The 70,102-nt window shown below is 46.2% G+C and overlaps 3 protein-coding genes across 4 annotated transcripts; all 3 read right to left on the reverse strand.

The window, feature by feature from the left end:
* Positions 1 to 1,228: 1,228 nt before the first annotated feature.
* On the reverse strand, positions 1,229 to 12,841 carry FRMD7 (FERM domain containing 7). The gene is made up of 12 exons (XM_029287378.1): positions 12,785 to 12,841; positions 8,709 to 8,813; positions 8,197 to 8,239; positions 7,708 to 7,786; positions 6,731 to 6,828; positions 6,326 to 6,440; positions 5,673 to 5,820; positions 4,477 to 4,572; positions 3,419 to 3,582; positions 3,088 to 3,156; positions 2,826 to 2,901; positions 1,229 to 2,272 (listed from the first exon to the last, which is right to left on the reverse strand). The coding sequence occupies exons 1-12, from the start codon at positions 12,839 to 12,841 to the stop codon at positions 1,235 to 1,237; spliced, it is 2,088 nt and encodes a 695-aa protein (XP_029143211.1). The 3' UTR covers positions 1,229 to 1,234.
* A 6,444-nt stretch (positions 12,842 to 19,285) lies between these two features.
* RAP2C (RAP2C, member of RAS oncogene family) lies at positions 19,286 to 22,260 on the reverse strand. The gene is made up of 3 exons (XM_015832455.1): positions 21,988 to 22,260; positions 21,024 to 21,341; positions 19,286 to 19,584 (listed from the first exon to the last, which is right to left on the reverse strand). The coding sequence occupies exons 1-2, from the start codon at positions 22,258 to 22,260 to the stop codon at positions 21,063 to 21,065; spliced, it is 552 nt and encodes a 183-aa protein (XP_015687941.1). The 3' UTR covers positions 19,286 to 19,584; positions 21,024 to 21,062.
* A 12,907-nt stretch (positions 22,261 to 35,167) lies between these two features.
* MBNL3 (muscleblind like splicing regulator 3) lies at positions 35,168 to 60,368 on the reverse strand. 2 transcript variants are annotated; one of them, XM_015832456.1, is made up of 9 exons: positions 60,153 to 60,368; positions 49,993 to 50,157; positions 49,068 to 49,268; positions 48,370 to 48,606; positions 41,883 to 42,033; positions 40,759 to 40,794; positions 38,334 to 38,428; positions 36,666 to 36,735; positions 35,168 to 36,575 (listed from the first exon to the last, which is right to left on the reverse strand). In XM_015832456.1, exons 1-8 carry the CDS (start codon positions 60,324 to 60,326, stop codon positions 36,679 to 36,681), a joined length of 1,116 nt encoding a protein of 371 aa, XP_015687942.1. In that variant the 5' UTR covers positions 60,327 to 60,368; the 3' UTR covers positions 35,168 to 36,575; positions 36,666 to 36,678. The 2 variants fall into 2 exon arrangements, with proteins under 2 accessions (XP_015687942.1, XP_015687943.1); XM_015832457.1 differs by lacking the exon at positions 40,759 to 40,794.
* Positions 60,369 to 70,102: the final 9,734 nt, after the last annotated feature.

The raw sequence follows: 70,102 nt of genomic DNA on the forward strand, positions 1-70,102 counted from the left end.
TTGGGGGGCATCTGATCAGTACCTCCCAGGCAGGTTGAAATTGTGACACCAGCGTTTTGTGGGGGGTGTGTTTGTTTTTTTCTTGTAAGATATTGATAGACTTACGTTCTTGAAGTCTTTTACATGCATCCACAACTGTTTAATTTCCCCCTCCATCCCAAAGTGTATTTTTAAATATCTATTTACCAGTTAATATGCAAATAATTGAGTTATAGATATTCTTTCACGAAAAAGATAGTACTGTGCAGTACAGAGTGATTTTTTTTCCAGAAAAGGTAGAAGAAATTATAAACTTGCTTTCGATTATATATTTATGGTACTGTTGAGATGAGGTTCTCTCTCTCTTTTCCTTTTCAACCCAGTATGTATATTATGCTACTGAAGTGTATTGTATTTCAGTCTTCAGTTGTGGAAGTGTGGGTGTAAATTTATTTTTGATAAGTCTGGATATGTTTAATTTTATAGTTCAGATCTGCACATTTTTTTTTTTGGTTTTGCACAACATTCATTTTAAAGAATTTGAAGTATATCAGCCAAATATTGAACTGAGTTATATAAGAGTGCAAACAAGCAGTGATTTTTTTGTTGTCATTGTGATTAATAGTTGCCATTGCAACCTTTTCTTTTTAAGGAAAAAAAAAGATATAAAGACACTGGCAAGAGATGGTGGATAGAAATGCCAAGGGCAATTATTTTCAATGGTGCCTACACTGTAAAAAAAAAATCACAAAGAACTTTTAACTCCTTTGTTTTAATTTTAAAGAAATGTTTGTTTAAAAAAATTGTTTCATTGCTATATACCTGAAACACCATTAGAAATTTATACCTGGGGGGGGGGGGGAACGTCTGGACATAGTTTTTGAAAACAATAATGTTACGGATTAAATAAAATATTTTTATAAATGTAGAAGCCGTACAAGTTGTAAATACAGTTGATCCGAAGCTTTACAAAATAACCGTATCATCCGAGCAGAACCGTCGCGCTCCTTCTTCCCAGCGTCTCTTAGTTCTGTAAATCTGTTTATAGATTAAGCTTCTTTCACACTTTTGAGGAAGGGGGACCCAAAAAGTCAAATGGTTTAAAAAAAACAAATAAATATTTAAGTTCTATAATCTTCTGTGGTCAGTGTGTGATTGTGTCCCACCGAACACCTGAGCCAGGGATCAAACAAGGAGGCAAGTCACAAATCGGCAATGTGCCGCGTACTTTTGACTGGTGCCGTTGTTCTGCTGCCTACATAAAATAATTGGAGGCACCGCTCTCAGGATCATCAACGGTGGCAGGAACCAGGGCCTCCTCTCCCTCCAGCTGGAGGCTCCCTGAAGAGAGGTGAATTCGCACCCAGGGTCTTCTGAGAACCCGCCCATAGAGGGCATAGTAGTCCGGGAGGAGGTCTGAATCGGAGTCACTGGAGTCGGTCCCACTGCCCACATAGTGCTCTGTGGTTCGCTGGACTTGGGGAGGTTCTGGGAAGGGCGGCTGGGCGAGCACGCACTGCAAGAGGTCAATCTTTCTGCTGGTCAAGACAGGGCAAGGCCCGAGAGGGCGGAACTCTGAGCCACAAGGGAATCTGGTGGCTTTGACGTCCGATTGGCTCCAAGATCTTTTGGGGACCTCCTGAACACCGTAGTCAAAGACGCTCTCGTCATCCTCTTCCTCCATGCTAAGGTGGGTCACGTAGGTGGCCTGGGCCATGGCTGGGGGCTCCATCAGCTTGGAGTGGGCTGCGCCTGGGTTCCTTTGTGGCTTCACGGGTGCCTCACAGGTGCTGCCCTCCAGAACTCTTTCCTCAGTACGGTCCATGGTCGGGCTTTTGGGATACTGAGGTGGCCGGTCCACGTAGAAGAAAACTGGAGGAGAAGCCACCTCCAATGGCTGACTGGACACTGCCATGTAGGGGACATCGGTGTACGTCAGCTGCTGCCTTGGACTCCTGTCTCTCACATTGCTCAGAGAGGGGCTCTTGCTGGTGCCATCAAACTTGGAGCTGGGCTGGAAAGAGGTCAGGGGGCTTCTTGGCCCGTAGAGGCTGGCTGGTTCCCAATCGTGGTCGAGCTCCGTGTAGACAACTGGGAAGGCAGAGCTGCTTTGGGAATGGAGCAGCAGCAACGTTGGGTCTGCTTCTGGTTTCGACCGCTGAAGTTCATCGGCAAAGATGACTTCCACTGCCGAGTTTCTCCGTCGGTTGTCTAGTGTGGGTTCAGAAGTGTGGATGCCATTTGCGCCGTAGTAGCCCCCCATGGTGCCATAGACAAGCCGCAGGTCTTCCATCTGTGGGAAAAGTGAGGCATCAATGCTTAAGCTAAGATGCTTGAATGTATAACAAGGTTTAGCCTGCCTTCTTGAGGCCTCAGGAGGCCATTTATGATGATGCTTTTTCACCCAGGGGTGACAAAAACTCATTTTAAGCTTGTTTGGGCTGGATCTTAAGGAGAAATCCATGCAAATCCCATTTGCTCCATCCTTTCAACCACACCAGATCCAGGAAAATGGGCTGAAATTGTTCAATTTGAGGCAGCAATTCTTTCAAAGAAAGACAGAATTTAAGGACATCGTGCGAAGATCCTGTCCTTTGTCACACAGTTGGAGCACCTCTCCTCATAATGGGAGATGTCCAGATGTTTTTGACTTCCAAGCCCACAATCCCCAGCCTGCTCAATGGCAATTATGGGACGTGAAGTCCAACATAGGCCAAGAGCAGAGGCATGGGAAATTCATGGGTGCACAAAGGTGAGACTCATTTGCGACTACATCATCCCTGGTCTTTATTTCACACAATTCCATCACCCCTCCCCAACAGATCCCCCTGACTCAAATTACGTACTTGTTTGGAAACATCCGTCAGCAGATCCGGGGATGACCGGCATTGCCTGTCATGGTAGCGAGAAGAATAGTGTTTCCTGGAAGAGAAAACCACATTCTGGTGAGAAAGAAGTTCCCTGAGGATGGGCTTCGGCACGAGTCCGGAAGCTTGGAAGGCCAAACCTCTAGTCCTGGTGATCGACCCAGATGGGATCCTGCAACATTATCCTGGGACAGGTAGAATCGCCTTCATTTGTGAAAAATGTTCTTTCCACAAGCAATACCTCTCGAACGGCAGACTCTTCTGCTTCCCTTTGGTCCCATGTTCCAGCAGCTGCCTCTGAGTTCTCCCACTGCCGTTGCAAAGAGAGGAGTGGTTAAAGAGGGTTGCCTCTGCAGTACCCACCAAAGGCACCCCAAACTGCACCCACCAAAACGTTTGAGGCTGTCCCTTGGGGAGGAACAGTCCCCCGCCTGCCGGGGACTTACAGCTTAATATTTCACACCCGGAAAAGGCAGGAAATCAAGAGAAGCAAAGAGGAAGAACTTGACAGAGCCAACCACAGGCCACCAGGCTAGAGAAGGTGGCTGGCTTCCTTGCTCCACCTAAATTACCTGTAACGGAAACTGGAGCCTTTGCTGCAGAGAAAAGCTTTGGGTTTTGACTTTGGCTCGGTGGAGAGACGGAAGAAGGCATGATACTCGACGCACGTCTTCCAAAAAGCCTTACAGGTGTCGCGACTCGCCATGGTGAACTCCAGGGTATCCTTGCAGAGAGCCTGTCGGGGATGGAGAAGGGAAGTGCATTGGTCCAGTCCAGTGTTTCTCAGCCTTGGCAGCTTTAAGACAGGTAGACTGCCATTCCCAGAATTCTTCATTTTCAGTCTAGCCTACGGCCTGGAATGTCATCGCTGACACTCATCCATGCCCTGCTTAACTTTTCAAGATCAGCCAGCACCCAATATTTCTGGAAAATGAGGCTAGGGAATAGCAGAATGTTGTTAACAAGAGTTGGAAGGGACCTTGGAGGTCTTCTAGTCCAACCTGCTGCCCAAGCAGGAGACCAAATAAGATTTCAGACAAATGGCTGTCCAATTTCTTCTTTAAAAGCTCCAGTGATGGAGCACCCACAATTTCTGGAGATGAGCCATTCCCCTGATTAATTGCTCTCGCTGTTAGGAAGTTTCTCCTTAGTTCCAGGGTGCTTCTCTCCTTGATTAATTTCCACCCGTTGCTTTTTGTCCTGCCTTCTGGTGCTTTGGAGAATAAATTGATTCCCCTCTTCTTTGTGGTAACCCCTTAGATGTCTGAACACTGCTATCCTGTCTCCCTTAGTCCTTCTTTTCATTAAACTCGACATCCCAATCCCAGCAACCGTTCTTCGTATGTTCTAGCCTCCAGTGTCCCCTAATCATCTTTGCTTGTTGCTCTTCTCTGAATGCAGGAGGACCCCAGAAACTCTTCCTTTTTCCTCCTGAAACCCACCCCAACAATTTGGAACTTTGAAGCCTTGATGGTAGCAACGGTCTGCCAGCCAGCCTGCTGCCTCAATGAATCATTTCTGCAAAGAGTGTGCCTTAGACCAGAGAAATATCACCCAACCCAACCCCCACACAGACACTCACACACACAGACACAAACACATATGTCCCAATTCCCCCCCCCCCAGGTACCGAAATGTTGGCGTGGAGCTTGATCAAGAAATGCTTCCGTTTGAAACTCAGTTTCCGTATTTTGGACCAGTTGAAGGTATTAATCTTGGTGTTGCCCTGCAAAATTAAGAGCCAACAAGCAAATAGATCAGGGGTGTCTAACCTTGGCCACTTTAAGCCTTGTGGACTTCAGCTCCCACTGGGGCATTCTGGGAGCTGAAGTCCACAGATCTTAAAGTGACCAAGGTAGATGAAGACACACCACCAGGAACACAACACCTGACAAGTTGTGGAAGGTGGCTCATGGAGAGCCATTTTCAGTTGCTTGGCATGAAGCCTCTCAACATCCAGCACCAAGCGGGGATTATTATTTTTTAAATAAAAAAAATATTCTTTTCATTTTAGAGATCTCCTGACTGCTGCTTAGTCCTCTTCCTAGCTGCCTCTTTTGCAGCAATGGAACGTGAAAATCAGAAGTCCTTTTTAACCGACGACTGCTTAGTGCTTGCAGAGTTAAATCTATTGTCTCATTCTTTCTTTCCCCTACAGTTTTGCTGGAGAAAACCCTCATTTTTGCACCCAGAAAACAAAGCGTCCCACCCGCTTTTCCCTTGCTTCCTCCCCAGCTGAAGGCTAAGGCTGTTGAGGAGCGCATCGCCCACGTTTCCCAGCGCATGCTCACCAAAGCCGGGGAGCTGCAGAACCATGTAATTGCCACAAAATGAGACTTCTATTCTCGGCAGAAAATTATATGGTCAAGAGTTGTCTCCCTCCTGTACAACACCACGATCTGACATGGCAGCAGTTTGGTTTAGCAAGGAAAGAGAGGAGTTGAGGCGCCCACATCAGAGGGTGCTGGGCAAAGCCACAAATGGCAAGGGAACCCACCAGTCCCCACCGAGATTTTTCTCAAATACCCAGCCTGGTTTCCCGGGAGGCAATTCCCCAGGCTATACTTAAAGCAGGAAGCTTTTAATTAACATTAGAAAGGACTTTTGCTGATCAGCGCTGGCTTCCAAAGGCTCCATTCAATTACCAAAGAGGTCCATCTAGAATGATTGGCAGCTGCCAAAAGGGCTCCACACAACTCTGCTTTAATGCTGAGGGCACCAGGGTGCTGACCCCCCCCCCCAAAGAATTCATGCTTGTGAGGTCACATTGGCACCTTCACCTCTTGGGTATCTTCCTTGGAAAGGTGTAAGAAAAAATCATTTTACCCGCAGCACCAGGACTCCCATGTGGGTGACCGCCAAGTTGATCTGGGTCCCTTCCCCGTCACTCGCAGGGTGGGGGCAGATGCCGTACATCTCCAGCTTCCTTGCTATGTCCAGGAGCTGCACATCGGATTCAGCAGGAGTTTTGCCCCTGAAAGAAAACTGGGGGGTCAGCAGCTGAGGCAGAGAGAAGGGCTACGCTGCAGACCCCTGCCTTTGCGCTCAACCAGAATGTCTCCCTCCCAGTTCTGTTGCTTCCAGTTTGGAAACTGGAAAACTCTCTCTTCTCAAGTTTCTGATTTCGAGTTCAGAAAGTCATGTGAAATGAAACTTTCCACACATGGAAGTTTTAATTTCGTTTAAGCTCTCACTCCAAGGGATCCTGAGCAAAAGTAAAAAGTCTAGCACTGGTGACGTTACCTAGTTGGGTAATGAAACATCTGCAAAAAACCCAAAAAAGTTCAGAGAGCACCAAGGACCCCACAGTCCTCCTCCTCCTCCTCCTCCTCCCTGCAAACCCCACTCCCTTCTAGCCCTGATGATGTTATCTAGTTGGATAATGAAACATCTGCAAGAAAACAGCCAAGCTCAGAGAGCACCAAGTCGCCCTAAAAAATTAAAAAGAGCCACGTGGAGAAGACCGGTCGGTGACTTACATGTGCTTCTTATGGTAGCACATGATGCTGTTCCTCAGATCCTCTTGGTTCAGCAAGTATTTGTGTGTTTCCAAATGCTTTCCGTCCATTTCTTCGTGGAAATCGCCCAGCGCAGCTGCAGGAACAAGCGACACAATTAAGATGCTTCTGGGCAATGGAATCGGCTTCCTTCGGAGCACACACAGCCCGGTCCATCAACAAGAGCCAGGAGCAACATCAGGGCCAGCCCAGATCCCGTGGCAGAAAGGATTGCCCCGGAGGGGGCAAGAAATGTCTTTTCCCGCCCCATGGCGCGGTGCAGCTGTGTTACCCTCCCCGAGGCCCGGCCACGTCCTTGCCCCGTGGGTGGCCATCCTCTTCCTCTCCTGCCGAAGGAACCTCCGAGTTGCAGGACGGGGGACGTACATTGGAGGAGATGCGACACCATCAGAGCTGCGCTGTTGCTGCTGCAAGGGAGCTTCCCGCCGGCCAGGTCCTTCTTGATCTGAAGGGTGAACAGGTACCTGAAAGACATTGTCAGGGCTCTCACTGGGCTCCCCTCCCTCTGGAGAGGCAACGCAGGGAGTCCTCGGTTTACGGCCACAATTGGGACCGGAATTTCCGCTGCCAAGCAAGCAGTCATTAACTGAGTTGCGCCCGATTTTACAGCAGTTTTGCCACAATTGCTATGTGAATCCAGCTTCTCACATCAACTCTGCTTGTCAGACGCTGGCTGGGAAGATCCCAAGTGGCCGTATGCAACTCTGGCAAATACAGCTGACCATGATGGGGACGGTGTGACAGCTGTAAGTGTGAATACCGGTTGTAAGTCGCTTTTTCAGTGCCATTGTGACTTTGAATGGTCACTGAACAAATAGCTGTAAGTCGAGGACTTACAGACATGCTTCTTTCTGCTCCTCTCTGATCATTGCCAGCTTTAAGGACTAGAAACTTGAATTTAAAAGGACTGGTATGAATGGGAGAGAAACAGCTCCTTGAAATTGCTGAATCCAGTCTGAGTCCTGCATTGTTTGTTCTCTAAGGACATGGATTCTCTATCAACAATGTTCCCTTGTTGTTATTGTATTATTCACTCAGCTTATATATTTAACAATGCCCTGTTAGATATACTTAATGCCTTTAAATACTTCCTGCCTCCTGTTGTGGTCACAGCAAGTAAGAATAATAAACTTCTTTGCATGGAGGCTGAGTTGTATACAAACAATTTCATCAGAGAGAGCTGCATTTTACCTGGTTAGCCTTCTTTTTAAACAGATATTCAGAAAAAGATTTTCAGGATGCAATTATGCATTTATTTATTTTAAAAGGAGCACCTTAGGAGATGAGCAAAAAAAATGCATTAAAAAAGAATAAAATGAAATGAAAAGTAATGTGCAGCATACCTCGTCAACTCTTCTTTCAGATGACCCGGATCCACTGGGAAAAATTTCACCATAAATTTGAAAAGAATGTCCTTAGGATCTTAAAACACAACATCTTCATAAGTTTGGTTTCAAAAGTCTGTCGGGAACATTTACACACATCTTTTCATTTGAAAAGTGTCCCTTGCGCTAGAGACCAGCCCAGCCATTTCCACCGGCCCCTGAGAAGGATCCATCCTTCCCTGTATCCTTTATTGCAGGGAACTTGGCAACTTTAAGACTTGAAGACTTCAACTCCCAGAATTCCCCAGCCAGCCATCGGGAGCATCATCAGGAGCCCCTCCTGCCCTACGAGGGGTGTGTGGGCATCACCCCCCCCCAACCAGCAGCAAGGAAAACTAGATGGTTCCCAGGCTGGAGAGCAGCTTCTTGCCCCCCCTGTTTTCTACAGAGGGGCATAAAAGGAGATGGGACCCCCCCTTCTACATCTGCCTTCTCCAAGGTACTTACTTTTAATCTGCTTGGAGATGGGCTTGAGAAGTTCCAGCCAGGCCTGCAAAGAGAGTAAGGGCAGCCTAACGTATCGGAGGGACGCTAGCAAAAGGCCGGGAGGCGGCCTGGGGAGGGTCTGCGGGAGATAAAGAGGTCAATTTGGGGCCTCTTGCCCACCTAACAGAAGACACCCCCCTTTTGCACAAGGAACAGAGCCAGGAGCTTCTCAGAATTTCTCTTGCAGAACCTTGACTGAGCCAAGAGCCCCCCTCCAAGACTGGATTGGGTCCTTTGGGGAAGACAAAGCCCACTGAAAGCCAGGAGACCCCCCCCAGAGCCCTTTAGCTTCTGCCCACCTCAGCAACATCGCCGGAGTTCAGCTTCTGACCCCTTGCAGAGGGAGAGACCCATGGAAACGGGTGTGTCTAAAGCAAGCTTAATGCACTCTCATTCCCCACAGCCTGTGTGGCATTCTTATACAACCCCCCACCCCCACCCCCACAGGTGGTCATTCCCCCTCCCAAACTTACAGCATGCCCCGCAGGGCTCCAGAACTCCAGTCCAAAATATTCCTTTTCTGCCAGGTTCAAGTGGTGGCAGCTCAGGTTAAATAATGTTTTCCCAGAGGACTTTTGCTGAAGGGGCCAAAAAGGCGAAGGAAGGAAGGAAGGAAGGAAGGAAGGAAGGAAGGAAGGAAGGAAGGAAGGAAGGAAGGAAGGAATAATGGAGAGAGAGAGAGAGAAGCAGAGAGATAAACAGAGCTCTTTGGCAAAGAAAGAGGCACAAGCGTCATGTCTTCCACAGGCTCTGCTTTGTTCAGTTTGCTCAGGGTCTTGAGTTTGAGAAGGGCTGGGGTAAAAAGGGGATGCCCAGAAAATGATATGAACAGGTGTATGAAATCCCTGGGAAGGGAACCCAAACTCCTAGCAGATGTCTCCTTCGAAAAGGTGGATCTTTATGGAGCTCTTAAAGATTTGTGGTGGGGCAGAGACCATTCCCAAGCGACTTAATCAAGAGTTGTGTCTTTAAACTTGAGAGATACTTGCAAGAGTTGGATTTTTGAAACAAGCCTGGATTCAACCAGTTTATTTGCTGAATTGCCAGATGCCCAAAACTGACCAAAAAGTCTTTGTTAACTCAGTTCTGCCATCTTGCACTCAGTCCTGGCCTCTCAGCTGACATGAGCCAGTGTGGGAAAAAGCCAGGGCAATCTAAATTAAGCAGCACAAACCCATCAGTAATTAAAGCTAATTAAGCAGCAATAAGCTGGAAGAGTGACAAAGTTAAATACCTGATTGTTCTTGAGTTTTTGAAATTTGGGGGCAATTTCAGAACTGTAAACATTTCAATCCTTGATAAACCAGGGGCGCCATCTTCCCAACCCCTGTTTTCCAGGCATGTTGCAGCTTCCAAAACTGCAAAAGTGGGAATGCGTAGGACATACCTGAAGTCCCCCAGGTTGGAGTAGGTTTTATTTAGATACAAGAATTCCTGTTTATACTTGAGTTGCATGCTTGCAGCCCCTCCCGAAGCCAATGCTATCCACTTTTAAACACTTATTAAATTATATTGGCATCTCACGTTAATTGGTTTCATGCTACTCATTTCTGTTTCCAGATTTCAAATGGTAGAAAATATAAAATAAAAAAATACAAAAGTATATACTGTATAAAGGTACTGTTTGGGAAAAGTATAAGCAAGGTATTCTATTGAAGAAGCCTATTTCCAAAGATTGTGTACATTATACAAAATTGGTAACAAACAAAAACACTTTAAATAAGTAAATAAATAATTGGGAGCTGCCCAGTTGGTTATTCTATTTATCAAATTTATATGCTGTGCATCTTGTGTTATGAGACGATATTCAGTGGTTGTAAAGATGGGCAGCTATATGAAGGCTTTAAATAAAATTAAAAGGTTGAAAGAAGTGTGCACTACATTATATACACATTTTAATGCAAACTTTTTAAAAATAACTCAGACTCAAAAGGAGAGATAGGAGAGCCAACCACTGGGAAAATTTGCAAAACTGATACCCTGAAATTGTCAGAATTGCATAAATAAATAAATAAATAAATAAATAAATCTGAGTGGAATCAAAATAGATTTGCACATTTCTGTTCCACACTAGAACTAGAAATGATGTTTTGTAAAAATTAATCTCCTCTGGAGGGCCGAGCCAGACTCAGGAAACTAAACCTCTTGAAAAGCCAGCGGAGTTTCTGGCTGGACCGGCTGGTGGGCAAATTGGTCCTGGCACCCTTCCAGACGCACCTGTCCTCTGACTTGGGCTGCCAGGGAAATTGAGGGGTTGCTGACACGCGGCGCATTGTGCTCGGTGTGAAGCGCGCATGCTAACATCTTACAGATAATCCCTTGTTGCAGTCACGGAGGTTTAAATTGCTACCCTGGCACCAAAGAGGCAACTAGGGAAATGACAGGGTAATCACTGCCTTTTCTGGAGGGGGGGAGGGGGGGCTCCTATTTCCACAGCTGAGTGGCAACAGCAATTAAAGCAATTATCACTGTTTATTCCTCCTGCTGCAAGTTTTGGGAGCCAGAGATCAGCCAGGGACTTTTTCCCAGAGGAAAGAAACAGCCTGAATTAAGGCGATGGTGCTTCCTTGCCTGGGAAGGATGCTCTTTTCAAGCCCTCTGAAGTGCTGCCACCATTCAAGGTGCTGCAGGTGTCAGGAGAGGGAAGGCCCAAGTCAGGAGACAGAGTCTGGAAGCTCCTTTTCTGATTAACACACTTTATTCAAAGAGAGGGAAGTGCATAAACTGCAGCTGTTCCTCCTGATTATTTGCACCATCCAAGGCGTGCATTAACGTTTCTGGTTCCTGAGTGCTCAGGGCGGCGTTTCTCAATCTTGGCAGCTTGAAGATGGGTGGACTTCAACTCCCAGAAATCCACCCATCTTCAAGCCGCCAAGGTTGAGGGACACTGGGGAATTCTGGGAGTTGAAGTCCACCCACTCTGCCCTTCTCTAGGTCCCTGGTTTCATTCTTGTCCTGCAACGTTAGGATGTTTTTCCTGCCATTCAATCCAAACCTGCCCTCATGCAACTTATTTTTTTGTATTTTGTGCATGAGTGTTTGAAACACCCAGACCTTCTCGTGGGGTTATACCTGAACCCCTTCATATCATTAAGGTAAAAAAAGGGGGCACAATTGTCCCTCTGCTTTTCGTCTTCTCCATGCAGAATTCATTAAACTCCCTTCTGCTTACTGACCTTGAAATCCATCTAAAAGACTCCCGGCTCACCCCACTGGTTCTACTAGCAAGAGCCCCGTCTGATTAAGAGAATCCGTTGGAAAAGTAACCCCAGGCAGTCTCTCTTTCTCTCTCTCCTCTCCTTCTTTTTTTTTTTTTTAAAATTCCAGGACATTATTGTGACTCTTGGACATCAAATGCACCACAGGCCTTGAAGGCATTCTGGAGGATTTGAAAAGAAAACCCAATCCTGGGCTTTAATGGAGTTGGAGTCCTTTCTTGCAGCCACACGGCCTATAAAGCTAAAGCGGAGAAGCAAAGAGGCAGGAGGGGTAATTGCGAAGGAAGGAAGCGAAAAATGCTGAAACTGAAATAAAAAAGGGGGACACTCCGCGCTAGCGATAATCCCACAAAAGTAGGGTTTCATGATTACAAGCCAGAAATCCCAGTTCCAAGGTAGACTTCATGTGTCCCTGTCTGTGCAACGAGTTTCCAAGGGCTTTTGAACTATAAATCTTAACCATTCGGCATCAAGAACAGCCTATCAAGATGGAGATTAAACGATGAGGGTTTTGTTTTTTTAAAAAAAGCTAAATGTTGCACTTATGCTCCATTCTGTGTACTTTTAGAACTAAAACCATCAATACTGTTGTGCTGTTCTTACTATGTTGCTTTTTTAAAAACAAAGACACATCCACATGGATGTAGCAAAAATTCAACTGCACTTTGATTCCAAAATGTATGTTTTTGTTGCCTGGAAGATTTCCTTTTGAAGCAGACACCTTTATCTTCTGATAGGTATTTCTCTCTGACAGAGAGCTTTCAGAAAGATCTGTCCTTTAGATAAAGGTATTGGGTAATCCACTTTTAACTATAAGGCAAATACGATGTGTATAAAGTGCAGGAATGCTAAATTTACCAAAATTTGGTAACTATCATTTTGACTCACTACAAGTCTGCGATTTTAGCTGTCAGGAAGCCTGTTTTTCAGCACCTGCATCTAATTCATTCTTTGGAACATTAATTTTATAGAACAAATGATGCAGGAGCTAATTTATAAAATAATTATTTTTAAAATTCTTAACAATTTGGTGATTACAATTCAAGACGAAGACTTGGTTGTGGACACGCTCTTTAAACATTAAAATGACTTATTTGCTGTCAGATAAAACCATGACTTTTCTCCGAAAGGGTCTTGTTCAAGGAATATTTAGAAACAGTCAAGTCCTTACTGTGAATTAGCAATTGTTCAAAATGTGGGGAGATGCAGGCATCTAATTAGATTTTAAAAAAAGACAGAACAACACTGAAATTAAAACATCACCCAGTCCAAGAAGGTCAAACAAATTCCAGCAGGCAAAATAATAGACAAGAAGCCGTGAATATACTTACATCGACCACAAAGATCTTCTGAGAGTCATCCAAAAACTGGACTTTGAGATGTAGCATCCTTAGGTGAGTGGCTCAGCAGCCAGCCAGGATGAGGCTCTGTGCAATCTGAAGGGAGGGAGGGAGGGCGTCTTACGAATCAGACAGAATTTTATTCTTGGTTGGATAAGAACAGGAGCCTTGAGTGCAGATTTTTGCAAAGGCGCATAAGACCGACAGGGAAGATGGAGGAGATACGTGTCCCTGTCAACCATCACAAAACCGGAAAAGGTTCTCTTTTGTTCATGCCTTTTTCCGTGTTCACCTCTTTTCCAAGTTCCTCCTTGCGGAGAGGCTAAAATTCTCCCCAGAACAAAGAAATAAAAATTGCCTTGCACGAGACCCAGACCCAGGTTTTCTCCAGAGCTGGTCCGCCCTGCTCCATCGGTCCTCAAGATGAAAAGACTTTGCTCAAGCCATGGCAAGGGACAGGAATGACCGTCTCTCTCTCTCTCCATTTTTAAAGTTTAGGGATCTTGGTTCAGAATTTGCAGGGTTTCTGCATCTTCATGCAGAAATGTAGGTCAGTGTGTGGTCAAATAGGGCAGGGCTGAGTGTAGGAATCCCCTTGGAGAACCATCTCTACTATCCAAATGGGTTCTTAGCAAGAGGGGGGTTTCCTTTCTTATTCGCTTGTGGTTTCCCCTTTAAAAACCTATCCCTTAATTGGGCCTACCAATGCCTGCAATCCAGCTGGTGGCTGGAGTGGATCCGCTCCCAATATCTGTTTGTGTTGCATTTCACTTCCTGGTTTTAACAATTGTTGGGGGGGGGGAGGAATCTCAAAACCCTTAGCTGTACAAAATCTAATTTCACTTCCCCAGAGAAACAGAAAACCATGTATGCAGAAGGTCCAAGGATCTAGTATTGCTCTGAGATGTTACTCCTAAGCTAAACAAAATTTTTGAAATAATTTTGGGTCACAGGCTGACCAAACTTCAGCCTGCCGTTACATCCTTGAGCCTCGTGATAAGATCAGTCAGGAGGATCGAAGCATCTTTACAAAATGATTATGGAAACATGCCTTTTCTCTTGCTGTCATGTACAGGCAGTCCCCGACTTACAACAGTTCATTTAGTGACCAAAGTTACAGCAGCATTGAAAAAAGTGACTTATGACCGTTTTTCACACTTATAACCATTGCAGCATCCCTCTGGTCGTGTGATCACAAATGTCTTACTTAGCAACAAAAATGTTGGCTCAATTGTGGTCGTAAGTTGAGGACTACCTGTATACGCGGCTATAGAAAACCAGAGGTCGTGCAAAGGTGTCTTCCTTACCTGAAAATGGGTCCATGTCTTTCCTGGGAAGATTTTGCTTTTATCAAGGAAAATCATAACATTCACTCCTTCCTTCCCAGAATGCTTTTTGCTTTTCTGGTGGACGGTGTGGCGAAGATTCCCCCACTCGGCTCAACGGGAGACGGAACGGCCCTCGTTGGCTTGGAAAGAGCACCATCTCCTGGTGGCGTTGAAGTGCTCACTTTCCATTTCAGTTGTGTATAACAGCAACTGAATTGCGCGTTGGCTTGGACATTTGTACCTAACTGGCTTGGTGTCCCGTTATTATATGCCGGGGAAAGGCAGGCAGGCAGCCCTTGCTTGAGGAAAAGGAGGGTTTGTAGACGGATGAGCCAATCCATGCAGGCATGACGTTTCCACCCTGAAAAGCCCAAAGTCCGAAGGGCTTTCATTCTGATGTGGCTTTTTATACATTCAAGGACACTTTGGAAGAAATATTTTCCCTACCCACATTTATTAATAGCACCAAGTTCACAGGGTTGACCCAACTGTAACGAGGCAAATTCCTGCTCCAGAGCTTGAACACCAACCATGTTTTTTACTACAACAACTCTACAGTGACGTTGTTGGTCCTTGAGTAACAAACCAGGGGGGGACGTGAGAGCTGAAGGCTAGACTGGAAGAAGGCAACGGCAAACCACTTCTGCACTGTGGCCCAGATGGGGTCTCATTGTGCTTGATGGGGTCTCATGGTGTCACCAGGAGTTGAGCTCAACTCGAAGGGGTCTGATACCTTTGGCAGTCCAGGGGGAAACAGCGGATTAACCTTGAGCCTTCTCAGAAGCTCAACAGCTAACAGTCCCAGTTAGCACCTGGAGGGGAGTCACTGGGGCTGTTGGGGATTGGGGTTATTGGTGAGGCCAAGGATTTTTTTTTAAAAAAAAAATCACTAGCAAACCATATTCTTATCGCTGCTAAGAACTCCTCATGAATGTGCCCATCGAGTTCAACTGGCAGGAGATTTGTTATCTTTGCTGAATTAATTCTATGGATGTCACTCAATGGCATCAAATTAGTGGCGAGTTCAAGAAAGCAGGGCAATTCTTGGAGAGACTGGCAGAGATTCCCGATTCTGTCTTACGCCTGGGTGGGCCCCATTTCCTTCTGCTTCCCTCTCAAGAACCAGAGCAAGGCAGCAAAGGCTTCCTGGCCTTGCCAGAGAGAGTTTCAGAACCAGGCCTTATATCAGCCACGAAATCAGCCCTTGCCATCTCACAGGGCGGTTGTGAGGATGAGCCGGATATACGCACAGAGCTGCTATGTGGTCTGGAAGAAGAACTCGCTGATGGTGGCCTCTTTAGAAGAAGCGACCAAGGAAATCACATTTCCGTTTTGCAGCCAGGTCGCGCCCACTCTTCCTCCTCTTTGCAGATCTAAAGTTCACTTGATAGAAGAGGAAACCTTGCATGCCAAAGGGAGCAAAGGCGGCCAGTGCCCATTTCCTGGCAGGTTGGCGAGAAACCACGTGCCAGGAGGCCGCTTTTCTCCCTTGTAGCAGCTCTGCACTTGGCTGAAAAACCACAGGGTGGTTACGGAGGACTCGTCCTCAGGACACACGAGTTGCCATTGACCTCTAAGAGCCCCGCAGCCTTTGAGAGGGTTTTGGGTGACCAAGCAGGGGCCCCGCCACTTCAGCAGCAAAGAGCAGAAATAAGCACCCTTTAACCTAATTGACAATAAGTAACGCAGTACATAGAATTATTACATTTTTAATAAACCTTCGAGCACGTGAAAAATGACAAGCGTGGTCCTTGTGGCCCAGAGCCTAAGCTACGGGCCTCTCGGCTGCAAGGCTAGGATTGTCCCAGCTGCCACAACTTGCAACAGCAGCTCAGAACAGATTTTGTTGGTGGTGAGAGGGAATTCCTGCTTGCTTTCAAAAGGATTATGGTTTGCTATATAATCTGTGTTTTGACATTGGGTGGTAGGCGTGAGATGAAGGCCTTGTCGGTTATGGAACAATAGGGAGATTAAATGCAATGATCCTATCAAAGGTTCTATTATTTTCAGATCTTTTGCAGGTCTTTTCTCCCCATTTCACTCACGACGGAGAAACTCAGGTGGAGCACGTGCAATCTCACAGGACTGGTGTGAAGCTAAGCTGGATGCAGGCACAGAGCTTGTGTGAGATCTCGAAAAAAAGAACAAGTTGAAGTTGGGTTTTTTTTAGAAGCGATAAAGGAAATAACATTTCCGTTTGGTAGTCAGCCTGATCCCTCTCTTCTTCTTCTTCTTCATCTTTTGCAGATCTAAAGTGCAGATCATGCAGCCACGCCCAAGCTGCTCCGTCCTTGACTTTTTCTTATCTCCTCACCAAAGTGCAGTTATGGGGAGTACCTGTCTCAATTTCTCCAGCTGGTCTTCTCACAACACAGCCCGGCTGAGCAAGATGGGCCAATTGCCTTCTGAGGTCCTGGTTGGTCAATGGTTCCCATAAGAATTCAGTGAGGAGCCTGCGTGTTTTATTTCCTTCCCGGTTACTCTGCCTCCTCTAATCACAATGGAGGGATAAAACTTGGCCACCATGCTGTCTTGGGGTGTTAGGAGAACCAGTGTAGCTGGGAAGCCTGACAAGGAGAGGTCTAGACTGCAGAATCCCTTCAGGATGAGGCCCAAACTATCCCCAAAACCATATTTATCTCTACCATTTTCTTTCCAAATAATAATCAGGCCACAGAAGATTTTTGTGTCATTCTCATGGGTCACATCCCCAAAGCAGACAGGGCCAGGCAAAAGAAGGTGACATGCCAAGTATAAGAGTTAAAGATTAACATTTAAATCTAATTACTCCCATATTATTTCATCATTTTCCCCTTCGTTTCCCTAAAGTAAAATTTGTGACAACTTCTGAGGGGTTCACACAATTCAAGAAGCTGAAATTGTGCAACAGGGACGCAAGCAATTGCTGCATTAGCTGAAGGACAACATGGGTGTGTTCCCCACAGCCGTATTATACTGCACAGAAGCTAACACACATTACAGCACAAGCCACAAAACCACCCTTCCACAGTAGCTAAATCAGGAAAGAGAGGAAACCACTTTTGGTAATACAGGTATCTATTTTATTAAAAAAGTTACAAACAGCTGGACTGTAAGGGCTGTCTTACAAAATAAGAATGAATGAAATTGGAAGGGCGAGGAGAGGGAAAAAAATGGTGGTTCACCTTTACAAAGCATTTGATCATTGTCCTGGTTTTGCACTTGCCAAATTTCCAGACTTTTTTTTACTTTTCCCCAAGAAAGAGGTACAGTACATTTGATACACTGAATTAAATTGCGAGAACATTCAGGCAGAACGGGGCTGTGGTGCCACATCCAGGAAGGAGATGCCAGGAGTAGCCCTGGAAAGGAATTACTCCTGACAATGGCTGGGATTGTGCACCTGGATGGCCCCCCCACCCCCCACCCCCTGGAGCACCGTCTGGCTTCCCATTGTGCAATGTGGAGAGGCATTTGAAGTGGGCTTTCCCCAAGAACCAGGTCCTCCCTCTTCCTCTGATTAATCACCTGGGAACTTGGCCCAAGGGCTGCATGATTCAACCAGGTCAGTGGGACAAGCGTACCAGCACCTTCTCGGCTGGACCAGAAGAGGCCTTGTGCAGCTCCAGAGTCCTTCTGGAGTCCAGGGCCTGAAGCAAGCAGGCGGGGAGGCCTACAGCGCAAAGGCTGCCTGAATTTGAACCAGACCAGGGAGGCCTCTTCTTTTAAACGGCCAGCCCCTGGTTCCAAGCTGTGCTGGAGCAGCCCAGGTCAGATGGCAAACTCTTTGCCGTTCCCAACTCCAATTGAGAAAGAATGGATTTAAATTTTTTTTTTAAAACAAAGGTCAACCAACAGAGAAGTTTAGAAGTTAACACAACGTGTCTACCACTGAAGAAATAAGGTACAGTTACTGTGTGAATTCTGCATTCCCTTGGCACACATCTGATACTTGGCCAATGTAAAAAGCACTGCAAAACGGGGCTTTACGTTTGGAGACTTCTATTAAAGTGCAAGCCTAACCTTTACTTCACTGCAAATTTTGAATTTAGAGATCAAAACGCTGGGAAGGCTCAGGATCAGGGCACAGCATGCTAGTGCCATCTGCCAACCCAGATGATTTAAGGATGAAATTTGGTCAACACTAAGTTTTGGGCTGCTACGGAAGTCAACATTTATTAGATGTATGGTCAAATGGCTCCAGGTGGGCTTTTAAACCTGGTGCAGGGGGAAAAAAAGACACTTTTTACATCAGTGCTAGGAAAAGGTCTCCAATGCCTACAACACTCGTGGTGCTACCATTTCTACTAATGCACTCTTCGTTCTGCTCAAAATCGGTGTTGCTCTTTGAAGACCACAATTAGCTAAACTGCCGTTTCGGTGAGATGCAGGCCGTGGAAGGCCAGGGCGACGGAGGCTCCCGTTGCTTCGTCTCTTGGCCTAGTGAACCAACCAAGGCTGCACCCCAGAGAAAATGGCAGGCAAGCAACGGAGCAGCAGGCCAGGCCGGCTCATATATTGTTTCAATGTTCTTGGACAGAGACAAGAGTTAAACAGTAGCATAAATTCACTTTTTTCTTTCTTTCTTTCCCAAAGTCACCTTAAATCCTGTCAGGGAATCTCAAGTTCCCGTTTGCTTTGGAACACAACCTAAGAAGACACACTGTCCGTTTCCCAAGAAAAGATTTTTCAGCATTTGGAAGATGAATGCAATAAGCAGATGAACAGGTGATTTTCAACACAGCCTTGTCTTTCAAAAAACCAAACCCGAATACCATATAACAACAGAGAACACACATACAAATTGCTGGATGTCTCCAGTCCCCACCCAAAAAGCTTTCCCATCAGGCCAATCACAGCTGTTGAGATAAAGGGATGCCGTGTCCTCACGTATCAGGCAATGCTTAAAACATCCTTCTATGACACCATCACATGTAAACAGAATGTTTCAAAGTTCCCATCAATGACATTTCAGAGGAGAAGAAACCTTGTTTTCACTCTCTTTCTTTCTCTCTCTCTCTCTGTTTTTGCAAATCAAGCACGAATGTGAGGTAATATACAGAAGTAACCATTTGTGTTTAAGGCTCACTTTTCTTCTCCATTATTTTTTTTTTCTCTTAAAAAGGCATTGAGTAGGTAATACTGAGTTTAAAGTTTAATAAATACAAGATTTAGAAATCAATTAAAGAAATAAAATAGTTTAAAATGAACTTTTGCATATTAGCCATTAATAGGAACTTAGAAAGCTATAAAAAAAAACACCCCAAGAGATCAAGAACAGATTCCCAAATCAAATGGTAAACATGCTAAGTGTTTGTAGCAGGCCGTGCCTCTCTCCCTGGCTGCTCCTTGCCTGTTTCACACCGGATGCCTGGAAAACGTGCTCTGAAGGCAGAGACGAGATTGAGCAAGGCTCAGTTCGGCAACCTGGGCTTAAAAGGGTTCTCCAACGCAGCATCTGTGCAAATTTCCTCTGAGTTTTATCTGCAAGTAAGACAAAGAATCTGTCAGGGAACTTCAGGACCTCCTGGGGCACAAGAAGCTGTTTTGATGGCATCACCAAACACGAGGACCCGCTTTCCCATCACCCCAACATAGTTTTATTTTTGACCTGCAGATTTTTTACAGCTTTTCCTGGGGACCTGCTGGAGAAAACAAATTATTCCAAGCCACACAGAGATCCTGTTTTATGAAAATGCAAGCAGAACAGAGTGAAGTAGCAGGGCTTTCAAAAAAAAAAAAAAAAAGTTAAATCCAGTAGACCCCGAACAAGATTTATTACGTAATGCAGTTCGGGGGGGGGGGGACAGCTTGTGACTCAATCTATTACAGAAAGGGTTTTCCCCCCCTCCCGTTACTCCTCAACAATTTAATGCTTTGATGAGCTGATGAGGTTCTCCACCTTGGCGACTGAAGCGGGCAATTCAAAAGATGGCAGCTACAAGATAGAGGAACCGGGAAAAACTGAGATGGAAGCTATTCAGCCTCTCAAAAGAGGGAAGGCTGCAAGTAACTGGGGGGAAAAATAACGTCACTGCTTCCGTTTTATTTCATTTCATGCAACCCATGTGGCTGTGGCCCGACTTCTTTTGCTGAACATGTTTGCAGTGCCTGGAAAATTCAATGACAGCTGACACACAACCACACTTTCACAACCTCCCGCTCCATTAGAGCCAATAGGCCATTTCAGGTTAAGAAGCGAGGCTTGTCATCAACCGTTAGCTTTCTTCAAATGATTCAAGAAACAAAACAGTTTGCCCGTTTCAGAATAGTGTGCGGGAGGAAATTGCCCTGGCAAGAAAATCAACATTTATCTACAAGGCATCACGGAAGGACCAACTATAGCAGGCCTACATAGATTCGCAGTAGAATCTGAGAAGAGATGGCCAGCAGGAAGGCCCCTTTTTATCTCACCATAGCACTTTCTCTACCAAAGACTGGAGAAGCTGCCTCGTGGGCATCACATGTTGAGCCAGGAGGATTTAAGGCAGGTTTAACTGCTTGCCCTGCTACTTGGCAAATCCACCATGTTTTTTGGGACCAAGCACCACAATGCAACCGGTCCTGGATTCAGATTATTTTTGGCAGAAGGGTAGAAGAAAAGTCCAAGAACTCAAGAGAGCTGTTCCCAGCTCAATCGCAACCAATTCACAAAAGGCTCCGGCCTGATGTGTTTTGGAGGCAACCTGCAAAGTTAAGCTGGCAGGACAGCTGTCAGATTCTGGTTCTCTCTACTCAGGCAGCAAGAGCCAAAGGGGGAAGGCTGTCCTTGAGGAACCCAAGTGCAGCGCCCATCAGCCCCCAACTCAGCCAGGGAGCCCAAGGGCTGCTGTTCAAGCACGGACTCCGGGCGCTGCTGCAAGCCCAGTTCCTAGCCGAGAGGCTCCCTTCTGTCTGTCTCTTGGGAGGGGGAGGGCACTTACCTGCTCTGCATGGCCATGATGGAGAGTTTGCTTTCTCTCTCACTGGACAACACAAGTTGTACAACACTGCTCTTGCTTTTCAGGCAGGGATGCATAGTTCATTTGTCGCACAATCTCGGCAAAGAGTTCATCCACCATGGTCTTGCTCTTCGCAGAGGTCTCCATGAAGGGGCAGCCCCACTCCTGGGCCAGCGCTCGGCCTTCCGCTGACAAAACTTCCCTCTCGGACTCCAGGTCGACCTTATTCCCCACCAGGATGAGAGGAACCTTTTCGTATCGCTTCACACGGACGATTTGGTCCCTCATCGGCTTGATGTCCTGGGGAAGAAATCAAAAGTGGTGAATGCTCTCCATACTTCGAGGGGCGGCACAAGGGCAGAAGGGGGCTCACCACGCCTGCAAGGCTAACGTACTGGGCCAAAGAGCATGTTTTTCCCCAGAGGGCCCCACAGAGCATCTAATTGAAAGCTGGCCAGGCGCAATAGGTCCCAAAGGACAGTTTAAGGCAGCCATATTTGCTATAAAATATCCTAATAGAAAGGAATATTGGACTTGCGGGGTCCTGGGTGCTCTTGGAGCCGGGTGCTTTTCTTGCAGACGTTTCACAGCCAAGCTAGGGAGCATCATCAGTGCCGGTATCAATAGGGCCAGAAGGGTTCAAAGGGACGGGGGGGCTGCTGTGCCCTGCCAGGGCAGGGACCCCAGGGGCCTGAGGCAGCGGCCGGGGAGCTTTCCTGCCTCCCCCAGAGGACCCGGGTGGTCGCGGAGGCACCGTCCAGCAGCAGCTCTTCTCCCGGCTCCTTCCCTGGAAGCCCACACGGGGGGCCCTCTGGGAAGCGGCCGAGGGAGGCCCGGGCCCGGCGGGAGCTTCTCGGCTGCTGGGCTGCCCTCCCAGCGAGGCTCTGCGTGTGTTGCGGGTCTGCGTTGTGTGGCGTTGCGTTGTGTTGCGTTGGGCGGGGCTCACCTGGAAGGACTGCTGGTTGACCAGGCTGTAGACCAGGATGAAGCCCTGCCCGTTCTTGATGTAGAGGTCGCGCATGGAGGCGAACTGCTCGGTGCCGGCCGTGTCCAGGATCTCCAGCACGGAGGGCGAGCAGTCCACCTCGATCTCCTTGCGGTAGAAGTCCTCGATGGTGGGGTCGTACTTCTCGATGAAGGTGCCCGTCACGAACTGCACCGTCAGCGCCGACTTGCCCACCCCGCCCGAGCCCAGCACCACCACCTTGTACTCCCGCATGGCCCCGCGGCGGCGGGGGGGAGGGAGGAGGGGGGCTCGCCCGGGCCCCTCCCGCGCCCCCCCGACTACNGCCCCGCACCGGCCTCGCGCGCTCGCCGCCCGCCCGACCCTCGCCCAGGCCCGGCCGCCGCCGCCTCGCTCCACGGCCGGGCTGGGGAACCGCCCGCCCGGAAGAGTGCGGCAGCGGCGCTGATGACGCCACTTCCGGGCGTGGGGGAAGGGCGCCCAATTGGAAGGACCGCGCGGCGCCTGCGCCCTGCCGCCCGGCGAGGCCGTGAATCGCGCAGGGGTGGTCCCCGCTGGGCCGCTCTAGCCCTCCGCGGGGTATCTCTACGCCTCTCGATGCCACAAGTTTGAACAAAGGCTGCGCCGCCGTTGGCTGCCGGGGGCGGGGCCAGAGATGCGGGGAGGCGGTCGCTCCTTCCGGGATGGGATCGAAGAGCTTCCGATGAAAGGAAGTGGGGCTGGGAGGGGAGAGGGATGGGGACAGAGCGACGCCTTCAACGACCATGAAGAAGCAACGGCCAGAGCGGCATCTCGAGCTCTCCCGGAAATACTTGATCAATGGGGGTCACTTTCACAACGGGGAGGGGGTGGAACGGGCGGAGGGGAAAAAGTGTAACACGAGGCGGAAGCCGCGCTCAGCTGAGCGGAGCCTGTCATCTCCGGGCGGCTCGGACTGCCCGGGTTTCCGCCGCCCCGTTTGAGGAGAAGCGGTGCCCTGGCAGGGAAAGGCCGCTTTGCAGGCCCAGAGGGACTGTGGGCACAAACGTAGGAGGAAGGCTGAGGGATGGGAGACCATGAGGAGATCCCAGGGCAATCCTCAGTCTAGAAGGAAAAGCCTTTCGTCGTTTTCCTCCCCACAGTGCCTGTGGAGCCTGGCCATTCCATGGAGAGTCCCTTCTTCTCTTCTCTTGGCATCGCTGGTCCTTTGCTGCCCTTTCCAGAAGGGAAACCGAGTCAGGCTGTGATGTCCCTGGGAGGGCTGTGCAGCTTTAAAACATTCGTAACAATGGATCGAGAGCTGCTGCTCCTCCTGAAAATCCATTTAATCGTTCCCCGTGTTTCTCTTTGCTTTGCCCCATCCTTCCTGCTGACCTTCTATAACTGTATTATTACTACTATATTTTTATTCCTTTTTTTAAAAAACCCATGGTCATGACAATAAACATACCTTACAGTCCTGCTTCCTACCTGGGTCCACCCTCTATTTCCTCCTGGCCTCAAGACCTGCCGCCATCATGAACTTAAGTGCCTCTGCCCAGATTCCTTGTTGAGCTGGTGAATTTCTGAAAATATGTGACTCCTTTTTCTCTCCATTCCGGTTTGGGTGCTCAGCTTTGCTGTAAGGGCATAATAAACCCCTTTGTTACTTGGTGGGAAGAAAAGACTCTGCTTTCACACACACCCTCCAAAACTGCTTTAGGCAGGACAGGGCTTTAGGGGTGTTTGTAAATTACTGCAATAAGCCTATTACTGTTACGTACCTGGGACTCATTAAATGTTACCGGGTGTTCCTCAAAGGAAGAGGCCAAAGTAGAAATGGTACAAACATTCACTCCTATGTGTTATAAATACATTTATAAAAAGTACAGGAGTTCCAGTAGGAACATGGAAACACAGCAAGAGATTCACTTGAAAACACTTGAAATTAAGAGCATGTTCTGCACGCACACACAAGGTGCTTTTCTTAGTAGCTATACTATGTTATTGTTAAATCATTCCTAATTTTTCCTTAAGGGGACTTGGTTACTTCTAAGCTCCTGGAAAACTTTTATTCTGTCCAACAGCCACACAACTGAGCCTGCAGCACGTACAAGGAGAACATTAGCAGGAGAAATAAGCTTCAAGGAGGCCAAGGAAACGAGTGTCCAGAGTCCCATCTGGACAAGCTTATCATGTAATTTTAGCCCTGACGCAAGCATGAATGATAGTGACCAGCAAAGTTGAGGGGGGAGGAAGGAGCACTTCCGAGAAAGGTTATGCTAACAGATTGTGGGGGGTCACTTCAGTTCATCCTCTAATGACTGCTTAACTATGCAAGCAAAGCAAAGCAGACGAGCAAGGGCTGCATGCTGTGCTGCAGAATTTGGGGCAGGCTTGGAGTTATTTTGGAAGCCGGTGACCCAATGTGGATGTTGGGTCATGCATTGTTTATCTCCAATCTCCACCCTCTGTTGGACTAAAAACAATCAGGCATTTTTTTCTTTGGGGCACTGATGTGCAAAGTGCAGCCGTTACCCCCCCCCCCCCTTTGCAAAGGCATCCATCAGCTTGTCAAAACAGAATGGCTGGCAGAGAGTTGCAGGGCGTGGATGAATCCATTTTTAGCCGGGAGTGGCTGGAATTACTCAGAGCAGTGTCACCAGCTCAGCTTCTCTGCTCAGGGAAGAGACCGTTTTTCTCCAAGAACAGATCAGAGCCTATCATACTGGTCAGAGTGAAGCAGCGACTGGGGCCAAGACTAAAGCAAATTTTGTTTAGGATGCAGTTTAAATTGAATTTGGCCACTACTTGACAGGAGTCCTAATCCCAGAGGCCAAATGTGCTGATTGCTAGATTTGATTACGTTCAAATTTCAGATGACTTGCTCTTTATTAGGGCTGCTCTAGAGCTGAGTTCACACAATTACACTTAACCCAGTTACTGTATTGATCGGATGCATTTTCTACAAATCTTCATCACAGCGAATCGTAAGCTAAGCAGGTTGGATTTGCAGATCACTGAAAGCAGAAAAGCCATCAAACAAGCAGAGCAAGTTTACGAGAGACACAGCTGCAAAATCGGTTCCATACCCGAATAATGCTAAATCACAAGCCCCAAGCTGTTTATTGGCTTGGCTAAGTAAAAGAGTTGCTCTCCATATTTTTAATAATTTCCCCCTTCTCTTCTGCAAAAAAACAAACAAACAAACAAAAAAACAGTACAGGGCCCCCTCTGGCGGAGGGCATTGCACACAAGTGGGGGGGGGCTTTTCTGCAGATCCCACCATGGGAGCCTAAAGCGGGGGGGGGGGATGTTTTGCTCAGAAAGGATCCCTCCCTGGAGAATGACATGGGGAGGTTTTCCCTCAAAGCCTTCAGAGTATGGCTGGGGCCTTGTGGCTTGTTACATCTCTTCCCTTGCAGCCGTTGTCCAATTCCCTGCCTTGAAGGCCACCTTAATTGAAAAAGACACCTTCCTTATTGTGGCCTGCCAAATCCTGACACAGTCGAGAGTTTAAATAATGCACAAACGCAGGAAGCTTATAGGATTTCTTGTAACTGAGCCCTGCTGCTCGATTCCAGGGGTCAATCCTTACAGATGTCTGTGACAGTCTCTGCCCTGGTTTCAGACGTGGTTTGATTCAGCCAACAGTTGATCTGAATCAGATCAACCAACCGCTGTCTCCAAAAGGAGGATTACTGATGTGAATGTGAAACCAACCTACGGCTCCACTCACTGCACTGCAAGAATTAGGATTGTCTGGTGTGAACAATGCCAGCGCTTCTTCTCCCTCTTCGGGTCAAGGTTGGTTCCAAAGTCTTGACACCTCCAAGCAGCTGCGCAGAGGAGTGCCATGTTTGTGACGCTGCAGGCAGACTGGGCCCTGCAGGATTTCAAGAGGTAAAAAATAGGTTGCAACTTGTGACTCTGGAACAGGGAGAGCCTTTCCAACAACCCTGAGCAAAAACATTCCCCTGCCAAGGCAAATTAGGGTGGGCAGAAGTCAGGCTGGCAAAGGTGGCCTGGTCTGTTGCTTCTCCTACAATCCTGCCACTTTCCAGTCATGGTCCAATGTGAGAGACGACCAATGGTGGAAAAACCTGGAACTCTGGAACTGGCCATCAGAGATGAAGATCTGGAGAAGGACAGCCGATCTAAACCTTCCCTTTGCAGGTGGGAAACTCTAAAAAAAATCCCAATTAGCACAAGGAGGGGGCACTGAATTTTTCAATGGCACTGTCAGTAACCGGAAGTCTAAATCTCCTATCTCCATCACTCTCGTCTAAAATCTAATAATCCTGCTTCCTTTGGTGCCTCTCACTCCGTTTGACCTTGGCCATGTAAGACCAAGAGCCAGGATAGTTACCAGGCGTGAATCAAGGATCGCAACGATACACCTCGGCATTTTAATTCAGTTTTTGGGCTGATTTTAGCTTGCATTTGGCAGATTCATCCCCAAGAAGAGGTCCGCAGGACAGGATCAATTAATGGGAAGCCTTTTCCCCACCCCAAAGAGGAAACTAGATGATGGTGCATTTTCTCGGCTGCTCTTTTCAGATTGTTAAGAGGAAAATGTCAGCAGCAGAAGCATTTTTTCTGGAGCCACTGGTGCAGTAACTTTCTGGCTGCACAATTCAGAAATTGGAGCCAGACACCATTATGCTGCAGGAGCTGATCCTGCACCATTTCCGAGATCCTGCAGATGCTTCAGTTGAAAAACCAAAACAAAATTGGAGTTCCCATTTTTTAAGACCATTCAACAAATTTAAACGTTCTAGGAGAATCTCTAGACAGACTTTCCAAAATATGCAGAATGTTTCTGTCGACAGGTCCAAGGATTTACTCTTCAACATTCTTCTAGCGTCACTTTATCCTTCTTTTCTTGCTCTATTTACTTGCATGATTGTCTTGGTGTTCCTCAACAAAAGCTCTCGCTAGCACTTGGTAACGTTCAATGGAATCTTCTGGAGAAAAACTCTTAGCTTATTTGTCAAGTAAACAGATTCATCGTTTTAGACTGTGACCTTGCATTTTGTTTTTTGTTAAATGTGCAATATGGCTACAGCAACCTTTTAGCAAAGAAAGGTTAAAAAGTGGGTGGTTAGAACAGGCCAATTAGCCTGATTGGAAGACCTTAATCAAAACAGGGCTTTGCACATGAAGAAGGAAACATATATAATAATATCCCTGTCTCAAAATCTAATTTGTACACAAAGGACAATGCGGGAGGATTTTCTCTTTGGCAGATGGATATCAAGCCCATCAGCTAAATGGTCTCTTTGCTGTCACACCCCACTGAAATTTAATATGCTCAAAATTCTTTCCTTTTTTCCATTTATACAATTGAAATGCAAAAACCTCCATCAATAATAAAGAAACCAGTTAAAATAAAAAAAATGTATCAGCTTAAAAGCCAAAGCACTGAATAATAAATATTCCTCTTCCCTTCACAAAGAGGAGAGTAATGGAGCTTAGCTGTCCTATTTAATTTACATGGCAACCACCAAACAGCATTAGTCTTTCCTTTTTTTTCAAAACAAAAAAAATAATAAAAAAAAATCTACAATATAAAACGATTGAACAGCCATTTCGAGGTTGTGACTAATCAACCAGACACTTAAAAAGTAAAGTCCTATTTATTAAATGTGTTGATATAGGTTCATAAAAAAACATACAGAGAGAATTTTATACACTTTATTAAAAGATCCGGAAAAAAATAAACAATAACAATATAGAAGTAACATAGTAAAATGAGTTGCATTATGCAAGTTTCTAGAAAGCACAAACAAGCACTCTAGCAATATAAATGTGGCAAAAAGGAGAAAAAAAACATCAAAGCATATATTCTGTCCATAACAACTGAGGGAATGAATGATCTCTTGTTGGTCTTGAACTAACAGACTGGACTAATCAGGATTTGCATCAGGATGGAACCAGATTGAAAGTGAATCAACTGATTTCTACTGAGTCTCCTTTTGGTCCCTGCAAGATTATATTTTTACTCAACCGTTTTAGCCTTTTCTTTATTAATTATGGATTTTCAAATATTCAAAATTGGAGGGTTGTTTTTTGGGGTGGGTGGGTGGGGGAGACCCAAGTCAAATCAATCCAAATACAATCATTACAAAGTTAAACTTTAGGATCACAATTCCCCCCCCCCCCTTGATTTAGTGCAAAAGATTGAGGTTTTCTGGCTTTAAAAAAAAATCTGCTGTTGATTATGCATTTCCTTAGAGCAGAATTCACATTTCTGCACTAAAATCTGCAATTCTGCTTTCCAAAATCTTTTTTTCTTCTTCTCCTAAAGGGCCTTCCTAAAAAAATCACCCTCACCACGTTAATAGGTTATTTTGGCATTCTGAATTTTGGAAGATTTTATTTTTGGTCCCGGTAACTGTAAAACAAAGCAAAATTTAACAGAAATATCCTCCCCTCCCCATATTAGACAAGAGAACAAGTCATCCCCTCAGCTGTTTGGATACCAAGAGCCATGGCAACAAAATCATTTGGCTTCCACAACTATCAAATAGCATCTGTGTACAGTAACAAAGATCTGAAACCATGTAAATTCTACGTCAGGTGATTTCCCTCTGTTGTGTGTTTGGAAAAGACCACTTTTTGACATTTCAATTGTTGTTATTATCTGTTGGCAGTTTGGGGGATTATTTTGCGTTTCCAATTGCCTTCTTTGGAAGGCATGAAGCTTCTGATTGTAGGACACGTGACTACGAGGGTCACCAGCAAAGGTTCCCTGGGCTTGCCGGGCGGGGGCTGCAAGAGTTAAGCTTCTCTCCCTCCATTTACAATCAAAGAACGCCCACCCCCAAAACAGGCCTCCTCTTTCCCCAACTCTGGGACCTTCAGATGGGCCTTTGGCTGGGGGAAGAGGCCTTAAGGAGATGCGTGTCCTCTCCTTTGATCAGGTGGGACTTCAGCTCTTCTACATTACTCCCCAACCAGCCCAGTTTCTGCTTCTGAATGTTGAAAGGCAACCCAACTGGAGGATGTTAAGTTGGCCAAAGTTTCTTGAACTTTTAAAGCCCGGTGCTGAGGTTAATATCGGGCATTGGCGGTGAGGGCTCAATGGCACGTTTATTTATTTTATTACTTATTAAACAAAATTATATAGCCACCCAACTCACACATAAAGCCTTACCTCACATCTCAACTTGACCAAGATTTATATATCTCTCTCTTCCCCCCCCCCCCCAAATCCCTAGTTTGGAGTGCTTTTTCATTTTAAAACTGCATTAAGCCCACTGTGATCTATCAATTTTTGGCTAGCACATGCATCCGAGCTCCCAATTCATACTCATCTGCACATCTTTCCAGATTCTTAAGTAAACATTGTGCACATCCACACAGAATGTGGCATCTATCTCTGAGATTGTTACATGCCTATGCACAAGTTCCCTTGTCTTAAAAACTGGACCTGGCTCGTGGGTTCAACTCCCTCACCTCCACATTCTGTGCAAAGCCATTCTTAGGACCTCGGGGGTTAGGAGGAGAACCTCTCCCCTCTAGGCCAGAGGTCTCCAAATTTGGCAACTTTAAGGCTTGTGGACTTCAACTCCCAGAATTCCTCAGCTGGCACAACCCTTGGGAGGCCTTAGTTGAGAGGGTCAAGTGAGCCAGGCCCACAATTTGGACTTGGCTAAGGGTGAAGCAGGAGAGGCAGCCTGGATAGGCTGGGACAGATCTATCCAGCAGAAAGATCCGCTATTTCAAACTCTGGCCTGGAATGAATTGGGAAAGGGCTCAGCCTTGGAGCAGGTTCTTCTCTCGGGAGGCCCAAAGGGGTGGCTAGAAAACCCTCAAAGAACTTTTGCTGGTGACCCTGATTTTGATGTCAAGCCTTTGTTTCCCATGTTGACCTTTCTTCTGAGCTGCAGGTTGAAGTGACCAGTCCGCTGGATTATAAACTATATGGCAAACTACAAAGCTTGGAGAACAGCAAAGCAACTTCATGCGTTCAGATAAGTTTTATAGCAAAAAATCTCTTCCTTTTCAAAGCCTTAGTAATCTCTTTTACAAACTTTTACCTTGTATTATTACAGACTTTTTTTTTAATATATTCAAAATAAGTTCCAAGGATTTCTTTCGTGGACTATGTACATAAGTGCAAAAAGACATGTCTCACACATTCGTACACCAACTGAATCAGTTTAACTGCAGCATATTGGTTTCTTCAACACTGTCACAGAGTTATTCCACGGTATTTTTTTTTGATCTCTCACACATATTTTACTCTTCCTCTTTCTGCTTATAAATAAAAAATATAGATTTCTCTTTCTTCCCTGGTCCTGATTTGGACATCATTACTTCATAGGCTTAGAACATTGACCGATGAGCTTTAAAACACCAAGAATGGGAGAACCTGTTGGGTTCCCCCTCAGGGAAATCACTCACAAAGGGACAAAAAAGGCTTGCAAAATTCAAGGCAGACTTAATGATATTAAGTCCAACGGAAAGCGAAGGACTCCATTTTGTAGAATACCACATTCCCTTGATTTTGCTCGGACCTTCTGGGTATCTGTTGACCAAATTCTCTATTCAACTTTCCAAAATATCTACTATTTGGAAATGAAACTAACATTTTGAACGCTACAGCGTGGCAACCCTTTCTCTAATTTTGATCACCAAGAGAAAAATACTGTGGAATAACCCAACCCACACAACAATTTCTACAAGCTATAAAACCTGACTCTAAATCCATGTGTTGTAAACTTTTGACTGAAAAAGTGACATCAAAGACACAGATCCAGCGTTCACATGGGACTTTGGGATTTTAAAAATATTCAGTCATATATTTTTCTGACAGTATTGAACTGTACCTTAAACAAACCCATACTGTTACACATTACTTTTTTTTTTTAATTTACATGTGAAAATTTCACAAATAATGTATACAAAGGTAGCCATGTTGTAGTTTTGTTGCCATAGCAACAACAACTTAATTATAATTAGTTAACAATGAATCTATCATTGTAAGGAGTTACATACAAAGTTAATTCTTCTGTTTGTTCTTAAACTGTAAACTATACAAACTAATTATGGACTGTATTTTTCTGTTTTCTATATCTTGGCATGCGCTTCAGTGTTGTTGTTTTTAGAAGATAACTAAAAGAGTTGAATACATGTATTTAAAAATCTTAACATTCTCTAACTCTCCTTCAAAAATTAAATCCATTAGTTACTAAAGGTTATATATTTATATATGTATACATGCACATGTTTGTGTGCATATATATATATATACACATATATATATATGAAAGCAATAATAAAATCTGTTAAAACAAACAATAAAATAAATGAAAGTAATGCAACATGAATTAACTTGTTGTAGCCTATTAACAACGTCTTTTAAATTCTATTTACAATTATTTTTAGGCTATCAACTAATAATAGGTATCTTTTCCTTTAAAAAATTACTACAGTCTTAAACATACAATATATTCTAAGGCCTTGATCAGGCAACGTGGTAAAAATAATTTCGGTACATCCTTTCAGGAGGAAGGGGGAATTTAAGACTTTTCCTCATATGTTTCACTTTTTTTTTCAGTTGTAAGTGAAATGTATTACGGATTTTTTTTTTTAAAAAAAAAAAAAGGGGAAGAAACTCCAATTTTTAAAACTTTGTGTATTAATACAGGAGATTGCTCTTGTATTAAGTGATCAACACAGTTGAGATCCCCAGGAGGCCAGCCTGCCTTTTGCCCACTGGTCAGACCTCCAACATTTAACATCTATCACTCTGTTTCTCTAACTATCTAGCACAGGGGTCTCCAAACATGGCAACTTTAAGACTTACAGAATTCTGGGAGTTGAAGTCTACAAGTCTTAAAGTTGCCAAGTTTGGAGACCCCTGATCTAGTGTGTAAAAAGGGTCACTTTGAAAGGCCAGGATTGCATGTCTGCAGTCTTAAAGCTTGAGGATCACACCACAATCCCCACTCTTCACACAGGCTTCTCTGCAAACCCCCTTCAAAAGAGGGCATAAAACCTAATTTCTAAGATTTTTCTTCCCTCCCTAGCAATAACTGGCTTCGATGTACTTTCCCCCAGTGCCTAAGGGATGAAAAAAAACATCATGGCTCAAATATCTCGCTAAAGCAACAGCTGCTTGCTCTCCAAGTAAACAGGGCTGAGAAGTCAGCCTGCCGAGCTACTGGTGGACGAACAGTTTGTCCGCTTTGGAGGAATAAAAAAAGACTTGGGTGGAAGCCAGTTTTATTTTGGAATTTATTTAGGAAATGTATACAGCCTCTCCTCGCTACAGAGACTCTAGGCGGCTTACAAGCAAGGATAGAGACTAGGGTTAAAAAAAAAAATTGCATCTGCCCCTGTTGGAAAACTATCTTGCTCCACATGGCGTTTCAGCAAATTCAGAAATGGAGTTTTCAAGTCCTCTCCTACATGCAGTCCTCGACTTACAATGGCAGCGAACGACTTAGGACCGCTTTTCACACTTATGACCGTTGTAGCATTCCTAGTCACGTGATCAAAATTCAGACGCTGGGCAACTGACTCATAGTTATGACGGTTGCACAGCGTCCCGGGGGTCACGTGACCCCCCTTTTGGATCAATGGAGCAACCAGATTCACTTAACAACCGTGTGACTAACTTAACTGCAGTGATTCACTTAACAACGGTGGCAAGAAAAGTCGTCCAACGGGGCAACGTTCAGTTAACAACTGCCTCGCTTAGGGACCGAAATGTTGGGCCCGACTGAGGTCTTCAAGGACTGCCTGTGTGAGGAAGGGGCGATGCATCGGTGAAAGGGATGGAAAGGAAAATAAACCACGTTTCTAGAGATTTCTTGGCTCACTTATCAAATCTCTTCACTGGCTTTGCCAGGATAAACGGCAGGCTGACTAGCAAGACTGAAAAACAGAAGGTGGGAGGGATCTGGAGCCGTCCTGGCCAGGCCAAGACTCGGGATCTCTTTTGCAAAGAGTGGAAACTGCTTAGCAAGACATTCCCCAAGCGCAGAATGCACAGCGTGACCCTGAAAAACTCTTCAGGGATGGGCTGGCTCCGGGAAGGGGGGGGGGGAAACGGGAGAGAATTTCACACAGTATTGCAAATTACAACACTTTACAAAAAAAAAATCCCTTTATGCTAAACAATTTTTGTAAAAACAAAAAAAAACCCGAACGGGGTTGATTATGAAAAAATAATCTAATCCATCAGAACACTGTACTTTAAGATAAGAATCGTAATTTTACAGATCCACCGACTTCTAAATCCCTCTCTGTTTTTGTGCATGTATGTTCAAGGTTTAGGAACATATGTTCTTTTTTTTTTTATAATAATGGAATGGCTAACAAATTTCCCCCCTCAAAAACGACCAATCAGCTTTTCCGTTTTCCCTCTGCAATGACCCGTTTTATTCAAGTTTCTGCATTTCTTGCATATTATTTGCATAAGGCTGAGAGAAAATGGGCACACGTACACCAATCGATAACCACATGCATACTTTTGAGAGAAAGAACTTTGGATAAATTAAAAAGGAGCAGGCAGGTTTGGATCAACCTGCACCGGCTTGTAAAAAGTCGTTAAAACTCACACAGATTTCAACAACAATCTTTATAGACAACTCTGGAATCAGGTTCACACCTGAATCCGGGTTTGGGAGATTTGATTTAGAGTCACCAAAAGCTCAGCGACTTTGTAGACAGAATGCAGCTCCTCCTAAGGAATTTATAGTCTGCCGACTGTGTTTTCTTTCTTTCTTTCTTGAATAAAGAAGTCATTGCACAACAATCTTTAATAGTGCTACCCTCACAAATGGCATTTCTATTCCCACCTTCAGGTTGAAATTTGGTGAAGTTTCCAAAGCTTCAAGCTTTGCTCTTTTTTCCCCCCTCAAAACTTTTTTTTCTCTTATAAACAAACACTAAATTTGCAAAGTTGATATTAAAAAACAAGAAGAAAAAAATTCTTGTGGCACCTAGAAAAGTTACCCTGACACACCTATCACTGGATTGCCATATAAAGTGTGTGTGTGTGTGTGTGTGTTTATGTGTGTGATGTGCTATGTGTGTGGCCATATAATCAGTTTCAATGTGGTCTATTGCAGGAGTACAACATATGACAGCTAGGAGTCAAGTTTTCCTACTTTTGTTTTTTTTGTGTGTGTTTTTTTGGCTCCTACGTTTTGCACAAAAAAAAAGAAAGAAAGAAAAAGAAAGAAAAAGAAAAGAAATTGCACCCCTGATATTCGGTCTTTCGAACACTTTAAAAGCTGTGAAACTGAATGCTGTGGAAATGTGTTAGGCTTACATTCCGCGCACATCTATGCAAGAATTTTTTTCTCAACATCATTCAGAGAAAAGCGGAGAGAGAGTTACATCAAAGTGACAAGATTACACAAATCTCCATCTACACAGATAGGACTGAAAACAAGATGCTCCACCTCTTTGCTTGAAGACCATAAAGCTAACACCAGCGTGTATTCACAAATGCGTGTGCGTGCGTGCGTGTGTGTGTGTGTGTGCATGTGCATGTGTCTAATCTTTCCAACTAGAGATCAGGGATGTTCTCTGTAGAGGCACTGCCACAGGTTGTGCAAATCCCATATCATCATCATCACCATCACCACCATCTTTTAAATATACAACTATCTGCACCTAAGGAGTAATTCAAATCCTGTTTTTCTCCATTAACACAGTTACAAAGCCAGGAAACAGAAAGTCTGCAACCGGGACTGAAGGACATTCAGACGGGCAAGGACGCCAAATTCAAGGGGCCGGATGAACATTTCGATAAGCCTTCAAAGTAACACCAGAGATCTTAGTTCTCTGGAAGCTTATCTCCACGTTTCCATCAATCAAGGGTGTCATCCGAGATGGGCTGTCCTTGTTTTTGGATTTTACGCAGTTCCAACTTTGGAAAGACATCTCAACTTACACCAGGGGTGTCCAACCGTGGCAACTTTAAGACCTGTGGACTTCAACCACCAGAATTCCCCAGCCTGGGAGTTTGGGAACTCTGGGAATTGAAGTCCACAGGTCTTAAAAGTTGCCAAGGTTGGATATCCCTGATTTACACCCGAAAGTAAAAACGGCCAAAGACTTCATACTTCAGAACTGAGCACCAACCGAGCGAGCTCTGAGTGTAATCCAGAATTACCTCCTAAATTGTAAATCAGTAGCTTACAGACCGGAAAGTGTTAACCTATTTAAAAAATTGAAATTTTTTGGGAAAGCTGTTAGACTTGTTTTGCTTCTCTACATGATTGGAGGCCAGGAAATGCATTATTATATACACAGCTATGTGAAATCACAGCTGCCAGCTCTTTGGCCTTCACACCCATCACCATCTTCCCAAGGAGCTGGGATATCATAATGTACACATGCGGTTCCAAGCAGGGTGGCCTTTTGCTATTGACAGATAGAAATGTGCAGACTTTCCAAGTGCCCTTTAATTAATTAACATTATTATTGGCAAGAGAAGTATAGCTAATGGAGAACTGAGGCATCTGCTTGGTGCTGCTTATCTGATTAAGATATGGGGTTGGGTTATGCATGTTTGAAAGGAGGTTTCTTTCTTTCTTTTTGTTCTGTATATATTACAGATTAACTTTTGGTTTTGAGGGTAAAAAAGCCCCATTTTTTTTTTTAAAAAAGAATCAATCTTCTTCAACATGATTTCTTTAAAACCTGGTCACTAAAGGATTAAGTTGAGGGCCACATACTGCAGAAAATTGTAACTGAAAAGTGATTTATTTTTTTTTGCCAATATTTTCTGTGCTCCAGTGAAAATTCTTCAGCATTGAGTCCCTGGTCCTTTTTACTTTCTGATCTGTTTCTGGACAAGTGTTGTTAGGTTTTTGGTTTTTGTTTTTTTTTTGCATTATTTACAATGTTTAGAAATCAACCTAATCAGAAATGGATCATAAATTATCTGCAACCTGTCTGAATTTCTTCAGATCTTCTGTTGTCTTTTTTTAAAGCAACTCCTTCCTGTTTCCTTTCGTAACCTTTTTAGCATATCGTTTAAAAAAGGGGGAGGGAAAGGGAGAGAAAGGGAAATTGATAATAACTGTCATCTATGAAAAGATATCATGATCATGAAAAAAATGGTGTGGAATATACTTGATAATGATGTACAACTTTTTGTCTCTCCAAATAAAGTCAATATAGACTAGGATGTAAACAAAACATTAAGATAACACTTTGAAAAACAGACAAACATTTATCCATTGACAATAGAACAATTAACCTAGTTAAGTCCACTGTGCAAGAGCACTTTGTCTTGATGGTAGACAGGAAAAAAAACCCACTTTTTGAAAAGTGTGTTAAAGTAAGGTGTTATAAAAGTCTATTTTATAGTTCTCTACTTCTATGTCTCATATAACAGAGTACTGTTTTCTTACTCGTTTCTTTTTATATAGTGCTTTTAAAAAAAAATGTTTTGACATTCCCACAGATCAGTTTTTGGTTAACATGGATGCTGCCGTAGGATTACGGTCGATGCTGGAGAGGAGGAGAAGCGGGGGCAGAAAGCACAGAGAGCCCACTCCAGCTTCCCACCAGGAGAGGAGAGGAAACAAAACGCACAGGGAATTCCGCCATTTTTGCTTCAGGAGGCCAACAGCACGCTGGGAAAAGGGGAGAAAAGAAAAGAGTGACAACGGGGACATTTGGCAAAGGCAAGCAAGCCATGTCAACACAGCTGAAGCGTAACTTACTGTTGTGTTGCTTCTACATCTGTGACACAAACATGCTGCTGTTCAGTTCATCGACTGATAACTGGGAGATCTGCAGTAAAACAAAGAGGCAAGGAAGGGAGTCCCGTTAAAAGAGGCCCACGAGGGTTAATGCTCTCCGCTAAGTTCCAGACCCCTCAGGGATTCTACGGCAAAGCGCAAGGGCCATGCCATTACACCACAGCATCGTTTGTGCAGTGACACCACAATGCCTGTGATGTTGCTCTGACCTCATGGCCCCTTCTTCCTCCGCTCTCCACGATTCACACACAGCCGGCTAGCTTAGATGGTCGGAAAAGAGAGGGCGGGGGGGCTTTTCGGATCACCACACTTGAAGGAAGCATCGCTTGACAGTTGCTGGGCATCATTTTTAATGCGGTGTTTCCCAACTGTATCAGCTTTAAGATGTGGGGACTTTATCTCCCAGAATTCTCCAGCTAGCCATGCTGGCTGGGGGATTCTGGGAGTTGAGGTCTTCACCTCTTAAAGTGGTTGAAGTGGAGAAACCCTGCCCTGGCTATAACATTAATGGTGCAAGTGAGCCATCAAGTAATTTCAGGAATATTAAGTACGAAACCATCATCATCATAGCAGACTGAAACTGGTCCCTCCCCCTGCCCGGGCACTGGGTCCCTCCAGACAGCAACTGATCCCTAGGAAAGATCAGGGAGCTTTGCTCACACCTCCAGGGCACAACCAGGGCTAGAATAGGGGGGGGGGGGCTTCATCTTAAAGTGTAATTTAAATGAGCTGAAAACACACTGGGGAGATTTCACAGATTTATCCTCGTTCCCTTTCACTTCCATGAAAACATTACATCATAGCAACAAGTTTTGGCAGACTGTCAGGAAAGCTGGTTATGGGTTGTGAGCTGATCTTTCCTAATCAATATATTTTGCATGGCCCCAAGTTCAGTGCTTGGCATCTTGTTAATTCTTACAGGATGGTTAGCTTCCCTGGAAGGAGCCCCCCCCCCCCCAATTGTAAGACTGGCACCCCAAGGGCAGAGCAACTGCCCGGGAAAGGCTGCACCAGGGAAGGCGCCCACTGCATTTTTTAAAAGGTACGAGGGGAAGGCTAGGGGAAGAGCGGTCCTCTTTTCTCTGGCGATCCTGGCTTGGACTCCATTCCTTCTGCGGTGGAAGAGAGCCACTTCCAAGGAAGGACGCCAGCTTCATGCGATGAGCTGGCAGAAATCTCTCCTCCTCCTCCTCATTAAACTTGAGCCCCCCTGAACAGCCTGCCAGGTCTGCTTCAAAGTGATGCCACCCACATCCATGAAGAAGGCCTGAGCCCCAGGGCAGATCCACAGCATCTCTGAGGACCCGTCTTCCTTCATGGGATGCAGGCACTGGCCTCTCCTCAAGGGTCATAAAGAGAGGGTGGGGGTGCAGATGGGTTTGGGGAGGTGCCCTTGTGAATGGACACCACCCACCCCCTACACACCAGTTGGCAGAGTTTCCAGACCGGTCCAGCGGCCTCAACGTGAGCATCAGGACGAGCAGCCCGACCGAGCTGGGTTTGGGCAGCACCCTTATTGTCCCCACCTCTACGTGACCCCTGGCAAAAAGCACCGGGCCCCCCTGTGGGCCTGGGCCAGCTCCTGGCCCCTCCGACCCCATGAAAGAAAGCTATTGAAAGGGGGCAAACCTGATTGGCTGTTGCAGTTGCAGCGAAAGGAACGCTGGTGGCGGGTGTAGTTGCTGCAGAAACAGTGGTGGGCGTAGCACCGTGCATCATGGGAACTTTTCGGTAGGGAACCATGGAAGCAACAAAACAGGAGGGTGGAGCGTTTATGGAACGCGGTGGGGGGCGTGTCGGGAGTCACAGCAACAAGCCGTGGTGACGTCATGGAGGGAGACACCAGGATGCGGCATGCAACCACAGAGCAAAGCAAAACAGCATCGGGGAAAGGGGAAGAGAACAAGAAAATAATAAGAGAAAAAAAGGGGAAAAAGCCAATTACAATTATAATTAAGGAAAAAAAACTAAAATATTCTCAACACTCAATAAACATTTATAAGCAGAACAATGATGTATAGAAGACTCGGGGTTGGGTTGGGTTGGGGTGGGGGTCAAATTTTCCAGAGATGGGTGGAAAAGGAACGAATAGCCAAACCACGTTTTCTCGAGGGGGGAGGGGCAATATAAGCGGGTCTGTTGTCTGCAACTAATTAGGAGAAATAGCAATCACAGGCACACAGGACCCCAACCGATCTTGAAAAACAGCAGTGCCCAGTTGACTTGTGAGTAAGGGTCTTCGTGGACCTTGTTTGCCTCTGTGCACCCTCTGGTGGCTCCCTTGGCGTTCTTTCCAGTCACCCCATAAGCCTCAGGGGAAACTTCTGCTGGTTCTGTCACAATGGAGTTGTGGGTGCTGATGCAGCCCAGTTCAGCTGTCCAGATATTTTCCCCTGAGCCCACCCCAATTTCTCCCAGAAGTAGAATACAGGAGAGGGGGAAAACCCCAATGCCTGGAACATCCAACAGCTTTCAAAAATAACAAAACAGGAAGACTAAAAGTGGCCTGTGGATTTTAATGGAACATGGGCATTTGGCCTTTGTTTTTGAGGGTTTTTCAAGGTAAGGCATAAGGAGGGCTGCAATTTGTCAAGACCAAGGAAAGGGGGGTCCTGAGATGCCTGATTAACTGCAAGGGACGAGGGCCCAAACCTTGAGTCTCTCTCTTGCCCACAGGGCGAGGGGTCTGACGGGTGAGGGAGAAGACAAATACTAGGGTTGGTTTTTGGATCCCAGGAAGCCCCTTGCAGAAACGCGAAGCCCTGGCTGACAACTCAAGTAGCACCTTTAAAGGCCCACCTCCTGTCCCAAGGAGCAAACTAGGTAGAAAGATCAGGTTGCCACAGACTTCAGAGCCTAAAAAGGACCTTGGGCGTCCTGGAACCACATCTTCACCAAATTACGTATCCCAGGTTAGGTTGGTGGGACATGAACAGCCCCAAAGCCACCTGGAGCTAGTTTCAGAGTAGTTTAGAGTAGGGCAAGTCACTGCTGGTTCGATCAACTACCATGCCCCTTGTGGTCTGGAGGAAGAAAGCTGCCTTCAGTGACCCAATTTTACATTCTCTGTTGAACTTGTTTGTCAACTTCCACAGCCCGCCTTCTGTTCTCCCTCATCAAGGTTAGTCAAGGGGAAACAAAATATCCTGGGAGGGGGGTTGAAATGTCTGCACTAAAAGCAAACGGACAGACGTGAAGGAAACAGCCGTTGTAATGAATCACGTTCTCCAAAGGATTGCACAGAAGCGTAAGGCTAAGCTTGATTAAAGCTCCTCCTCACAGAACCAGCAGAAATGCTGTAAATTCATCCTTTTACAGGTTGATTCCTCAGGCACCACCACCAAAGGTTTTCCCAGTAAGCCAGTGAAATAAGAGTTAACTTTCAGAGGAGGGGAAATATGTCTGGGAATCCTAAATATCCAAATACTCCCACGGGCAGGGAAATACAAAACAGTCCCTGCTCTTAACCTACCCCCTTGGTCAGCCCAGTTTTCCCTTCTATTTCCTGCTCCTTTCTGGATTAAGGCACAGGATGGCCCTAGTCCAGCCGGAATCACATCGGAGATGACATCACAGCACTACATAGCCCATCAGACTGGGCTACAGGGAGATGTCAGCAAGAGTCCAAGGGCAAGGATCATGGAATGGATTTGATGCCATCGTGCCAGCTAATTTGGTTATCTCAGGAGGAAATTAAGAGCTGAACAAAGGCAAGTAAGGGAGACGAGAAGGGGCCACGGAAACGCTGCCACGGGCACCACTGGAGGAAAACAACCAGGGAGAGGATTGACTTTTTAACGCTCATCTAAGCTCAGCTCCGCTGATTGCACCATCACAGTTGCCACACTACAGAGACCTTTGCACAACCATTTCAGCCTTTACAGGGACAGGGGATTTTCAGCCCGACATATTATGGGACACTGCTAGGCACATATGCACATACACACACCCTTCCCACTCTCCTCCTCCTCCTCCTCCCCTCCCTCCCCACCAGCGACCCCACTGAGCCAAAGGCCTCATTTGTGTTAGGAAAAGGTTGTGGAGAAAAACCTACCAACGTTTGTTGCGGGTGCCATGCACAGCACAGACCCTGCACGTCATGCAGTGAAGCGTGGAAAAGATGAACAGAAGGGACATTCGGTTAGTGAAGCCGTCCGTGGGTTAACAGGCACACATTCTGAGTAACACGACTATTTTACAGGGGGGTGTTCTCTGTGGGGCAGTGCCCACAGCCATGCCCGCACAGAACTCGGATCCGACAGTAATTGAACCGTTTAAACGTGGGCGCTGTGGCCAAAGGGGAAACATATGCTTGGATTTTATGCAGCGGGTTTGTTCAGGGTGAGTTTTGAATCCACTCTCTGAATCCCTGCGTAATTTAGCCCCCTGCTCTCAGGACAGATTTTGCAAACTTATTTTGCCAGTTCTGCAGGAAGCCTGCATGAGAGAGACACGTCCCAAAGGGAGAGAGTGGATGACGGGTGCCCCCTCTGCTTAGCCAGGCTGGCATTATCGGCCCACTGGCCAATGTTTTCTCTTAAACCTCTTGGAAAGTCTTGGCAGGCCGCATGTTAATTTTGTACGCTAGCTGCACAAAACCGGTGGAACACCTGAATATTTGGTGAAGAGCAGAGTTCCCACCTGCAAGGGAGGCCTTCCCTGGGTGGGTGGGAGGGAGGAGCTGCTACCAAAAACTGGCAGGGAGACAGGGAGACAGGCCTGCCTGTGATGGTTATTCACAGCAGGAGAGATCGTTACTCTTTGAAATCCAAGAAAGCATCTAGGTGCGCATTGGAGAAGCTACTTGTAGAAGACCAAGATATTCAAAAGGGAGGCGACATTCCTGGCCACCCACTTCCCAAAGAAATCCATGCTGCTTCCCCACTAATTCAACTGGAAAACTGTCTCAGATCCTCAAACCCCCCCCCCCGACCCTGGGAAGGCAGCGAGCGAGGAAGTCCTGTCCTTCAGCCCTCGGGAGGGGGCCTTTTCTCTCCCCACCCCCTCGCTGGACACCCCCTGGCTCAGGCAGCACCAGCAAACCGAAGGCTCACAGCAGGGAGGGAAGTCATGCACAGCGGCCCTGGGCGACAGCTCAGCAGAGAGCAGGCCCTTTGGAGAGACGGGCTCCCCTCACGCAAGGAGAGCAGAGCCAAGGGGCCGAGCCAAGGCACCTACCTGTGGGGATAAAGGCAGGCTGCTGCAGCTGCATGTTTGCAAGGGCCTGCTGGTAGTGAAAAACGCTTGGGCTGAAGACTGTGGTGGCACCGTTGTTTTTTTCAAGTGCTGGCCTCTTTGGTAAAGGTTGAAGGGCACCAGGTGGCAATGCCTGCAGAAAGGAAGAGCCGTAGCCAGTGGAAAGGGGAGGGGGGGAGGAGGAAAAAAAAGGGAAAACCAGGTTTAGTCAAAGCATGGCTGGACCAGGAGAGGTGGTGTGATCTTCAAATCACCTGCAACTGCTGAGAAACGGGAGCTGGGACAGAATTCACCCCTTGACAGCCGAGGCAGCTGGAAGAAGTGAAACTGTGCCAATCAACGAGCGGGCGAGCAATCATCATCGCCACAAATCCCAGATCGCTTTTAAACCAAATTTAACTGCCACGGCCGAGGACTGAGGTCTTTCAATTCCAAAGAGGTCGGGAAAGGCCGCAGAGGCAGGGGGGATTCACACATCTGGAGGACGTCTGGGCCAAGGAAGGCTCCGTTAAGGGAAAGAAGGAAAAGTCCCAGAACTGAAGAAGCTCTGCTTGTCTTCTCCTCCTCTGGGTTATTTTTTGACAGTTAAGTAACTTTTAAACCCGCTGACATTTTAACTTGTTCTTTACACAAAATTTCAACTATCAAGGATGCTGTTGGAATTCTCAGACTGCAGCGGGTATCAATGTGGTCGGTAACAGTTCAATTTTCAAAGGAAAAAAAGAAGGGAGGGAATTAAAAAAGAAAGGGGGGAGGAATCAAGAACAATTTTCACTTGCCCAGAAGCAGTTGCAGAGGTGTGCAAGCAACAAGCATGAAAGACACACACAGGGAACATTAACAGCTAAAGTCAGAGATACAGCTATTAGCAGGGCAGGATTAGCAGAAGCAGGGGAGGCCCAGGTGTTAATGCCGAGACTGCTGGCTACAGGTGTAAACGTCACCCCACTTCCTGGCCAGCTTCTGGTTTGAGGGCCGATGTGGTGCCGGAGGACACCGGCCCTTCGCCTCTGTTCAATTCTCTTATTTCTTTTATTTAGAGGATTTATACGGCTGCCCACTCACTCTCAGGAACTCTGGGCAGCTTACAAACAATAACACTTCCCTACGTGGTATGTTTGTAAGGTGTAGATGAAGACAAGACACTCTCTCCTCGTAATGAGCCAAGAATGTGTAGAGTGCTCGGTTTGCAGGCATGTCTTCTTCTCACCCTGACACCCAAGTTGTGAATGCATCTGGGGCAGGAACAAAACAGAATTTGGCGTGTGTGTGTGTGCGCGCGCATGCAAGCCACAGCAGTAGCAGCAGCTTCTCTGCCCCACTTGAGTTCCTGAAGAATCACACACTGGTAAGACTTAATTTTCTTCAACAGGAGGAGAGGAAGAAATGGTTTTTATGTTTTGGGGAGGGGCTTTAAAAACTGGCCAAGGGCGGCAGGGGAGTTTGGCTAGGCAAGGGAGAGGGAGCGGAGCAAGAGAGCAGATAAGAGCAGAAGCAAAGCCAGTCAAACATGGCTATCCTGGGCCGAGTGGTTGAGAGAAGACAGGTGCACAAAGAGAAAACATACCCCAAAGGTGAGCTAAGTCTTCGCTTAAGCCAGAAGGAGACTTCTGGCAAATGCTTGTCTAGATGTGAAATCTAGTTGACATCCACTACTCGGGGTATAAGCTAGCTCGGGGTGGGCAACGGCCGCCTGTGGACTTCAACTCCCAGAATTCCTGAGCCAACCATGCTGTAGTCGCCCACCCCTGAGTTAGTTCCTGCTCTATGATTTTTGGGGATCATATTTTTGCCCCAAGGGGTACTCAACACTCTCTTCCCAGGCTGCAAAACTCAAAAGATGCCGAGTCCCTTCACGTTCTGTCGTAAGGCACAGGTGTGGGCCTTTTAGTGGATCTGGCGACAGGATGAATTTGGCCCAAAGGCTCCTTTCATTGGGATTTTCTGCCCCTGGGCTGGCTGGGCAACTTTCTAACCAGCTCATCTTGTCTGGAACACCTGTGGCATCACAAGGTGCTAATCCTCACACCTGTTTCACCATCACACTTAAATGGAGAAGGCGCTCACCTGCCGTGGGGACTTTCACCCAGCCTGTTACTCATTGCCCCCCCTAAACGTGCCTCAAGAATAGAGGTGCATCAGAGGCCCTAAGTAAACATATTTCTTACTGTATGTATGCACATGTTTATTTATTTTCCCTCAACCCCGCTGCATTTAATTCACTTCCAAATTCCTGTTTTTCCCTTGCGCAGGGCTGCTTCTCTTTCTTGAGCAAAAACAGCCAGCATATTACAGGTAGTCCTCAAGTTACGACCACAACTGATCGACTTCTGTTGCTAAGTGAAACATTTGTTAAGTGAGTTTTGCCCCATTTTACGACTTTTCTTGCCACAGCCGTTAACTTAGTCACACGGTTGTTAAGTGAATCTGGATTCCCCGTTGACTTTGCTTGTCAGAAGGTCACAAAAGGGGATCACCATGACCCTGGGACATTGCCACCGTCATAAATACGAGCAGTTGCCAAGCGAGGAGAAAAACGGTCCTAAATCACTTTTTTCAGTGCCGTTGTGACTGTTGTAAGTCAAGGACTATTTATACTGGATTTATTATTTAGGAAAACTGCCCACTTAATTCCTTCCCAATTTAAGGATGTTTACCCCAAAATCACTTGAGGACCTGTGACAGGCAGAAGTCATACATTTTTACAACACCCCCCCACCCCACGCCCACCGGTTCTGCCTGGTCTGTGTTTTTAAGAAAGACCTATTATTTCTGTAAACAAAAAGCAGCCCAACCTATCTTCTTTCTTAGAAAACTGACACCTTGAAAGCTGAGCACGGGGTGCAGAAGCCAGCCCCCCCCCCCGCCCCACCGGGGGAAGACAGGCAAGGAAAAATGACCAATGGAAATGGAGACAAGGGGATGAACTTCAAAAGCTGAAGTGGAAAAGGATTCCCCCCACCCCGTACACAAACTTTGGAAAGGAGTCTGCACATCAGACGAAGGTCACAATCCATTCCCCGGGCACAGATTCTTATCAGCCAGGTGGGTTTAAGAATTTAGGGGGGGAAATGAAGAAAATAATTTGAGTTGGGCTCTCAAAGAGCCAGCTAACTGGGCGCCTTGCCGCAGTTCTGACTCAAACACCGGAGCTTGGGGGGGGGGATGACCGGGACAAGTCCCCATTGGTTACTTGAAGGACCATCTCAACCCACCCGTGCTGGCAGAGGAGGCAGACGGAGGGTGCCCTCAGCCCGATTTTTCCAGCCAGCAGGATCCAGGAGGAGGGCCTTCTCCTCCGTGGCTCCTGCCCTCTGGAACATCTTGCCCCCCCCCACCTGTGATGTGAGGTTGGCCCCAACCCTCCTATCTTTTTGCAAGGACCTAAAGGCCTGGCTCTGCCAGTGGCTTTGGAGCCCCAGTGGGGGAACAGCGCAGTAGGGGTGGTTGATTGAGTAATCACCCCCTTCCTGCCACCTGAAGTGCCTCACAGGGTCCCTCCCGGAGGCATCCTGCACTGTTTGGAAACAGACAGACTGAAAAAAAGCTGCAATCAGAGATCCTGGCAAACATTTTTTGGTAGGAGAGACACCTGCTAGTTCAAAAATGGATTTTCAATTCCAGCAGTGGCACTTCCCCTCCCCCCCCCCCATCTTAGGGGGCTGCAAAAGAGCACAGACCGAAGCATCCAATTGGAAATATGTTTTTCCTCGTGTGACGGGCAGTCTCCAGACACAAAGGAGAGGAAAGAAGAGAGAGAGGGAGGGGGGGGGGAAGGAAAAAAAAAATGAATACTAGGGTATTCCATGCAATCTAAAGGATGGTTACATGCAAAGCTCCAAGTACCAGGTCAAAGTTTCCCTCCAGGGGTCGCTTCTGTGATCGGAGAGCTGGCTGAGTCTTAATTAGCAGGCAGCGAGTACATGGTGGTATTGAGGAAGGGGGGTTGAAGCACAACACAAAAAACAGCAAGCAGAGATGTGTCAAAAAGGAGAGCAACGTTGTGGAGAAGGCAGAGAGAGAGAAAAAAATAAAATAAAATGAATGCATTATCACAGTAAATTTTTTTTTTTTGAAAAAAACACAAAAAAACAAAAAACCAGACAACAATGCATGCACCACAGAGAGGTCTGCAACAGTTAAAATGGACAAAGAATAGCTGGGGGGGGGGGCGGCACCCCTGGAAAAGTGTGAAGCTTGGGCACAAGTCTTTCCGTTCCCGTTTTCACAAATCATGCGGCAGGGGAAAGGCCGGCAGGATCTGACCCTTCGCTCGGGGGAAAATGAAAGCAGCACCACGCCATAAGCTCCGCCCCTTTCGTGGCATGCATGACATCACGGTGTGAGTGGAAAACGAGGGGCGGAGCTTCCGTCCTGATGAAGCTTCCATCACAAATCCTTCTGAACAAGGACCCTCTTTTGCTGAAGGACTCCCAGTACGGATCCCTGGCCTCTACAGCTATTCTGCAAAACAGACCCTGGTTTCTCATCTAATGTCTCTGTAATGTGCAAAAAAATATTTCCATGCTCCCCCACTCCTTTCTTTAAACTAGGGGGGGGGGTCCAACCTTGCCAACTTTTAAGACCAGCTCCCAGAATTCCCCAGCCAGCATAGCTAGCTGGGGAATTCTGAGAGCTGAAGCCCACAGGTCTTAAAGTAGTCAAGGTTGGGCACTCCTGGTTTAAACATGTATTGGATAAAAATCTCCGTTTTTAAAGTGCACACTAGGGAATAAAGACTAGATTGTGTGAAATTGTGCTCCCAATTTGCCTAGCTGCCCTTTGAGGATAGCTTCTGGTTTTTAGGGCTGATTAACCGGGCTGAATTCTTGGTTCTAATTCAGAGAGCCTACTCAGAAGCAAATTCCACTGTTTTCAGCGAGGTTTACTTCTGTGTAAGCAAGCAATTGGAGGCGTGCAACCAAATTGAGTAAATATCTGTGCAAAAAGGGATACACTGGGCGTGTGAAATATTAGTAAGTAGCATAGGTAGCACTTGTCCAGAAATATTTGAAATCTCAAGATTTCTTCCAAATTTAAGAAGGAACCCCCTATTCTCAAAGAATTTTGAGACAACCTGCCAGAATTCTGGATATGTTTCCAGCCACACCCTGCCTTTCTTCAAGATGACTAACAGATTTAGATTTAGATAACCTTTATTGTTATTTTTTTTTACTGTGGGCACAATGGCACACATCAAAAATGAAATTTAGTTGCCCGCTCTCAAGTGAGTCCCAAACACAAGCATGATCCAAGGAAGTGTTCCATCTAAACACTGCTCAGGAAACCAACTTTCCTGGAGTCTTTTCATGCCGGGACTTGGGGAGAGGCGAGACTGAAAGACCCCTGTGCCCACACAAGTCGGTGTGAAGGAGGCCTGCCTCCCGTTCCTTTCAGCTTTGGCTTCCAAATCCCTGATTTACAGAACCCCACTTGCTTACAGCTGCTGAAACAAACCAGAGCTGCCTTTTGAAAATCTGTCGGTGAATGTTTCTTTCTCTGTCTCTGTTTTGCCCATCGATCAATCAACCAGTCAACCAGTTGATCCCTCAGCCCACCAGCCAATTACTGCGCTACCTTAAAAGGCGCAGGAGGGCAGGTTTTGCCATTCATCAGCGCCAGTCGGCAGCTGCAGTTTGAAACTTCTCCCAGAAGTGAAAAGTTTGGAGACTTGGGGAGAGGGTGGGGTGGGGAGCTAGTGAATATTACGAGACAGTTCGGAGGACCCAGCTCTGAAAATAAGCAATCAGTAAAATGTTCTAAGGCTGGGTGGGGTGGGGGAGTTAAATGGCACACTGCTAATAAAGCGTATGCTGACAAGGGACAGCATGAATTCAAGATGAACTGGGGTGAGGTGGGGTGACGAACGTTACAGGTAGCATGTCGGGAATCAGCCCTGATCAACAAAGAACGTGTGAGCCAATTCTTCCAAACACTGATGAGCAGCTTGACCATCAAGGTGTTCTCTTTTAGTGATAAGACCCATCCAAAACCCAGAGTTGATGCTTGGCATCTTAATGTCTATGGAGATTCTCGGTCATCCAGGTCCTGGTTGTCCCAAAGGTGCTTTTTCAAGAGGCAACTGGACTTTCTTGTTTTTCTTTGAAGACATTTTGCTTCTCATCCAAGAAGCTTCTTGGATGACAAACGAAACGTCTTCAACAAAACACAAAGTCCAGCTGCCTCTTGAAAAAGCACCTTTGGGACAATTGGCATCTTAATGTGAAACAGAGCGATAACAGATATGGGTACAATGGCATAAATCGACTTTGTCTGAAACACAAACACACCTTGGGGGGGGGGGTTCTGATACAGAAATGGCAGGATTTGCTCTATGGGTTCTGAAATCTGTGGAGGGTGACTCTATTAAAAAGGGGAAGGGGCACCCCCAAGCCCCCACCCACCCCGTCCCCACTTTGTGGGACAACACAACATTCAGCCAAGTCGTCGCCGGAGGCGGCTCCCTTACCATTGCGGCTGCAGCTGTTTGATTCACCTGGTGCTGAGCTGCCTTGATTTTAGCTTGCAAATGCGCAGGGGGGTGAAAGTACTTGCATTTCTCCCTGGAGCATCGGCCTTTGATGTAATCCATGCACACCGTGACCGTGTTCTCGTTCGTGTCAATCATGGCAATATCGATCGGGTGAGCGTAGCGGCAGTCGTTCTCTCCTCGCGTGCAATTCCCACGCTGAAATTCTCGGCACACCTGGAAAGGCAGAAGTGGGATTCAAACAGGGATGTCCTGCTGGCCCAGATGTAACTCTCAAGACAATCACTCTGCCCAGTTTGTTTAAGAAGGGTGGCCATATCAATTTGCAAGACAGAAAGAGAAACTATAACGCTATGTGGAAACGGCCTTGGGAGACGGGGTAATATCTGGATTAAGAGGCAGCTGGAGCCTGCCCACAGAACAGGAGCATGGCAATCGTCTCAGAAGGGACCCTTCTTAAGTTTTTGGAACTGCAAAGGGCAAGGGGGAAGAAATGTCCTTTCAGATGGCACAATTCTATTAATGTAGCCTTACAATAAAATTATAGTTAATTCTCCCAGGTGTGCTTCTTGTCTGGACTACCTCACTAGGTTGACAGAAACAGAGCAATCTGCACCCAAATTCTCCTATCAATTCCCTATGAAAGACGGCAATGAAATCCAAGCCAACGCAAATACCTCTAATTTATCTGTCCTCATTAGTTTCTGCCCCGCGGAGCCACCTGGTACTGAAACTGCAGGGTTGCTGGACACCAGAACAGGTGTGTTTGTTAAGAGCTCTGCAGGCATCAAGCCCATCCCTGGAGAAACGTGGCTTAAGTAGGGGCTGAATGCCATGGTGGGGCTGGTTGCAAGCGAAGGAGTCACAGGAAATGTTGTCTGTAAGGGAAGAGCAAGCAAAGACAGGCTGTTATCACTGGGCAGATGGCCATCTTTCAATATTCGTCAATGGGCCTCCACCATCCACTCCTTCCCCATTCTTTAGAAGAGCTGACGCACCATGCTGCTTTGAAAAGATACACCCAACACTCAGACACCTACATTTGGGGGGATTTGTTTCCTCCATCGGCTCTTATGGATGCCACATACTGGAAACACACAGTATTCTTGTCTGCGTGGACAAAGCACAGTCCAGAAAATTAACATCTAAACCTACAAAGTCAGAATGTTGGGTCTCTTGAACAAAATCTGCCAAGAGTCTTGTGGTACTCAAAGGACCATCCAATTTATGAGGGCAGAAGCTTTTGTGGACTATATCCCACTTCTTCAACGCGTGGACCATTGTCCTGAAATAACCTGGAGGGGTAGGTGGCGAATGGAGCACAATAACCTTAGATCTCTTCACTAAAGTGCCAATTTTGAGTGCTGATGTTGGGCTCTGGGGAAGGTCAGGGATTCTGACCGACATTCCACCTGCTCCAATGCATTTTCCCACCTTGAAGTCACCGACAATTTTTTGAACTTATGTTGAGGACTCCCTGATAGATGTGATCTGTGCCGTTCAACGGTGTCACCTCGTTCATCTTCATCTTACCTCTAGCCTTTCTATCCCAAGAAGCCCCCAAGCTTGGACCTTACCCAGAGAATTATTCCTGCCACTTACAATCGGCTGCAGCTGGGCTCCAGGGACCATGAACTGCATCTGCTGTGCAAACATGGCAGCGGCTGTCTTTTGCTGGATCAGGTTGTTGCGCCCGTTGATTTCAAGTTGTGTTTTTAAGTGTGGTGGAGGGTGAAGGTATTTGCAGTTTTCTCGAGTGCACCGACCCTGAGGGGTTTGTGGAAAAAAGAAAAGCAGATCTTCAGAAGCAGAATTCCCGGGAGACCAAGATAAAATGGATTATTCAGTGTATCCCACGTTTACTTTGCATTTTATGCAAGATATTAGCACAGAAAATACATGACAGGACACGATGGTTTAAATTTTTTTTAGAATGTAATATATTTAACAAACAAAAATTAAAAACACTCCAACAGGGAGGATGTCATAAAAATGTATAGTAGTAATAAAAATAAACTAAAACTTTTAAGTAGTAATATACAATTTGGGTGTGCTATTCTGTAAAAATAAAATGAGCTTTCTAAGACTACAAACCAACTGAAATAACAACAGACAATCAATCATCTGCCACCCAACATCCTAGACTTAACTATTGCCGATAAGAAAGACCAAGAAGTCTGGATAGTGGATATTGCAGTTCCTGAAGACAGCAGAAGAGAAGAGAGAGAACTGGAGAAAATCACAAAATACAAAGATCTGCAAGCAGAAGTAGAATGTCTGTGGCAAAAGAAAGCAAAGAATACCCACAGGAATAGGCACCCTGGGTGCAATCCCAAAATATCTGGAGCACACTTGAACACCACGCATCGACAAGATCACCACCAATCAATTGCAGAAGGCAGCTTTACAGCTTACATCCTGCAATGCATTCCCCAACCTTTCCGGGTTGGTGGCTGGGGGGGGGGGAGAGGAAGGGGATGGTTTTGTGGGAGGGGTTTCAAATAGGCCACAGACTGGTAATGGGCTGCGGCCTACAGGTTGGGGACCCCTGCTTTAAAACATCCACATCTACCTAGTATCCCAGGGGAAGGACTCAATAGATGGACAAAAATGCCAAATCTAGTCTGAACATCTGGCTGACGGGACAACCAACCATGATAATACTAGCACAGCATGCCTGTCATGAACTTCAACTCCCAGAATTCTCAGCCAGCCATGATGACCACTTATCATCTTCAATTGGTCAAGGTTGAGCTTATGGACACCCTGGCCCTGCACTCAGGTAATAAGGCTTCCCAGCCACGTTTAGAATAAACCCTCTTGGGGGGGGGGGGGAAGGGTTAGATATGTGTGAAAATCCGCTATCAACTTTTCAAGCAACCGAGTTCCTAAGCCAAGATTTTACTGGGAACATCCGTTGTTTTAATTGGCAACTCTGCAGAACATTCAATCAGCTTGGCAGTTCCATGTGGCTGGAGGGGAGAGGGCAGGGTACACCACAGACTGAGGGTGGGGGCTTCCAGAGGGCAGACCCCTTGAATCAGCATGCTGGAATAAAAAATGCCACTCCATCTGCTGACTCAAAGGTGTTAGTAAGTCCTGACTCTAGGAAAAGCATGTATGTGTGTGTGTGTGCGTTGCTTGTGATTTACTTGCCTTTCTTTAACAAAGTTCTTTTTTTTTTTACTAATAGAGAGTATGTGGTCCTACACAAGGGCTGGGAAGATCAAATCCATTCTCGGCCACGCAAGTGCATTCTTTCGCAACCCAGCCTACCTCACAAGGTTGCTCTAGTAGAGAAAAAGTGGAAGAAGGAACATTATATACTGTAAGTCACGAAAGCTCAAGCAGACTTTTCCAAGAGGTTTGGAAGCCATCAGGAAAGAATTCCCATAACTACTGTGTATCAAACATGAGCCTTATTTGTAGTGAAATTAAGGTTTCCCTGAACAATGCAACAAGCTAAATGCTCCTGCCTTTTGGGAGGGCCCCCAGATGGTCTGGCGTCCATCTGACGTTTCTGCTATCAGGCTGGTATCATGGCACAATAGAACGAATAATTCCAAGGGCTCCTTTTCTGGTCAGCTTCGAAAACATGTGGTCTGCTCCTCTTTTAGCACATCCTAAGACATCCATTAAAATAAAGCTGCTTCATCTCCCATTACAAGGGTATCACAGCTCTACAGGTTAATTTCATGCCATTCAGCCAGGGCTGCCTGGCAGAAGACCGCTCAACTGCTGGGGTCTTCATGGGTCTGCCCATGAGCTCATCTTGGCAACAGGGCTGGCCACCTGGGGGGGGGGGTTAGCCTTCCCATTTTAGCCTATAGCTCTGAGTGTTCTTCCCACAAATACGAACTAGGCATTTGCTGTGAACTTTGGTTTACCTCTTGGGGAGCACCGTGTTTGGCTAGAGGTCGACCCCTCTTGTGATGGATGCCTTGAATAGCCAAGGGGATGGCACTTATGTCCCACTCTGGGCCAACGTTGGCTGCAGTGGAGACGTCAGTGTGAGATAAGGCCACACTTTCTGCAAGTCTCCTGCACAGCCCCTCATCTGTAGGAGGAGAAGGAAGGGATGCTCCCCTCCCATCGGCCGGACACTTCCAGGACAAATCTCTTAATCCCATCCTGCAACTCCCCCTGCCTGCCTGATTCTCCCCAAAGGTCATCTGGGGACAGCGCTGCTGCCTCCCTCCCCCAGGTCTGCTATAAGTATCACAAGGGTAGAGCCGCTGCCCACGGCCCCAGGGCAGAGAATGGCCAGAGAATCAATGTGGCCTCTCTGCTTTTATGGTGGCTGCAGAAAGTTCTGGCCCAGGGAAGCTGGCTCTGCTCTGAACTGGAGGCATTCAGCTGCTCCACGCCTGAATGCAACCCATGCCTTTAGCTGCCATCTTGAATTTTTGGATGGATGTGCACACGTACCCATACGTACACCACACAAAACCACCACCCTGAGCCTGTGATAACTAGTGAGTTCAGCTTTTGGAGAAAGTGTCCTATTAATGATCACTGAGCTGAGAGTGATAATGCATCTTTCAAAACAGAGGAAGGACATGCAAAGGGGTGTAACTTAGAGAAAGCCCCCTCCTCGTGCAGCAGAATTGGGGGGTGCTAATTGCTCAGCTCCCGTGGAGCCCCTCAGCTATCAAGAGCCCAGCCAAAATAGACAAACGGAAAGAGAAGGAAAAGCCGTGCAAGGGAGCCCTATTTCGTTTAAGGGACAGGTTGCTGAAATCGTAAGGGCCAATGTGTGTTTGTGTTGTCACATAATTTAGAAAAATCAACTGCTTTAATTAACATAAACAGCTCCTGGACTTAAAAATAACAACCCATCTGAGCTGACAATTTGCTTTCAACGTGGGAAAGAGATCCGCGCCAAGAAATGTACTGCATTTTTTAAATAGCTCCCTCAGATTACAGAAGGAGAGACACAAAGGTGACTCAATCCTTTTATTTTAGCCAGGCCTGCAAGCAGTCTTAGAAGAAATCAGAATGACACGAAAGAGCTAACGGCCTTCCTTCGGGGGAACAAAATTTGTTTCCTTTGGAGGTTTGGGGTAATGGCTATAAACGACTGAATAAATACGATAACAGAACTTCTGGAAGGTTAGTAATTATTTTGGAAATACCATAAAGAATTCTGAATTGCAATACTAATCAAAACAGCCCTCCGCAGCCATGAATTTACAAAATAGAAGAGGGAACAATGGAATTTCCCCAGCCTGAACGTCTAAGAAATGGCTTTCTGTACAAAAATCAGCCAAGGAAACTTTTCTGCAGCAGGGAAGCTAAACTTAAAATTACTTTCTAATCGCGCTGATTCAGCTGGACGGAAGGAAAGGGATAGAGATTAATATGCAAAAACTAACTTGCAAAAAGGGGTTGTCAAGAAGTGGATTGTATGGGGAGATTTAGAGGTAGAATCGGAGAGCTCTCCTAGCAAGGAATTAAATCCTCCAATTTAAAATCTGGTTTATACCTGCGGCAGAAATGAGACTGTAGAAATGAGCCTTGCCAACATGTAGACTGCCTGTATAAATGTTGTTTTTTAAAAAAACAAAAACAAACTTCTGCGCACACAAACCCCATACATGCCCATTCTTTCCTGCAGGAGTTTAAGATCTGAAATTATGCCTTTCATGTCCATCTCCACTGTCCTGTATTGCTTAAGGAGATGGCAAAATGCCCCATTTCCTCTCCAGATGATGCTTTAAGACAGAGGGCTCCTGGCCATCCGTGTCCTCCGAGACTTGCAAACATCACACATTTTCATTTTCTACAGGGCCCACCTGTTTCCAGCACAAAATGCCAAAATCACAGTTCCTATGAGAAGAAGAACAGATGCTCCTTCTCCTAATGTTCTTCTCCTGTCAAATGAAGTCAACATTGGGTAAAAAAAATACCAACTGCCAAACTTTCAGCTCTCAAGGTCAGCAAAAGATTCCTAGGCTGCAAAGCTCAGAGACCATCCCCCAATGCAAGCACAGGTCCATCCTTGCGGACTCAGGACTCCTTGCGGACTCCTGAGTCCGCAAGGAGAAGGGCGGGATATAAATTGAAATAAATAAATAAAATAAATAAAAAACAACTTTTTAATGCAACTCCTTGAAATCATGTCCTATTAAGCCAGGTGAATTAGAAAGGAACGGCCTGGTCTTCCCAAATATTTCCCAAGGTGCTGAATGCCAACAGGGACGATGCCAGCTAGCCCGCTTTGGCTCAGCCTTTGTACCAGGGTGTATGTCTTAGCTGAAGCCTTCCTTCTCTTGCTCCAAATCCAACTGTCTAGCTGAGGCTGCACAAACCCTGGCCAGCAACTCCAGCCACACAAAGGGAGTGTGGCTAATGCCTGGCTAACACACTTGGCCGCTTCCTGCTTTCAAGGCCCTGCAAAGCTCCCCATCTCATTTTCTCTACCCAGCACAAAGAAGCAGATTAAGTGGCAATCACAACTTAACAAGATTAACTGTACAGACACACACAATGCCTGTCAGTCCTTCTATTGGCATGTAAATCGGAAGGATGGCATTGGGATACCCAAAAGATGCGTATCAATCCCTTGTGATATCCTCTGCCACCATTTCATCCCCTTGTTTTCCATCCCGACCCTAATTTCTAGCAAGTCGGTGGAACGTGTGATAAACGAGGAGGAGCTCTATTTCTCAAGAACTCACTAACCTTCCGAGAACAAGCACAAGCAGCCCAGGCTGTAATGTGCTCCCCGTTATTGCCAGGTGGACGCTGTGCCCAAATCTGGCCTGGACAAAGCATGGCAGCCCACCCACCTCTGCCAGCTGCCCACCCTCTTGTGCTGCAAGGAGAAATCAGGCCTGCTCGGGTTTGCTTTATTCACACAGATAAAGGGGATTTCCCTGCACAGTCAACTTTGGACCCTGGGCCCCACCATCTCTCTACGGATAGTCCTCGACTTACGACCACAATTGAGCCCAACATTTATGTCGTTGAGTCATTTGCTAAGCCCAGTTGCGGGAGCCATTTCTAAGCCGGGGCCAGTGGCTTAACCATACCCACGAACCTGGCTGCACCAGGGGATTGTGGAAGCAATTGGATATAAATGCAGGCAAAGACTGGGGCAACGCACAATGGTCACTTGGAGACAACCTCCCCGCAAGCAGAAATATAGCAGGTCAGGGCAAATTGAGATGGAAGCTGAGACCGGTCAGATCCACGTGCTGCACCAAGCCACCGCATAACCTGATGAGCTTTAGCCGAGTATGTTTTGGGAACCCAGCTGTGACCCGCAAGCTGCCATTTTTGGTGCGACCCTAAGAACAGCAGCTGAAGGAGAACCAAGCACGAACCTGACCTAGATCTCTTGTTCCCCACAAGGGCCAAATCGTCTCTCGGCCTTGCAGCTACTCAACTCAAGTTAAAAAACAAACAAACCACACAGTTGGGAATCAACCACCGGACTTCCTTCTCCATGGGTGGTCCCAAGGCAGCTCTTCTCCTTCAAATGCATTTCTCCGGAACTGGTGCGTTTAAGGACAGTTTGGGAATTTTTCCAATTGGAGAAGTCTCTCAGCCGGTCTTTCTTCTAGCAGACCCCAGTGAGTAAGAGCTTGAAGAGTCGTGAGGTGGCCAACGACTGTCCCTTCTCCCCCTGGCCCAACAAATGCCGGGAAAAGGTATTTAGATTAATGATTTTTCCAGCAAAGTGAGAGGGGAAACCCCATTTTGCAAAAAATCACAGCCAGTTAATAAATGGTTGAAAGAAACGTCTCCCATATCTTCTAGCCTGTAAATTCCCTAATTTTATTGCTGGCCACGGAGGCGGAGGACAGATAAGGCTGCTGCAGATACTTGGGCCAAATGAGAGCAACTGCAGGGCCCACTGGCACTCTTTTTCCCTTCCAATGGCCCGGGTGCGAGCTGCTCCCGCCATGCAGGGTGGTCCACGGGAACCAATCAGCAAAAAAGTGCCACTCGCTTCCTACGTGCAAACCATGAAGATGCTGCATGAAATTATCGAGAGCTTCTGAAATATTTATGTGGCTTCAAGCCCAGTGCTATGGCAGTTTTTCTGCTCTTCAGCTTGCAAGGTTATCTACGTAACACCCTTCCAGCAGAAAGAGCTGCAGAAGAGAGAAATATGTAGGATTGGAAAGAACGGATCGCCACGGAATATTAAAACAAAGCTCCACTCCCCGAGACTAGAGGAATAGGAGGTCCTTCCAAGGAAGTTTCCCTAGAATGTACCAACATAGCAATCAGATCCTTTCTACCTACCTTCCTGGAATAGATCACCCAAGTGGGTAGACGTAGCTACCTAGTTAAGCGATTATGATAATGGTAACAAATATTGGCAGGAGCGTCTACAGGGCCTGTTCAAAGAAATCAAGATGGCAGCCTCAATAGCATGATCCAAGCTTCCATTCTCATGGACATATCTTGACTTTTCTGATCATACCACCAGGACAAGCCTGACTACTGAGGTTTCTAATGTGGATGGCTTTCCTGTATCGAGTTCCCTAAGAGGAACCTTGCAGGCAAAATCAAAGGTCCATCTAAACTAGCATCCTAATTCCAGCACCATGCATGAGACGAGACTTCCTGTTTAGTGATTGTAGTAGTGTCCCATCTCTGAACAGAGACATTCCGACCTTACAGCTGTTGTGAGCACCAGCTTCCTTCCTCAAGATAAGACTATCTTGGATAAAACCCCAGGCCACCATCTTGTTCCCCAGATGCCAAGGAGACTAACAGAAATAGGAATTGTACCCACCTGTTTGGTGGGAGAAAGGAAAAATATCAACAAATACTTGCTTGAGGCAGAGAGGGGAAAACAAAAAAGCAACTAAGAACCATCAAAATAAGTCAGCCATAATTTAGATAAGGGCATCTCCATTTTTTTTAAAGAAGAAAAAGAAGAAGAAGAAGAAGAAGAAGAAGAAGAAGAAGAAGAAGAAGAAGAAGAAGAAGAAGAAGAAGAAGAAGAAGAAGAAGAAGAAGGAGGAGGAGGAGGAGGAGGAGGAGGAGGAGGAGGAGGAGAAGAAGAAGAAGAAGAAGAAGAAGAAGAAGAAGAAGAAGAAGAAGAAGAAGAAGAAGAAGAAGAAGAAGAAGAAGAAGAAGAAGAAGAAGAAGAAGAAGAAGAAGAAGAAGAAGAAGAAGAAGAAGAAGAAGAAGAAGAAGAAGAAGAAAGAATGAATTTCAGGAATCAGAGAGTTTAGCAGGAAGGACTGCCTTCTTTTGTAATTATTGTCACAGCTTGCTCCCACAGAAGTCTCCAGCATTTCTCTGCAATTCCTTGCCTGCATTTTTAAGGATTACTGTCGGTTCAATTACCTTAATTGCATGGCTGGGCTCCATGTAACATGATCTGCAAAGAGATGGCTGGTTACAACATCCTAATTGCCACGACTTTTTCCCTGATACACAGATTCATCTTCCTTTTTCTCATTAGCCGAAAATGCAATGAGTTTTTTCATCAATAAAGGGAAGAGATGTGCTCTACACCAAGTTGTAAGTATAAATCCAGTTTATCCCCAGAAGTGAGTGAGAGAGAGCTAGCAGGCAAAGCAACTCCAAATCTAACAGGAGACAAAGGAAAATCCCTGCTGTCTTCTTGGAGGTGAACTGGACCAGTTCTGCTTTGTGAGCTGAGCTAATTTGTTTTCACATCCAAAACCCAACATGTTCAGCTCTTTAAAAAAAAAAAAAAAAAAAACCCACCCTAGTTCAGTCATGGTGTTGGCTGCATCTCAAATACAGAAATCAAACTGATTTGCCACACGAAATATGCAACTACTGAACAAAGTCACAGAAAAGCAATGTAAACACGTTAGTCTTGAAATCCAAAGTATTTGTGTGGTTGCTGAAGCTCACAGCTTTCAAGGACAGAGCAGTACAAAAGAAAACGGGGGAAAATATATTCAGAAACCCTTAAGCACCAACAGGTTGACCCACCCAATGTTGCTCAAGGATTGGGGAACCAGCTATGAAATGCCCACCTGAGAAAGCAAAGGACTGGTCTTTCCAACTCCTCCGCTTTCCAAATACATCACAACAGACACAAGACGAATTAACAGTCACCTCATCCCAGAGAGGAAACCTCTCTTACACTAATTAATGCCCACATCTATTGGGGAGTTTTTTTTTCCCCCTATAAAGGCCCAGGATGAAGCTTTAGATCAGGGGTAGTCAACCTTGGCTCTTTTATGACTCGTGGACTTCAACTCCTAGAATTCCTGAGCCAGCTGTGCTGGCTCAGGAATTCTGGGAGTTGAAGTCCACGAGTCATAAAAGAGCCAAGGTTGACTACCCCTGCTTTAGATCAACATGCCCCTGCATCTTAACGCCTGATAAGGTTCTTGGGCAGTTAAGTCAGGAAACCTCTGACACTCCTTGGAACAATGGAGAGCAAAAATTAAGCGAAGCCGTGAAACCGCAACTGGTCTTACAATCTGACTTCAACTCTCCTCTGTTTTATAGGCCAGCGAAGGTTGTAAATGCAAGGATGGGTAGTAAAGTTGTTTTTTCATCACCGCTGTGAATGATGGCTAAATGAGGCAGTCGCTAAAAGAGGATCACCTTCATTCTGTTTCTCCAGTAAATGAACTCTCTTTTGGACTAGGGGAGTCAAGAAGCCATTTTACACAAATCAACAGCATGACCCCCCACCCCCCTTTTACATTCTTGGATGAAGGACATGTTCAATGAAGCTAGCCTAGAAAGTCAGCAGGCCATTTCTGGAGTTATCAACTTAAAGCTCCATTTTTTCTGCGGTTCCCAGATATTTTTTTAGGAGGATTGGGATGAAGTACAAGGGGGAGAAGCTGCGTTTCCAGCTAAAATTGGCTGTACCAAGTAACAAGGTGAAAGAACATGTAGGCCGATGGCAAAGGCAACTGTCACTCATAAAATAGCTGGGACGAAAATTCCTTCTCCACCGAGTATTCTACTCTAGCTTCCCTTTCTGCAAAGTAAGGCTATGGCCGGTATTCCAAGGTCCTTGCAGCCCCCTTTCTGCGGTTTGGGACCTGTATTATTGTTGTTGTTATTTGGCTGAAGAGAACAAACCTCCAGCCCATTTCCTTCCTTTCCAGATGCAATTGTGGGCTTGCTTCAATCTTTTCAGCCCAGACATTTTACTCCCCTACTCACCAGGATCGGTGGGGAGCAGTCTGTTGCTAAAATACAAGGGGTGCATGGCTTCATTTTGAAAAGAGATGCTTTTCTTTTTTTTAAGCAACAGTCAGCTGGACAATTCAAGGGCATTTAGGAGGACCCCTTTTGCTAAAACAGTATTTGCTATTTTCATGCCCACTTTGTGACAGCCTGTAGTACATGCCTGCCCCTAGAACTCACCATCTCCTGGTGACTGGCCCAAAATCACCTGGCCAGCTTTCATGCCTAGAACTCCCAGTCTCCTGGAGATTGGCCCAGAGTCACCCAGATGGCTTTCGTGGCTAAGATGGGACTAGAACTCAAGTTTCCTGCTTTCTAGCCTGGTGCTTAACCACTAGACCAAACTGGTTCTGTACAGACCCTATATATTTGCACTGGCTGCCCTCCAAGGCCTTTGGTCCTTCCTCGTCCTTGTTGAGAATAAAAATTGAGCCAGGGATCTGAGCAGATACACAACCCGCATTGTTCACCTCTGAGCTCCCAAACTTGGGGAAAGAGCTGATTGCACACCAGGAAAGCTATTTAAAACAAACAAACAAACAAACAAAAAACCACCTTTCCGGTTTCCAAAGCACTTCAGCGAAACAGGTGCGTTAGCCCATCCTTACCTTCAGGGAATCAAAGCAGGCGATAACACGTCCGTTTTCCACATGGCAGCTCCGGGAAGGGTGGGCAAACTTGCACTCTGTGTCAGAACGAGAGCAGGTTCCTCGCTGGAATTCCCGACAGACTTCCAGCGTCAGCCATTTTGTGTCACGAACCAAGGAAACGTTCAGAGCCATATTTAAAAAACCGCCTCCAAAAGGGGGTAAAAGAGGGAGGAAAAGGGGAACACAATGTTCTTCGGGTGAATACTAATGATTTCTTTTGAAGAAAGGGAAAATGTGTGTGTGGGGGGGGAGGGGATTTCTTTATCAAAAGGAAATTCAAGTTAAAAATGTGAAGAAATAACTTGTTGCTTTGGTAAAATTTCTATTCGTCAGCACTTAGGTTTCATCGAACTCAAATTATGCTTGTCGAAAAGAAAAGGTTAAACTTTTAGCCAATCATAAAATAGAAATCTCATCAGAATTAACTAAAAAATCAAATTAGAGGCCAGCTCCTGAAAGTGCAATTGTCAAAGTTAAAATAGAAATGTTATATATTTATATATGTTTTATATATATGTATATATGTATATATATATATATATATATATTTATGTGTATATATATATATATGTAATGTTTGTGCCACTGCCAAAACTATTTCAAAACAACTCGCATTCCTCTAGTCCTCCGTCCTCACAGGTCTCTGTGCTCTCAAGTTACGGGTTTCAACTATCCTCACACAAAACCAAATCAGTCCGAGAAAATACAGCTGCGACGGTCAGACTGAGCGGAATGGTTTTGCTTCTTGGCAGAAAAGAAACCTTCAGCAAGTCTCTATCCTTTCATCCTGTGCCTGAAACATTTACAAAAGCTGCAAGCGTTAATACCGGTGGAAGAAATGTTTCTTTTTTTTTTTTAATTCCCTTCGGTTTGTTTTGTGTTTGTCTTCCTTCTTTTCTTTTCTGTATAGAATCGAGTTTGTTACGTAGTCGGGAAGGAGGGGGCACAAAGATGACTGAGCAAACCAAATGGGAAAAGGTGAGGGAAAAGAAAAGTGGTGGCGGCTGAACTGCTGGCCGAGATGCCCCACGCACACCGAGCAGCAGCGACGGGGAGGGGGCTTCTTTCCAAAGAAGGGGACAGGCGGAAGGGGGTGGTGGGTGCTCTCGATTCCCCTTCGGAGTGCAGGTGAGGGAAAGCCCAAGTCGGGGGTCGAAGCAGCTGTAGCGATGCCAGTTTCAAGGAAGGCACTTTTCAGCAACCTGCAGGGAAAAGGAGAAGAAACACCAGCTCAGCCAGGAGGGAGCCTCACGCACCCAGATCTCACCCGGAGAAGCCCCTGGGCCAGCCCCTCCATCTCGGCCAGGGCAGGGAACTGAAGTCGGCCATTGTCTGGTTATCGGTCTTATTTATTTTTTTTTTAATTGCAAAAAAGGAGAGAGAGGGAGAGAGAGAGAAAGAAGGGCATTTCCTACCAGAAGCTGCACATGGTAAGAGGAAGCAGCCAATTACAGTTCTCCTTGCAACCTAATATCTGGGCAGACGCCCAATAGAGGACCTTGTTCCATATTTATCTCATCCTGGCACACATTGGCTCGCGTTTCCCCAGCTGGTTCGTGCTTGCCTCCCCCTCCCTCCCTCCGTCCTCTGTGCCACTGTATGCAAAAGGCCTCCGACGCCAGCAGACCCAGTGGACAGTTCCCTCCCCAGGCACCCGCAAGCAGCCTCCAGACTGCCCGGTCCCCATCCAGATACGCTCCTGGCACACGGAAGGGGTGCCATCCCCAGGGCTTCTCCTGGGCCCTGCAGACACGCTGGGAACAGCTCCCGTTTCCTGACACCTCCCCTCCCCGTCGCCCATCGCATCCAACCCCATAATCCAGGCTTGGGGGGGGGGGCGGCGGAGGGAGAAGAATGGTCGCAGATTGGTGCTAGACAAAAAAAAAAAAAAATCTGGGTGGGGAAGCCGTGATGCCACCAAAGACAAAGGAAAAAGCAACTGCCCTTCTCGGTGAAGAGAAGCTGCTGCAACCTTGTCTGTTGACGGAGGGCCCGGGCATGAAAAAGGCACAGGGAGGGAGCTTCTGATAACCATTATGCCAGCCGTCCCCTATTTCACATTTAACACCTTCCCGCTGAAGCAGAAGCTAAATTTCAGGAGAAGTAACAAGGTCCATCCTTCATCAAATGGCATTCCCACCCCACCCCCGCCTGCCACTTTCCTGGAAAAATCAGCATTAATGGCAGGCTGAAATTTCAGCCCTGTCCAGGAGGGAGAGGGAACTGTTTCTTTTCTTCTCGAAAAATTAACTCTTGCAACAGCTGGATTTTGCAGCAGCCATCTCACCCGCAGTTGTATTTTTGGGCTATACAACGTGAGTTCAGGTTCTTCTCTCAATGCAACATACACAACTTTGGAGGGGGGGGGGAGAAACAGTGCTGTTTTTAAAGAGGGAGGCTGCTGTCGGTAATTCTTCTCCCCGACTGCCAGCAGAGGACTTCAGAAAAGCTTGTGTGAACTATCCCAATCTACTTCCCAAACATGAATCGCATCCGGATGTGCCCAACTCGCAGGTATGGCTACCTTGGCTGGACGCGAGTCCACCTGTACCCACTACTCTTCCTTGTCAAATGTCTCTAGGAAGCCCATCAGCAAAACCAGCAAGATTAGCCCTTCTCTCTTTCATTCTCAGCATCTGGCGCTCAACAGCAACCTGACCTGGTTCCAAATCATGACCCAGCACAACTTAACAGGAGTCTGGTGGACATGGCCAGAGGTGACACTTGGTTTCGGGGTGACTTTCCCCTCCCCTTGGAGTGAGGAAACCATTGACACAGTCCACCCTTGGGGTCTTTTGGAGCCATTTCCAGAAGCTTGAGATGTTTACATCGTTGGGCAAGCAGAGAACATTGACATGACTACGCCGAGAGTCCTATTCAATGCTCTGGAGCCCCAGTTTCGCCCAGATCCTTCGGGGACCTCAGCACAGTGAGAAGCCAAAAGACAACTGGACTACAGGAGGCAAGTTCAGTATGGTGCCAGTCAGATGCCCATTAGTGCCGACAGCCATGCCTGCAAAGACAGCTTGAGACCCCACTGCCTCCTCAAGTACTCCACCACCACCCCAGTTGCCAACTGGTCAAAGACTTGTTATCTGTTCTCCACCATCACCATTTATGTCGACCTTCCCACAAACTTGCTGTGATCGATTGTGAGAATCTTTGAAGACAAAATGGCCGATGTGACCAGAGGAAGCAACCCATCAGGATTCGGACCAAATGCAGTGATATCCCCAGCCTTAAAGAAGGTAATCACCTTCCGAAAAAAATCCTCACTGGATCCAGAGGAACTGCACCAATTACTGCCCAATCCTAAACACTCCATTTTGGGATGGTGGGGGAGAGAAGGTGAGTCTATGCAGCTGAAAATGTTCTTGAGCACATGGTTATCCTGGCCCTTTTCGATCGCGGTTCAGGAATGGTTTGGAGAGACATTCAGGCATAGTCAACCTGATGGATGCTCTCTTGTGGGAGAGGGACATTAAAGCACAATTCATCACCTGGAAGGTTCTGGCACTACTTCTTTCCATCCAGGACATGAGGAGAGGGGTGGAGAGTTGGGAAAAAAGCGGGCGCAGCTCTGCAAACAAGCCACAACAGGCTGCTGTATGGGTTGGAATGAGGTGGAATTCTTCTAGGAATCACACCCATTTAAAGCAAAGCAAGAACTGGGCAGCTTTTTACTGAGCGAAGACTTCTCGGCTGAATCAGGATCCATGGTTGACGGTCCTCTCCCAGCCTTCTACAAGTCACCGGGCCCTTTTAGGATTCCCAGTTAGCGACTTTAGCTCAGGATGATGGATGCTGTCCCTTCAATTCATCCAGGGGACCCCAAGCGAAGGGCTTTAGCTCTAGATGGCTGGCTGCTAAAATATTTAAGAAACCCATTGGGCAGTAACTGCCTAAACCTGGCCTGGTTTCTCTCTGATTGCCTGCGGAACATCTTTGCTTTTAAGATGACATTTGGCCTGTTCAATTCCCCAGCCTTTGTGCTGCTGGAGGCTGATACCTGGGCAGTCATAAAATGGGGCAAAAATTCACTTAATAAATATCTCACTTAGCAACAGAAACATTGGATTCAATTATGGTTGTTAAGTCGAGGACTCCCTGTACAACAACTGAGCTTTAGGTCTGAATCTGTCTGTTTCTCAGTCTGGGCTACCTTATCTGGCTGACACCAATGTTGAAAGATGTGCTTCCTTTCCCTTATTAAGATAAAAATGTGAATTAGCAGGAGGGCTGTCTGGTTTATTTTCATAAATCACTTTTCTGGCTGGGCTCAAGACACGTTTACTTGACTGTTGCCTTGGTAGCAGATCTTCTGTCCTTCAAGGCCATCTCTGCATTCCCTGCCTACTCCAACCGACCTCACAGGACTGCAGGGGAGGGGAAGGTCCAAGTCGCATCCCTTGCGTGCACCATTCAGGAGTCAATGAAGGAAGGGTAATTTAAAAAGTTAACTGAACAATGAATGCATTGTGCCAAGTTAACCTTTCTTTCCCGTTCTGTCTCAGATTAACCTCCTACGTTCTGAGGAATCTCCACGGATGGTGCAGTTTGGGGCAAATCTAAGCCGCTGGCATGCAGGGTAGCGGAGAGGCTGAGTTAGTGTGCTCAGCAACAGAGGGGCAAACGGAGAGATCACGTAGAAGCATCTGGAGATAACAGCCGTCTTTCCTCTCCTCATTGCTAGAAAACACATTCCTACTTAAAACCGAAGGAGCTACTCCACTAACACAAGTACTTCACAAGGCAGCTAGACACTTCAAATACTTCTCCGTGAACATTTTGTTCACCAACGTTTCCCCTCTCCGAGGAACTTTACTTAATTTAAAAGGTAAAGTTGGGCAACCTATAAAAATGAAGAGCCCCCCCCCCCCGATTGTTTAACCTGCCCCTGCCCCAAAGATGTACCTATGTGCCTGAAAGGAGGGCTCAGAGAAGGCGGCCAAAGGAGGTCAAAGGCACCAACCGCCTCACTCACAGCCATTCATGCCTTAAGCCACGCCCAGTTTGGATTACTGCAATGCACTTTCCATGGAGCTGCCCTTGAAGACCACTCAGAAGTTACAACTGGTCCAGAATGCAGCAGTTTTATTGTTTTAGGGTTGTTTTATACAGATGGTCAATAGTTCATTTAGTGATCATTCGAAATTACAACAGCACTGAAAAAAGTAACTTATGACCATTTTTCACATTTATAATCGTTGCAGCATCCCCATGGTCACGTGATCAAAATTTAGACGCTTGGCGACTGACTCATAGTTATGACAGCTGCAGCGTCCTGGGGTCACACGATCCCCTTTTGCGACCTTCTGACAAGCCATGTCAATGGGGAAGCCGGATTCATTTAACAACCGTGTTGCTAACTTAACTTCAGGGATTCGCTTAACAAGCATGGCAAGGAAGTCTGCAAAACGGGGCAAAATTCACTTAACAACTGTCTCACTTAGCAACAGAAACCTGGGGCTCAACTGTGGTCGTAAGTCGAGGACCACCTGTAGTAACCGGTCTTACGGTGACTGTGGCAGTCCAGAGTTGTTTAAGATGGGCAGCCCTATCAATCTTTAAAATAAATTATTTAGATTATTTGACATGTGGGGATCAGCTGGGGTTATGTTGTGTACCTGTTCAAAGGCAACTGGGCCAGGGCTGCTGACTTTTCACCAGGTTTAAAAATTCTTGCCTCTCTGATGGCAAGATGCCCTTCATTCTGCCGACAGCCGTGCCCAGCCTGGCCAAGCGCTTTGCCCACAGGGGGAAGTTCCAAGGGCAAGGGCTGCCCTGCCCACCCTCTTCGGGTCTGCCCCAGCCACGAGGACAAACAACACCGTCCGTTTCAATACAGCAGATTTCTGGCCCGTTGCGAAGCTATACCCAAGAACCTGGCTGGGAAATAAAAGCAGGCCACACCAGAGCCGAGGCTCCGAAGTCCGTTTGTTTAGAAGCTGACCTGACTTCAGTTCTCCGCCACCGTCTGCCTTGAATGAAATAAGCTCACAGTCTGCTAAAACAAAACAAAATGCTGGCATTCCCCGCTCCTGACTGCTTAAGAAAAAGAGGATCAATTCCCATCCCTGCATATAACCATAAATTATGGGCAAGAATTCCCAGCCTCAGATCGGTGACCACTGCTGTAACCACCAAACAGTCGTAATAACTGAAAATTAAAAACTCACCCAATCTTCAAAATCTTGCAACATTCCAAACCAGAGCCCCCAAATGTCACGGTTTTGCAACTTTGGGCCATGGTAATAGATAATTAAATGTTTTTCAATGTAGGGGTCCCCCAGAGGCCATCTGGAGGAGTCATGTTTGCCCCACTGCCAGAAACAAAGCAGCACAAGGGGGTGGTCTTCTCCTTCCCACAGTCCTCAGCACAACTCTAACCAAGGAACCATTTCAAACTTTACCCCCCCCCCTAAAGGCAAGCCGCACATTTCAAATTCTGAAGGAGATTCCTGGCCCACCAAACAGTGTCTGGTGTGCTCATCATGAAGGAAGAGCTCCGGCCTGGCCATAAGAGGAAAGCAATCTCCCAGTAACATAAACAATGAAACAATCACCGGACAAGGGAATATTCAGCAGAACAAAAATGGCCCCAATTACGACCATTTTTAAAAGCTCCAAACGCGAGAACTTGGGAGCAGGCTGTCCCCAGCGGTAGAGTTGCAAGCCAGGGGGCGGCAGCCAGCCCAAACTTCCATCCTGCAGGAAATGCCACAATTGCGACACTTGTTTATGACCACAGCGTTGCGAACACTGTGAACATCGGAAAGCCAAAAACCGTTGGGGTGGGGGAAGAGAGACAAAGACATGGAAAGTAGATTCCAGCAAAGACAGAGCAAGGACAGATGTTGGGCATCAACGCCCGTCCCGGCCAGGAGAAAGTCGAGCTCTGAGAATGGGCACAGCCTTGGGGGGGGGAATGGCACCCCTGATTCAATTCCCAGAATTTTTAGGCAAATCAATCTATCCAGCCCTAGGACAGAATGTCTCATTCAAGAGCCAAAGGTTATTTTTTTTCCCCTCGCAAAATGGCATTATTGTTATAAGTTAAGGTTTTCTGGATGAAGGTGGCCCATAACAATAGTAGTGGACTATCCCCCAAAATGTGGCCGAGCTCCTTCGGCCTCCAGCTTTTTTGGATCAGCTCGTTCGCTTATCGCTTCCTCCCCGAAATGCAGACCTTTCCTTATCAGATGAAATCCAAACATTTGTTTTTCACGGGGCTTTTGGAAAGCCCGCTAATGACATTTTACAGGCCTATAAAAATAATGGGAAGGAAAAAAAATATTTCTGAGCACTGAAAAATGCTGGAACAGAGCTTGGAAAAATGTCTTTGGGATGGGATTTCTGGCCTAGGTGTAGATGAGGCAGAAATTCTTCTCTGAAGTGGGGAGAAAAATATGAGAATCTTTCTGCATCAACTCCTATCCTGAGGAACCTCTATATGGGACTTGCAGTGATTCACACTAAACAACTGCTTCTGCAGCAATAGAATAACAGAGTTGGAAGGGACCTTGGAGGTCTTCTAGTCCAACCCCTTGCTCAAGCAGGAGTCCCTACACCGTTTCGAACAAATGGCTGTCCAGTCTCTTCTTAAAAACCTCCAGTGTTGGAACAGCCACAACTTCTGGAGGCAGGTTGTTCCACTGATTGTTCTAAATCTCAGGAAATTTCTCCTTAGTTATGGTCTCTCACAGTGTAAACTGAATGGTTTCCCTTCCAGAAAATGTACAATCCATCACCTGACACAACAGGAGACAACACTATATCCTGGGGCATTTTTGCCACTTACTTCATTTGCTATAGTTCATTTCTTTGTGCTCTTATGTTTAGGTCCTGCTGCCCTTGGAGAGAAGCACAGAAGTGGGTCCTCCATTTGACAGGATTTCTCTCCACGGTCGCATTTACAACGTGCAAGTTTCATGCCACAGATAAAACACAGCAGGGTAAAAGCGAAGAAACGTATTTGTTCCTGGGCAATTTCTCCAGTATACTAAACACAATTTGTTCTTATGCAACGGCTGCCTTGTGCAGCTGCCAAGGTTACTGAGACCTTGCTTGATCTGCTGCAGAAGACACACTGCACAAGTTTCGACTTGTGTGCAGGGATGTATTTCTCCACGTGTTTTCTCCAGCTATATAGAATTCCCACTTAGACTATAATTCAGTGAGTATCCTGTAATCAGAGCTGGAGATGGGAAGAACAACCGTGCAGGAAAATGGGAAGGAATCAAACCACTGGAGGAGGCCAAGATGGAATTCAGAGTTTGCAAGATGCTAGTTAGATGTGCACTGCCACTCTGTCTTCCAGCACATTACCATTTCATATGACCCTAAAAATCTCAAATCAGGCCAACGGAAATGATCTGAGACTTTGCTGTCCCTAAATCTTACAGAGATCTTCCCCAACGACATCTGAGTGGGAAATCCCACCTCAAAATCCCCCTTGGAGCCTGCATAAACGAGCTTTTCCCAAGTACAGGAATCCCAATCTTGCTAGGAAGGAGCCCCTTCCCACCTTCCCGCCATGCCTGTTTCCAGCCTTCCAAATTTTTAAAACTTGGCTGGAGGGCTCCCACTTGAGATAAAAGTTGGAGAAGATCAAAGTTCTTCCTCTAAGAAAAAGCACATGTTAAAAATCTTAAAAACCAGAAATACAGAATATAGGTTTTCTACTTTAAAATGTTTATGTAAATTGACACTTAAAAAAAAAATATAAGGGCTCTTGTTCCCGTTCTTCTGAAAGCAGTCAGGGTGGGGGAATGAGTGTGGTGGCTCACCATTTCCACAATCCTGTTTTCTAAAAGGGAACCTGGTTTTAGCTGCTTCATCATGGCTAACAAGCTCTGCAGGATCTCTCTTCCCACCTCGTAGGCACCTTTTTCATTTTATTTTTAAAGTCACCCCCCCCCCCTTATGGGTTTATTTACAGAAGCATTCACTTTCAGACTTTCCCCTTGTAGAGAAATGCTGGGCTTGCTAGTCAAATTCACCCCTAGATGTCAAAGAACGTTTTAAACGAGCGTTTCTCAACTTTAAGAAAGTGCGGACTTCAACTCCCACAATTCCCTAGTCAGCCATGTTGGCTGAGGAATTCTGGAAGTTGAAGTCCACACATCTTAAAGTTGCCAAGGTTGAGAAACATTGGTCTAAAGTCTAAACTATCTCCCCTGATTTAGAAAGGACCAAGTGGGATTCTGTACTTTAGATTTTCTCAGACCGTCTAACCTATATAATTTGTGTTCAGTAGTTGAGTTTTGGGAATATTGTCCTTGAGAGACAGCCCAGATGCCAGATCTTTTTCTGGGGCAGAAATGACAGAGGAACGTGGGATGTTGTTTTCATCCACCCAGAGCCACAAAGGGCAATTTGAAATTCCTTTGGTGATCTTCTGAGCCATAAATAAGCAAGCCAAGCTAGCCATTAACAAATTGGGATTAAACAACCTGTGTCTATTGCGCCAAGATGGATGGATGGATGGATGGATGGATAAATGTCTGCAGAAACCAGTAAATATATTTGGACTGTAGAGATTTTTTTTTCCAAAACAAAACCCAGACTTGGTATTTTGTAAGTCTCTCCTATTATTGATAGTTGAAATCTATTTTTTTCTGTCAAGGACTGTATTTTTATGCAAGCATACCTGCATAGCCGATGCATAACTGTGAGTGGGTGATGTGCCCACCATGGGTATTTTCTACTGCCCCATTCACCCAAGTCTGGAATGCCAAAAAAAAATAAATAAAAAATGAAAACGAAAACGAATCCTCAAGGATTCTTTCACCCAGGCCTGCACCCCAAGCCCATGTGATTCCACATGACTGAATACAAATTGTTCTACTCTGCGCTTTGCACAATTCCTGTTGTCCAACAGCAAGGGCGTTTCAAAGAAAAAAAAA

The sequence above is a fragment of the Protobothrops mucrosquamatus genome, unplaced genomic scaffold (assembly GCF_001527695.2).
Source record: "Protobothrops mucrosquamatus isolate PMUCROS unplaced genomic scaffold, P.Mucros_1.0 scaffold4, whole genome shotgun sequence".
In the NCBI taxonomy this organism is placed as follows: Eukaryota; Metazoa; Chordata; class Lepidosauria; order Squamata; family Viperidae; genus Protobothrops; species Protobothrops mucrosquamatus.

Bases quoted from the DNA above. Each gene is read 5' to 3' on its own strand.
- FRMD7 (XM_029287378.1), bottom strand. From the start codon at position 12,841: ATGCTACATCTCAAAGTCCAGTTTTTGGATGACTCTCAGAAGATCTTT. The intron at 8,814-12,784 runs GTAAGTATATTC...TGGCCCCTTCAG, and splicing joins AGAAGATCTTTGTGGTCGAT to CAAAAGTCCTCTGGGAAAAC. The intron at 8,240-8,708 runs GTAAGTTTGGGA...CTCTCTTTGCAG, and splicing joins GGAGCCCTGCGGGGCATGCT to GCCTGGCTGGAACTTCTCAA.
- RAP2C (XM_015832455.1), bottom strand. From the start codon at position 22,260: ATGCGGGAGTACAAGGTGGTGGTGCTGGGCTCGGGCGGGGTGGGCAAG. The intron at 21,342-21,987 runs GTGAGCCCCGCC...TTTCTTCCCCAG, and splicing joins TCAACCAGCAGTCCTTCCAG to GACATCAAGCCGATGAGGGA.
- MBNL3 (XM_015832456.1), bottom strand. From the start codon at position 60,326: ATGGCTCTGAACGTTTCCTTGGTTCGTGACACAAAATGGCTGACGCTG. The intron at 50,158-60,152 runs GTAAGGATGGGC...CAAACCCCTCAG, and splicing joins CCTGCTTTGATTCCCTGAAG to GGTCGGTGCACTCGAGAAAA. The intron at 40,795-41,882 runs GTAGGTGCCTTG...CATGACGTGCAG, and splicing joins GCCTGCCTTTATCCCCACAG to GGTCTGTGCTGTGCATGGCA.